Source organism: Ovis canadensis, chromosome 19 (assembly GCF_042477335.2).
Source record: "Ovis canadensis isolate MfBH-ARS-UI-01 breed Bighorn chromosome 19, ARS-UI_OviCan_v2, whole genome shotgun sequence".
NCBI lineage: Eukaryota > Metazoa > Chordata > Mammalia > Artiodactyla > Bovidae > Ovis > Ovis canadensis.
Genome location: NC_091263.1, coordinates 11,038,648 through 11,109,489, shown reverse-complemented (window position 1 = coordinate 11,109,489; position 70,842 = coordinate 11,038,648).

Sequence of the window (70,842 nt, the reverse complement as noted above, 5' to 3'; positions counted from 1 at the left end):
CTCCAGAAGTACCCCAAGATCCATGTCAGCACTGGAGAGGAATCCTGAGGTTCCGGCCCCGACTCCACACAAGGTCTTAGGCCCCGGCATCGACGGGAGAGGAATCCCGAGAGGCCCCCGAGGAACTCGCATGGGGACTGGCCTTTCCTGAGGCCACCAGAGCGGGTTCCTGAGGTCCCCGTCGTAAGTCGAGAGGACCTGCCGCAACTCGAGAAAATCCAGGAGGTTTTGCCCTCCAGGCGAGATGAGGCCCATTTCCGCTGAGGCTTCTCGAGGCTAATCACGTCTAACCACTGGAACTTCCAAAGGGTCTTTCACACCCTTGCTGCAACTCAAGAAGTTCCCCGACATTCCCGTCTCCACTCGAGAGGAAGCACGTGGGTCCCGCACACATCCAGGGGAGCCCCGTTTCCGCCTCCTAGCTCGAGATGACGGATCCTTTCCCTGTTTCGTAGGGAAAGAATTCCCGGCGTTCCCGTCGCATCTCAAGAGGAGGCGGTCTCCACAGGAAAGGCGAGAGGAACTCCAGGGTCGTGACACCATTCCAAGAGTCCCCCAGATGTGTCAGTCCATTCCAGAGGAACCTGTTTTCCCTGCACTGCCTTGACGTTCAAGCCGAGGATCGAGTCCCACCACGTGTGCACGTGGGACAGCCCTGTGGGAAAGCCTCGTGGGAAAGCCTCGTGGGAAAGACTCGAGGGAAAACCATAGATCCTTTGATCCACGCTGCGGACTGCGTGACACTGCTGCTACCGCTCTGGAGGAAAGCGCAAGTGCATGCCCGCATTCGAGACGAGGACTGACTCCCCTGGGGAGACTCCAGAAGTACCCCAAGATCCATGTCAGCACTGGAGAGGAATCCTCAGGTTCCGGCCCCGACTCCACACAAGGTCTTAGGCCCCGGCATCGACGGGAGAGGAATCCCGAGAGGCCCCCGAGGAACTCGCATGGGGACTGGCCTTTCCTGAGGCCACCAGAGCGGGTCCCTGAAGTCCCCGTCGTAAGTCGAGAGCACCTGCCGCAACTCGAGAAAATCCAGGAGGTTTTGCCCTCCAGGCGAAATGAGGCCCATTTCCGCTGAGGCTTCTCGAGGCCAATCACATCTAACCACTGGAACTTACAAAGGGTCCTTCACACCCTTGCTGCAACTCAAGAAGTTCCCCGACATACCCGTCTCCACTCGAGAGGAAGCACGTGGTGTCCCGCACACATCCAGGGGAGCCCCGTTTCCGCCTCCTAGCTCGAGATGAGGGATCCTTTCCCTGTTTCGTAGGGAAAGAATTCCCGGCGTTCCCGTCGCACCTCAAGAGGAGGCGCTCTCCACAGGAAAGGCGAGAGGAACTCCAGGGTCGTGCCACCATTCCAAGAGTCCCCCAGATGTGTCAGTCCATTCCAGAGGAACCTGATTTCCCTGCACTGCCTTGACGTTCAAGCCGAGGATCGACTCCCACCACGTGTGCACGTGGGACAGCCCTGTGGGAAAGCCTCGTGGGAAAGCCTCGTGGGAAAGACTCGAGGGAAAACCATAGATCCTTTGATCCACGCGGCGGACTGCGTGACACTGCTGCTACCGCTCTGGAGGAAAGCGCAAGTGCATGCCCGCATTCGAGACGAGGACTGACTCCCCTGGGGAGACTCCAGAAGTACCCCAAGATCCATTTCAGCACTGGAGAGGAATCCTCAGGTTCCGGCCCCGACTCCACACAAGGTCTTAGGCCCCGGCATCGACGGGAGAGGAATCCCGAGAGGCCCCCGAGGAACTCGCATGGGGACTGGCCTTTCCTGAGGCCACCAGAGCGGGTCCCTGAGGTCCCCGTCGTAAGTCGAGAGCACCTGCCGCAACTCGAGATAATTCAGGAGGTTTTGCCCTCCAGGCGAGATGAGGCCCATTTCCGCTGAGGCTTCTCGAGGCCAATCACATCTAACCACTGGAACTTCCAAAGGGTCCTTCACACCATTGCTGCAACTCAAGAAGTTCCCCGACATACCCGTCTCCACTCGAGAGGAAGCACGTGGGGTCCCGCACACATCCAGGGGAGCCCCGTTTCCGCCTCCTAGCTCGAGATGAGGGATCCTTTCCCTGTTTCGTAGGGAAAGAATTCCCGGCGTTCCCGTCGCATCTCAAGAGGAGGCGCTCTCCACAGGAAAGGCGAGAGGAACTCCAGGGTCGTGCCACCATTCCAAGAGTCCCCCAGATGTGTCAGTCCATTCCAGAGGAACCTGTTTTCCCTGCACTGCCTTGACGTTCAAGCCGAGGATCGACTCCCACCACGTGTGCACGTGGGACAGCCCTGTGGGAAAGCCTCGTGGGAAAGCCTCGTGGGAAAGACTCGAGGGAAAACCATAGATCCTTTGATCCACGCGGCGGACTGCGTGACACTGCTGCTACCGCTTTGGAGGAAAGCGCAAGTGCATGCCCGCATTCGAGACGAGGACGGACTCCCCTGGGGAGACTCCAGAAGTACCCCAAGATCCATGTCAGCACTGGAGAGGAATCCTGAGGTTCCGGCCCCGACTCCACACAAGGTCTTAGGCCCCGGCATCGACGGGAGAGGAATCCCGAGAGGCCCCCGAGGAACTCGCATGGGGACTGGGCTTTCCTGAGGCCACCAGAGCGAGTCCTTGACGTCCCCGTCGTAAGTCGAGAGCACCTGCCGCAACTCGAGAAAATCCAGGAGGTTTTGCCCTCCAGGCGAGATGAGGCCCATTTCCGCTGAGGCTTCTCGAGGCTAATCACGTCTAACCACTGGAACTTCCAAAGGGTCCTTCACACCCTTGCTGCAACTCAAGAAGTTCACAGACATACCCGTCTCCACTCGAGAGGAAGCACGTGGGTCCCGCACACATCCAGGGGAGCCCCGTTTCCGCCTCCTAGCTCGAGATGAGGGATCCTTTCCCTGTTTCGTAGGGAACGAATTCCCGGCGTTCCCGTCGCAACTCAAGAGGAGGCGCTCTCCACAGGAAAGGCGAGAGGAACTCCAGGGTCGTGCCACCATTCCAAGAGTCCCCCAGATGTGTCAGTCCATTCCAGAGGAACCTGTTTTCCCTGCACTGCCTTGACGTTCAAGCCGAGGATCGAGTCCCACCACGTGTGCACGTGGGACAGCCCTGTGGGAAAGCCTCGTGGGAAAGCCTCGTGGGAAAGACTCGAGGGAAAAACATAGATCCTTTGATCCACGCGGCGGACTGCGTGACACTGCTGCTACCGCTCTGGAGGAAAGCGCAAGTGCATGCCCGTATTCGAGACGAGGACTGACTCCACTGGTGAGACTCCAGAAGTACCCCAAGATCCATGTCAGCACTGGAGAGGAATCCTCAGGTTCCAGCCCCGACTCCACACAAGGTCTTAGGCCCCGGCATCGACGGGAGAGGAATCCCGAGAGGCCCCCGTGGAACTCGCATGGGGACTGGCCTTTCCTGAGGCCACCAGAGCGGTTCCCTGAGGTCCCCGTCGTAAGTCGAGAGCACCTGCCGCAACTCGAGAAAATCCAGGAGGTTTTCACCTCCAGGCGAAATGAGGCCCATTTCCGCTGAGGCTTCTCGAGGCCAATCACATCTAACCACTGGAACTTCCAAAGGGTCCTTCACACCCTTGCTGCAACTCAAGAAGTTCCCCGACCTACCCGTTTGCACTCGAGAGGAAGCACGTGGTGTCCCGCACATATCCAGGGGAGCCCCGTTTCCGCCTCCTAGCTCGAGATGAGGGATCCTTTCCCTGTTTCGTAGGGAAAGAATTCCCGGCGTTCCCGTCGCATCTCAAGAGGAGGCGCTCTCCACAGGAAAGGCGAGAGGAACTCCAGGGTCATGCCACCATTCCAAGAGTCCCCCAGATGTGTCAGTCCATTCCAGAGGAACCTGTTTTCCCTGCACTGCCTTGACGTTCAAGCCGAGGATCGACTCCCACCACGTGTGCACGTGGGACAGCCCTGTGGGAAAGCCTCGTGGGAAAGCCTCGTGGGAAAGACTCGAGGGAAAAACATAGATCCTTTGATCCACGCGGCGGACTGCGTGACACTGCTGCTACCGATCTGGAGGAAAGCGCAAGTGCTTGCCCGTATTCGAGACGAGGACTGACTCCACTGGTGAGACTCCAGAAGTACCCCAAGATCCATGTCAGCACTGGAGAGGAATCCTCAGGTTCCGGCCCCGACTCCACACAAGGTCTTAGGCCCCGGCATCGACGGGAGAGGAATCCCGAGAGGCCCCCGAGGAACTCGCATGGGGACTGGCCTTTCGTGAGGCCACCAGAGCGTGTCCCTGAGGTCCCCGTAGTAAGTCGAGAGCACCTGCCGCAACTCGAGAAAATCCAGGAGGTTTTGCCCTCCAGGCGAGATGAGGCCCATTTCCGCTGAGGCTTCTCGAGGCCAATCACATCTAACCACTGGAACTTCCAAAGGGTCCTTCACACCATTGCTGCAACTCAAGAAGTTCCCCGACATACCCGTCTCCACTCGAGAGGAAGCACGTGGGGTCCCGCACACATCCAGGGGAGCCCCGTTTCCGCCTCCTAGCTCGAGATGAGGGATCCTTTCCCTGTTTCGTAGGGAAAGAATTCCCGGCGTTCCCGTCGCATCTCAAGAGGAGGCGATCTCCACAGGAAAGGCGAGAGGAACTCCAGGGTCGTGACACCATTCCAAGAGTCCCCCAGATGTGTCAGTCCATTCCAGAGGAACCTGTTTTCCCTGCACTGCCTTGACGTTCAAGCCGAGGATCGACTCCCACCACGTGTGCACGTGGGACAGCCCTGTGAGAAAGCCTCGTGGGAAAGCCTCGTGGGAAAGACTCGAGGGAAAACCATAGATCCTTTGATCCACGCGGCGGACTGCGTGACACTTCTGCTACCGCTCTGGAGGAAAGCGCAAGTGCATGCCCGCATTCGAGACGAGGACTGACTCCCCTGGGGAGACTCCAGAAGTACCCCAAGATCCATGTCAGCACTGGAGAGGAATCCTGAGGTTCGGGCCCCGACTCCACACAAGGTCTTAGGCCCCGGCATCGACGGGAGAGGAATCCCGAGAGGCCCCCGAGGAACTCGCATGGGGACTGGCCTTGCCTGAGGCCACCAGAGCGGGTCCCTGAGGTCCCCGTCGTAAGTCGAGAGGACCTGCCGCAACTCGAGAAAATCCAGGAGGTTTTGCCCTCCAGGCGAGATGAGGCCCATTTCCGCAGAGGCTTCTCGAGGCTAATCACGTCTAACCACTGGAACTTCCAAAGGGTCCTTCACACCCTTGCTGCAACTCAAGAAGTTCCCCGACATTCCCGTCTCCACTCGAGAGGAAGCACGTGGGTCCCGCACACATCCAGGGGAGCCCCGTTTCCGCCTCCTAGCTCGAGATGACGGATCCTTTCCCTGTTTCGTAGGGAAAGAATTCCCGGCGTTCCCGTCGCATCTCAAGAGGAGGCGCTCTCCACAGGAAAGGCGAGAGGAACTCCAGGGTCGTGACACCATTCCAAGAGTCCCCCAGATGTGTCAGTCCATTCCAGAGGAACCTGTTTTCCCTGCACTGCCTTGACGTTCAAGCCGAGGATCGACTCCCACCACTTCTGCACGTGGGACAGCCCTGTGGGAAAGCCTCGTGGGAAAGCCTCGTGGGAAAGACTCGAGGGAAAACCATAGATCCTTTGATCCACGCGGCGGACTCCGTGACACTGCTGCTACCGCTCTGGAGGAAAGCGCAAGTGCATGCCCGCATTCGAGACGAGGACTGACTCCCCTGGGGAGACTCCAGAAGTACCCCAAGATCCATGTCAGCACTGGAGAGGAATCCTCAGGTTCCGGCCCCGACTCCACACAAGGTCTTAGGCCCCGGCATCGACGGGAGAGGAATCCCGAGAGGCCCCCGAGGAACTCGCATGGGGACTGGCCTTTCCTGAGGCCACCAGAGCGGGTCCCTGAAGTCCCCGTCGTAAGTCGAGAGCACCTGCCGCAACTCGAGAAAATCCAGGAGGTTTTGCCCTCCAGGCGAAATGAGGCCCATTTCCGCTGAGGCTTCTCGAGGCCAATCACATCTAACCACTGGAACTTCCAAAGGGTCCTTCACACCCTTGCTGCAACTCAAGAAGTTCCCCGACATACCCGTCTCCACTCGAGAGGAAGCACGTGGTGTCCCGCACACATCCAGGGGAGCCCCGTTTCCGCCTCCTAGCTCGAGATGAGGGATCCTTTCCCTGTTTCGTAGGGAAAGAATTCCCGGCGTTCCCGTCGCATCTCAAGAGGAGGCGCTCTCCACAGGAAAGGCGAGAGGAACTCCAGGGTCGTGCCACCATTCCAAGAGTCCCCCAGATGTGTCAGTCCATTCCAGAGGAACCTGATTTCCCTGCACTGCCTTGACGTTTAAGCCGAGGATCGACTCCCACCACGTGTGCACGTGGGACAGCCCTGTGGGATAGCCTCGTGGGAAAGCCTCGTGGGAAAGACTCGAGGGAAAACCATAGATCCTTTGATCCACGCGGCGGACTGCGTGACACTGCTGCTACCGCTCTGGAGGAAAGGGCAAGTGCATGCCCGCATTCGAGACGAGGACTGACTCCCCTGGGGAGACTCCAGAAGTACCCCAAGATCCATTTCAGCACTGGAGAGGAATCCTCAGGTTCCGGCCCCGAATCCACACAAGGTCTTAGGCCCCGGCATCGACGGGAGAGGAATCCCGAGAGGCCCCCGAGGAACTCGCATGGGGACTGGCCTTTCCTGAGGCCACCAGAGCGGGTCCCTGAGGTCCCCGTCGTAAGTCGAGAGCACCTGCCGCAACTCGAGATAATCCAGGAGGTTTTGCCCTCCAGGCGAGATGAGGCCCATTTCCGCTGAGGCTTCTCGAGGCCATTCACATCTAACCACTGGAACTTCCAAAGGGTCCTTCACACCATTGCTGCAACTCAAGAAGTTCCCCGACATACCCGTCTCCACTCGAGAGGAAGCACGTGGGGTCCCGCACACATCCAGGGGAGCCCCGTTTCCGCCTCCTAGCTCGAGATGAGGGATCCTTTCCCTGTTTCGTAGGGAAAGAATTCCCGGCGTTCCCGTCGCATCTCAAGAGGAGGCGCTCTCCACAGGAAAGGCGAGAGGAACTCCAGGGTCGTGCCACCATTCCAAGAGTCCCCCAGATGTGTCAGTCCATTCCAGAGGAACCTGTTTTCCCTGCACTGCTTTGACGTTCAAGCCGAGGATCGACTCACACCACGTGTGCACGTGGGACAGCCCTGTGGGAAAGCCTCGTGGGAAAGCCTCGTGGGAAAGACTCGAGGGAAAACCATAGATCCTTTGATCCACGCGGCGGACTGCGTGACACTGCTGCTACCGCTCTGGAGGAAAGCGCAAGTGCATGCCCGCATTCGAGACGAGGACTGACTCCCCTGGGGAGACTCCAGAAGTACCCCAAGATCCATGTCAGCACTGGAGAGGAATCCTCAGGTTCCGGCCCCGACTCCACACAAGGTCTTAGGCCCCGGCATCGACGGGAGAGGAATCCCGAGAGGCCCCCGAGGAACTCGCATGGGGACTGGCCTTTCCTGAGGCCACCAGAGCGGGTCCCTGAGGTCCCCGTCGTAAGTCGAGAGCACCTGCCGCAACTCGAGAAAATCCAGGAGGTTTTGCCCTCCAGGCGAGATGAGGCCCATTTCCGCTGAGGCTTCTCGAGGCTAATCACGTCTAACCACTGGAACTTCCAAAGGGTCCTTCACACCCTTGCTGCAACTCAAGAAGTTCACAGACATACCCGTCTCCACTCGAGAGGAAGCACGTGGGTCCCGCACACATCCAGGGGAACCCCGTTTCCGCCTCCTAGCTCGAGATGAGGGATCCTTTCCCTGTTTCGTAGGGAACGAATTCCCGGCGTTCCCGTCGCAACTCAAGAGGAGGCGCTCTCCACAGGAAAGGCGAGAGGAACTCCAGGGTCGTGCCACCATTCCAAGAGTCCCCCAGATGTGTCAGTCCATTCCAGAGGAACCTGTTTTCCCTGCACTGCCTTGACGTTCAAGCCGAGGATCGACTCCCACCACGTGTGCACGTGGGACAGCCCTGTGAGAAAGCCTCGTGTGAAAGCCTCGTGGGAAAGACTCGAGGGAAAACCATAGATCCTTTGATCCACGCGGCGGACTGCGTGACACTGCTGCTACCGCTCTGGAGGAAAGCGCAAGTGCATGCCCGTATTCGAGACGAGGACTGACTCCACTGGTGAGACTCCAGAAGTACCCCAAGATCCATGTCAGCACTGGAGAGGAATCCTCAAGTTCCGGCCCCGACTCCACACAAGGTCTTAGGCCCCGGCATCGACGGGAGAGGAATCCCGAGAGGCCCCCGAGGAACTCGCATGGGGACTGGCCTTTCCTGAGGCCACCAGAGCGGTTCCCTGAGGTCCCCGTCGTAAGTCGAGAGCACCTGCCGCAACTCGAGAAAATCCAGGAGGTTTTCACCTCCAGGCGAAATGAGGCCCATTTCCGCTGAGGCTTCTCGAGGCCAATCACATCTAACCACTGGAACTTCCAAAGGGTCCTTCACACCCTTGCTGCAACTCAAGAAGTTCCCCGACATACCCGTCTCCACTCGAGAGGAAGCACGCGGTGTCCCGCACATATCCAGGGGAGCCCCGTTTCCGCCTCCTAGCTCGAGATGAGGGATCCTTTCCCTGTTTCGTAGGGAAAGAATTCCCGGCGTTCCTGTCGCATCTCAAGAGGAGGCGCTCTCCACAGGAAAGGCGAGAGGAACTCCAGGGTCATGCCACCATTCCAAGAGTCCCCCAGATGTGTCAGTCCATTCCAGAGGAACCTGTTTTCCCTGCACTGCCTTGACGTTCAAGCCGAGGATCGACTCCCACCACGTGTGCACGTGGGACAGCCCTGTGGGAAAGCCTCGTGGGAAAGCCTCGTGGGAAAGACTCGAGGGAAAACCATAGATCCTTTGATCCACGCGGCGGACTGCGTGACACTGCTGCTACCGCTCTGGAGGAAAGCGCAAGTGCTTGCCCGCATTCGAGACGAGGACTGACTCCACTGATGAGACTCCAGAAGTACCCCAAGATCCATGTCAGCACTGGAGAGGAATCCTCAGGTTCCGGCCCCGACTCCACACAAGGTCTTAGGCCCCGGCATCGACGGGAGAGGAATCCCGAGAGGCCCCCGAGGAACTCGCATGGGGACTGGCCTTTCCTGAGGCCACCAGAGCGGGTCCCTGAGGTCCCCGTCGTAAGTCGAGAGCACCTGCCGCAACTCGAGATAATCCAGGAGGTTTTGCCCTCCAGGCGAGATGAGGCCCATTTCCGCTGAGGCTTCTCGAGGCCAATCACATCTAACCACTGGAACTTCCAAAGGGTCCTTCACACCATTGCTGCAACTCAAGAAGTTCCCCGACATACCCGTCTCCACTCGAGAGGAAGCACGTGGGGTCCCGCACACATCCAGGGGAGCCCCGTTTCCGCCTCCTAGCTCGAGATGAGGGATCCTTTCCCTGTTTCGTAGGGAAAGAATTCCCGGCGTTCCCGTCGCATCTCAAGAGGAGGCGATCTCCACAGGAAAGGCGAGAGGAACTCCAGGGTCGTGACACCATTCCAAGAGTCCCCCAGATGTGTCAGTCCATTCCAGAGGAACCTGTTTTCCCTGCACTGCCTTGACGTTCAAGCCGAGGATCGACTCCCACCACGTGTGCACGTGGGACAGCCCTGTGAGAAAGCCTCGTGGGAAAGCCTCGTGGGAAAGACTCGAGGGAAAACCATAGATCCTTTGATCCACGCGGCGGACTGCGTGACACTTCTGCTACCGCTCTGGAGGAAAGCGCAAGTGCATGCCCGCATTCGAGACGAGGACTGACTCCCCTGGGGAGACTCCAGAAGTACCCCAAGATCCATGTCAGCACTGGAGAGGAATCCTGAGGTTCGGGCCCCGACTCCACACAAGGACTTAGGCCCCGGCATCGACGGGAGAGGAATCCCGAGAGGCCCCCGAGGAACTCGCATGGGGACTGGCCTTGCCTGAGGCCACCAGAGCGGGTCCCTGAGGTCCCCGTCGTAAGTCGAGAGGACCTGCCGCCACTCGAGAAAATCCAGGAGGTTTTGCCCTCCAGGCGAGATGAGGCCCATTTCCGCAGAGGCTTCTCGAGGCTAATCACGTCTAACCACTGGAACTTCCAAAGGGTCCTTCACACCCTTGCTGCAACTCAAGAAGTTCCCCGACATTCCCGTCTCCACTCGAGAGGAAGCACGTGGGTCCCGCACACATCCAGGGGAGCCCCGTTTCCGCCTCCTAGCTCGAGATGACGGATCCTTTCCCTGTTTCGTAGGGAAAGAATTCCCGGCGTTCCCGTCGCATCTCAAGAGGAGGCGCTCTCCACAGGAAAGGCGAGAGGAACTCCAGGGTCGTGACACCATTCCAAGAGTCCCCCAGATGTGTCAGTCCATTCCAGAGGAACCTGTTTTCCCTGCACTGCCTTGACGTTCAAGCCGAGGATCGACTCCCACCACTTCTGCACGTGGGACAGCCCTGTGGGAAAGCCTCGTGGGAAAGCCTCGTGGGAAAGACTCGAGGGAAAACCATAGATCCTTTGATCCACGCGGCGGACTGCGTGACACTGCTGCTACCGCTCTGGAGGAAAGCGCAAGTGCATGCCCGCATTCGAGACGAGGACTGACTCCCCTGGGGAGACTCCAGAAGTACCCCAAGATCCATGTCAGCACTGGAGAGGAATCCTCAGGTTCCGGCCCCGACTCCACACAAGGTCTTAGGCCCCGGCATCGACGGGAGAGGAATCCCGAGAGGCCCCCGAGGAACTCGCATGGGGACTGGCCTTTCCTGAGGCCACCAGAGCGGGTCCCTGAAGTCCCCGTCGTAAGTCGAGAGCACCTGCCGCAACTCGAGAAAATCCAGGAGGTTTTGCCCTCCAGGCGAAATGAGGCCCATTTCCGCTGAGGCTTCTCGAGGCCAATCACATCTAACCACTGGAACTTCCAAAGGGTCCTTCACACCCTTGCTGCAACTCAAGAAGTTCCCCGACATACCCGTCTCCACTCGAGAGGAAGCACGTGGTGTCCCGCACACATCCAGGGGAGCCCCGTTTCCGCCTCCTAGCTCGAGATGAGGGATTCTTTCCCTGTTTCGTAGGGAACGAATTCCCGGCGTTCCCGTCGCAACTCAAGAGGAGGCGCTCTCCACAGGAAAGGCGAGAGGAACTCCAGGGTCGTGCCACCATTCCAAGAGTCCCCCAGATGTGTCAGTCCATTCCAGAGGAACCTGTTTTCCCTGCACTGCCTTGACGTTCAAGCCGAGGATCGAGTCCCACCACGTGTGCACGTGGGACAGCCCTGTGAGAAAGCCTCGTGGGAAAGCCTCGTGGGAAAGACTCGAGGGAAAACCATAGATCCTTTGATCCACGCGGCGGACTGCGTGACACTGCTGCTACCGCTCTGGAGGAAAGCGCAAGTGCATGCCCGTATTCGAGACGAGGACTGACTCCACTGGTGAGACTCCAGAAGTACCCCAAGATCCATGTCAGCACTGGAGAGGAATCCTCAAGTTCCGGCCCCGACTCCACACAAGGTCTTAGGCCCCGGCATCGACGGGAGAGGAATCCCGAGAGGCCCCCGAGGAACTCGCATGGGGACTGGCCTTTCCTGAGGCCACCAGAGCGGTTCCCTGAGGTCCCCGTCGTAAGTCGAGAGCACCTGCCGCAACTCGAGAAAATCCAGGAGGTTTTCACCTCCAGGCGAAATGAGGCCCATTTCCGCTGAGGCTTCTCGAGGCCAATCACATCTAACCACTGGAACTTCCAAAGGGTCCTTCACACCCTTGCTGCAACTCAAGAAGTTCCCCGACCTACCCGTTTGCACTCGAGAGGAAGCACGTGGTGTCCCGCACATATCCAGGGGAGCCCCGTTTCCGCCTCCTAGCTCGAGATGAGGGATCCTTTCCCTGTTTCGTAGGGAAAGAATTCCCGGCGTTCCTGTCGCATCTCAAGAGGAGGCGCTCTCCACAGGAAAGGCGAGAGGAACTCCAGGGTCATGCCACCATTCCAAGAGTCCCCCAGATGTGTCAGTCCATTCCAGAGGAACCTGTTTTCCCTGCACTGCCTTGACGTTCAAGCCGAGGATCGACTCCCACCACGTGTGCACGTGGGACAGCCCTGTGGGAAAGCCTCGTGGGAAAGCCTCGTGGGAAAGACTCGAGGGAAAACCATAGATCCTTTGATCCACGCGGCGGACTGCGTGACACTGCTGCTACCGCTCTGGAGGAAAGCGCAAGTGCTTGCCCGTATTCGAGACGAGGACTGACTCCACTGATGAGACTCCAGAAGTACCCCAAGATCCATGTCAGCACTGGAGAGGAATCCTCAGGTTCCGGCCCCGACTCCACACAAGGTCTTAGGCCCCGGCATCGACGGGAGAGGAATCCCGAGAGGCCCTCGAGGAACTCGCATGGGGACTGGCCTTTCCTGAGGCCACCAGAGCGGTTCCCTGAGGTCCCCGTCGTAAGTCGAGAGCACCTGCCGCAACTCGAGAAAATCCAGGAGGTTTTGCCCTCCAGGCGAGATGAGGCCCATTTCCGCTGAGGCTTCTCGAGGCCAATCACATCTAACCACTGGAACTTCCAAAGGGTCCTTCACACCATTGCTGCAACTCAAGAAGTTCCCCGACATACCCGTCTCCACTCGAGAGGAAGCACGTGGGGTCCCGCACACATCCAGGGGAGCCCCGTTTCCGCCTCCTCGCTCGAGATGAGGGATCCTTTCCCTGTTTCGTAAGGAAAGAATTCCCGGCGTTCCCGTCGCATCTCAAGAGGAGGCGCTCTCCGCAGGAAAGGCGAGAGGAACTCCAGGGTCGTGACACCATTCCAAGAGTCCCCCAGATGTGTCAGTCCATTCCAGAGGAACCTGATTTCCCTGCACTGCCTTGACGTTCAAGCCGAGGATCGACTCCCACCACGTGTGCACGTGGGACAGCCCTGTGGGAAAGCCTCGTGGGAAAGCCTCGTGGGAAAGACTCGAGGGAAAACCATAGATCCTTTGATCCACGCGGCGGACTGCGTGACACTTCTGCTACCGCTCTGGAGGAAAGCGCAAGTGCATGCCCGCATTCGAGACGAGGACTGACTCCCCTGGGGAGACTCCAGAAGTACCCCAAGATCCATGTCAGCACTGGAGAGGAATCCTGAGGTTCGGGCCCCGACTCCACACAAGGTCTTAGGCCCCGGCATCGACGGGAGAGGAATCCCGAGAGGCCCCCGAGGAACTCGCATGGGGACTGGCCTTTCCTGAGGCCACCAGAGCGGGTCCCTGAGGTCCCCGTCGTAAGTCGAGAGGACCTGCCGCAACTCGAGAAAATCCAGGAGGTTTTGCCCTCCAGGCGAGATGAGGCCCATTTCCGCTGAGGCTTCTCGAGGCTAATCACGTCTAACCACTGGAACTTCCAAAGGGTCCTTCACACCCTTGCTGCAACTCAAGAAGTTCCCTGACATTCCCGTCTCCACTCGAGAGGAAGCACGTGGGTCCCGCACACATCCAGGGGAGCCCCGTTTCCGCCTCCTAGCTCGAGATGACGGATCCTTTCCCTGTTTCGTAGGGAAAGAATTCCCGGCGTTCCCGTCGCATCTCAAGAGGAGGCGCTCTCCACAGGAAAGGCGAGAGGAACTCCAGGGTCGTGACACCATTCCAAGAGTCCCCCAGATGTGTCAGTCCATTCCAGAGGAACCTGTTTTCCCTGCACTGCCTTGACGTTCAAGCCGAGGATCGACTCCCACCACGTCTGCACGTGGGACAGCCCTGTGGGAAAGCCTCGTGGGAAAGCCTCGTGGGAAAGACTCGAGGGAAAACCATAGATCCTTTGATCCACGCGGCGGACTGCGTGACACTGCTGCTACCGCTCTGGAGGAAAGCGCAAGTGCATGCCCGCATTCGAGACGAGGACTGACTCCCCTGGGGAGACTCCAGAAGTACCCCAAGATCCATGTCAGCACTGGAGAGGAATCCTGAGGTTCCGGCCCCGACTCCACACAAGGTCTTAGGCCCCGGCATCGACGGGAGAGGAATCCCGAGAGGCCCCCGAGGAACTCGCATGGGGACTGGCCTTTCCTGAGGCCACCAGAGCGGGTCCCTGAAGTCCCCGTCGTAAGTCGAGAGCACCTGCCGCAACTCGAGAAAATCCAGGAGGTTTTGCCCTCCAGGCGAAATGAGGCCCATTTCCGCTGAGGCTTCTCGAAGCCAATCACATCTAACCACGGGAACTTCCAAAGGGTCCTTCACACCCTTGCTGCAACTCAAGAAGTTCCCCGACATACCCGTCTCCACTCGAGAGGAAGCACGTGGTGTCCCGCACACATCCAGGGGAGCCCCGTTTCCGCCTCCTAGCTCGAGATGAGGGATCCTTTCCCTGTTTCGTAGGGAAAGAATTCCCGGCGTTCCCGTCGCATCTCAAGAGGAGGCGCTCTCCACAGGAAAGGCGAGAGGAACTCCAGGGTCGTGCCACCATTCCAAGAGTCCCCCAGATGTGTCAGTCCATTCCAGAGGAACCTGATTTCCCTGCACTGCCTTGACGTTCAAGCCGAGGATCGACTCCCACCACGTGTGCACGTGGGACAGCCCTGTGGGAAAGCCTCGTGGGAAAGCCTCGTGGGAAAGACTCGAGGGAAAACCATAGATCCTTTGATCCACGCGGCGGACTGCGTTACACTGCTGCTACCGCTCTGGAGGAAAGCGCAAGTGCATGCCCGCATTCGAGACGAGGACTGACTCCCCTGGGGAGACTCCAGAAGTACCCCAAGATCCATTTCAGCACTGGAGAGGAATCCTCAGGTTCCGGCCCCGACTCCACACAAGGTCTTAGGCCCCTCCATCGACGGGAGAGGAATCCCGAGAGGCCCCCGAGGAACTCGCATGGGGACTGGCCTTTCCTGAGGCCACCAGAGCGGGTCCCTGAGGTCCCCGTCGTAAGTCGAGAGCACCTGCCGCAACTCGAGATAATCCAGGAGGTTTTGCCCTCCAGGCGAGATGAGGCCCATTTCCGCTGAGGCTTCTCGAGGCCAATCACATCTAACCACTGGAACTTCCAAAGGGTCCTTCACACCATTGCTGCAACTCAAGAAGTTCCCCGACATACCCGTCTCCACTCGAGAGGAAGCACGTGGGGTCCCGCACACATCCAGGGGAGCCCCGTTTCCGCCTCCTAGCTCGAGATGAGGGATCCTTTCCCTGTTTCGTAGGGAAAGAATTCCCGGCGTTCCCGTCGCATCTCAAGAGGAGGCGCTCTCCACAGGAAAGGCGAGAGGAACTCCAGGGTCGTGCCACCATTCCAAGAGTCCCCCAGATGTGTCAGTCCATTCCAGAGGAACCTGTTTTCCCTGCACTGCCTTGACGTTCAAGCCGAGGATCGACTCACACCACGTGTGCACGTGGGACAGCCCTGTGGGAAAGCATCGTGGGAAAGCCTCGTGGGAAAGACTCGAAGGAAAACCATAGATCCTTTGATCCACGCGGCGGACTGCGTGACACTGCTGCTACCGCTCTGGAGGAAAGCGCAAGTGCATGCCCGCATTCGAGACGAGGACTGACTCCCCTGGGGAGACTCCAGAAGTACCCCAAGATCCATGTCAGCACTGGAGAGGAATCCTCAGGTTCCGGCCCCGACTCCACACAAGGTCTTAGGCCCCGGCATCGACGGGAGAGGAATCCCGAGAGGCCCCCGAGGAACTCGCATGGGGACTGGCCTTTCCTGAGGCCACCAGAGCGGGTCCCTGAGGTCCCCGTCGTAAGTCGAGAGCACCTGCCGCAACTCGAGAAAATCCAGGAGGTTTTGCCCTCCAGGCGAGATGAGGCCCATTTCCGCTGAGGCTTCTCGAGGCTAATCACGTCTAACCACTGGAACTTCCAAAGGGTCCTTCACACCCTTGCTGCAACTCCAGAAGTTCACAGACATACCCGTCTCCACTCGAGAGGAAGCACGTGGGTCCCGCACACATCCAGGGGAACCCCGTTTCCGCCTCCTAGCTCGAGATGAGGGATCCTTTCCCTGTTTCGTAGGGAACGAATTCCCGGCGTTCCCGTCGCAACTCAAGAGGAGGCGCTCTCCACAGGAAAGGCGAGAGGAACTCCAGGGTCGTGCCACCATTCCAAGAGTCCCCCAGATGTGTCAGTCCATTCCAGAGGAACCTGTTTTCCCTGCACTGCCTTGACGTTCAAGCCGAGGATCGACTCCCACCACGTGTGCACGTGGGACAGCCCTGTGAGAAAGCCTCATGGGAAAGCCTCGTGGGAAAGACTCGAGGGAAAACCATAGATCCTTTGATCCACGCGGCGGACTGCGTGACACTGCTGCTACCGCTCTGGAGGAAAGCGCAAGTGCATGCCCGTATTCGAGACGAGGACTGACTCCACTGGTGAGACTCCAGAAGTACCCCAAGATCCATGTCAGCACTGGAGAGGAATCCTCAAGTTCCGGCCCCGACTCCACACAAGGTCTTAGGCCCCGGCATCGACGGGAGAGGAATCCCGAGAGGCCCCCGAGGAACTCGCATGGGGACTGGCCTTTCCTGAGGCCACCAGAGCGGTTCCCTGAGGTCCCCGTCGTAAGTCGAGAGCACCTGCCGCAACTCGAGAAAATCCAGGAGGTTTTGCCCTCCAGGCGAGATGAGGCCCATTTCCGCTGAGGCTTCTCGAGGCCAATCACATCTAACCACTGGAACTTCCAAAGGGTCCTTCACACCATTGCTGCAACTCAAGAAGTTCCCCGACATACCCGTCTCCACTCGAGAGGAAGCACGTGGGGTCCCGCACACATCCAGGGGAGCCCCGTTTCCGCCTCCTCGCTCGAGATGAGGGATCCTTTCCCTGTTTCGTAAGGAAAGAATTCCCGGCGTTCCCGTCGCATCTCAAGAGGAGGCGCTCTCCGCAGGAAAGGCGAGAGGAACTCCAGGGTCGTGACACCATTCCAAGAGTCCCCCAGATGTGTCAGTCCATTCCAGAGGAACCTGATTTCCCTGCACTGCCTTGACGTTCAAGCCGAGGATCGACTCCCACCACGTGTGCACGTGGGACAGCCCTGTGGGAAAGCCTCGTGGGAAAGCCTCGTGGGAAAGACTCGAGGGAAAACCATAGATCCTTTGATCCACGCGGCGGACTGCGTGACACTGCTGCTACCGCTTTGGAGGAAAGCGCAAGTGCATGCCCGCATTCGAGACGAGGACTGACTCCCCTGGGGAGACTCCAGAAGTACCCCAAGATCCATGTCAGCACTGGAGAGGAATCCTCAGGTTCCGGCCCCGACTCCACACAAGGTCTTAGGCCCCGGCATCGACGGGAGAGGAATCCCGAGAGGCCCCCGAGGAACTCGCATGGGGACTGGCCTTTCCTGAGGCCACCAGAGCGGGTCCCTGAGGTCCCCGTCGTAAGTCGAGAGGACCTGCTGCAACTCGAGAAAATCCAGGAGGTTTTGCCCTCCAGGCGAGATGAGGCCCATTTCCGCTGAGGCTTCTCGAGGCTAATCACGTCTAACCACTGGAACTTCCAAAGGGTCCTTCACACCCTTGCTGCAACTCAAGAAGTTCACAGACATACCCGTCTCCACTCGAGAGGAAGCACGTGGGTCCCGCACACATCCAGGGGAGCCCCGTTTCCGCCTCCTAGCTCGAGATGAGGGATCCTTTCCCTGTTTCGTAGGGAAAGAATTCCCGGCGTTCCCGTCGCATCTCAAGAGGAGGCGCTCTCCACAGGAAAGGCGAGAGGAACTCCAGGGTCGTGCCACCATTCCAAGAGTCCCCCAGATGTGTCAGTCCATTCCAGAGGAACCTGATTTCCCTGCACTGCCTTGACGTTCAAGCCGAGGATCGACTCCCACCATGTGTGCACGTGGGACAGCCCTGTGGGAAAGCCTCGTGGGAAAGCCTCGTGGGAAAGACTCGAGGGAAAACCATAGATCCTTTGATCCACGCGGCGGACTGCGTGACACTGCTGCTACCGCTCTGGAGGAAAGCGCAAGTGCATGCCCGCATTCGAGACGAGGACTGACTCCCCTGGGGAGACTCCAGAAGTACCCCAAGATCCATGTCAGCACTGGAGAGGAATCCTCAGGTTCCGGCCCCGACTCCACACAAGGTCCTAGGCCCCGGCATCGACGGGAGAGGAATCCCGAGAGGCCCCCGAGGAACTCGCATGGGGACTGGCCTTTCCTGAGGCCACCAGAGCGGGTCCCTGAGGTCCCCGTCGTAAGTCGAGAGCACCTGCCGCAACTCGAGAAAATCCAGGAGGTTTTGCCCTCCAGGCGAGATGAGGCCCATTTCCGCTGAGGCTTCTCGAGGCTAATCACGTCTAACCACTGGAACTTCCAAAGGGTCCTTCACACCCTTGCTGCAACTCAAGAAGTTCACAGACATACCCGTCTCCACTCGAGAGGAAGCACGTGGGTCCCGCACACATCCAGGGGAACCCCGTTTCCGCCTCCTAGCTCGAGATGAGGGATCCTTTCCCTGTTTCGTAGGGAACGAATTCCCGGCGTTCCCGTCGCAACTCAAGAGGAGGCGCTCTCCACAGGAAAGGCGAGAGGAACTCCAGGGTCGTGCCACCATTCCAAGAGTCCCCCAGATGTGTCAGTCCATTCCAGAGGAACCTGTTTTCCCTGCACTGCCTTGACGTTCAAGCCGAGGATCGAGTCCCACCACGTGTGCACGTGGGACAGCCCTGTGGGAAAGCCTCGTGGGAAAGCCTCGTGGGAAAGACTCGAGGGAAAACCATAGATCCTTTGATCCACGCGGCGGACTGCGTGACACTGCTGCTACCGCTCTGGAGGAAAGCGCAAGTGCATGCCCGTATTGGAGACGAGGACTGACTCCACTGGTGAGACTCCAGAAGTACCCCAAGTTCCATGTCAGCACTGGAGAGGAATCCTCAAGTTCCGGCCCCGACTCCACACAAGGTCTTAGGCCCCGGCATCGACGGGAGAGGAATCCCGAGAGGCCCCCGAGGAACTCGCATGGGGACTGGCCTCTCCTGAGGCCACCAGAGCGGTTCCCTGAGGTCCCCGTCGTAAGTCGAGAGCTCCTGCCGCAACTCGAGAAAATCCAGGAGGTTTTCACCTCCAGGCGAAATGAGGCCCATTTCCGCTGAGGCTTCTCGAGGCCAATCACATCTAACCACTGGAACTTCCAAAGGGTCCTTCACACCCTTGCTGCAACTCAAGAAGTTCCCCGACCTACCCGTTTGCACTCGAGAGGAAGCACGTGGTGTCCCGCACATATCCAGGGGAGCACCGTTTCCGCCTCCTAGCTCGAGATGAGGGATCCTTTCCCTGTTTCGTAGGGAAAGAATTCCCGGCGTTCCCGTCGCATCTCAAGAGGAGGCGCTCTTCACAGGAAAGGCGAGAGGAACTCCAGGGTCATGCCACCATTCCAAGAGTCCCCCAGATGTGTCAGTCCATTCCAGAGGAACCTGTTTTCCCTGCACTGCCTTGACGTTCAAGCCGAGGATCGACTCCCACCACGTGTGCACGTGGGACAGCCCTGTGGGAAAGCCTCGTGGGAAAGCCTCGTGGGAAAGACTCGAGGGAAAACCATAGATCCTTTGATCCACGCGGCGGACTGCGTGACACTGCTGCTACCGCTCTGGAGGAAAGCGCAAGTGCTTGCCCGTATTCGAGACGAGGACTGACTCCACTGGTGAGACTCCAGAAGTACCCCAAGATCCATGTCAGCACTGGAGAGGAATCCTCAGGTTCCGGCCCCGACTCCACACAAGGTCTTAGGCCCCGGCATCGACGGGAGAGGAATCCCGAGAGGCCCCTGAGGAACTCGCATGGGGACTGGCCTTTCCTGAGGCCACCAGAGCGGTTCCCTGAGGTCCCCGTCGTAAGTCGAGAGCACCTGCCGCAACTCGAGAAAATCCAGGAGGTTTTGCCCTCCAGGCGAGATGAGGCCCATTTCCGCTGAGGCTTCTCGAGGCCAATCACATCTAACCACTGGAACTTCCAAAGGGTCCTTCACACCAATGCTGCAACTCAAGAAGTTCACAGACATACCCGTCTCCACTCGAGAGGAAGCACTTGGGTCCCGCACACATCCAGGGGAGCCCCGTTTCCGCCTCCTAGCTCGAGATGAGGGATCCTTTCCCTGTTTCGTAGGGAACGAATTCCCGGCGTTCCCGTCGCAACTCAAGAGGAGGCGCTCTCCACAGGAAAGGCGAGAGGAACTCCAGGGTCGTGCCACCATTCCAAGAGTCCCCCAGATGTGTCAGTCCATTCCAGAGGAACCTGTTTTCCCTGCACTGCCTTGACGTTCAAGCCGAGGATCGAGTCCCACCACGTGTGCACGTGGGACAGCCCTGTGGGAAAGCCTCGTGGGAAAGCCTCGTGGGAAAGACTCGAGGGAAAACCGTAGATCCTTTGATCCACGCGGCGGACTGCGTGACACTGCTGCTACCTCTCTGGAGGAAAGCGCAAGTGCATGCCCGTATTCGAGACGAGGACTGACTCCACTGGTGAGACTCCAGAAGTACCCCAAGATCCATGTCAGCACTGGAGAGGAATCCTCAAGTTCCGGCCCCGACTCCACACAAGGTCTTAGGCCCCGGCATCGACGGGAGAGGAATCCCGAGAGGCCCCCGAGGAACTCGCATGGGGACTGGCCTTTCCTGAGGCCACCAGAGCGGTTCCCTGAGGTCCCCGTCGTAAGTCGAGAGCACCTGCCGCAACTCGAGAAAATCCAGGAGGTTTTGCCCTCCAGGCGAAATGAGGCCCATTTCCGCTGAGGCTTCTCGAGGCCAATCACATCTAACCACTGGAACTTCCAAAGGGTCCTTCACACCCTTGCTGCAACTCAAGAAGTTCCCCGACCTACCCGTCTCCACTCGAGAGGAAGCACGTGGTGTCCCGCACATATCCAGGGGAGCCCCGTTTCCGCCTCCTAGCTCGAGATGAGGGATCCTTTCCCTGTTTCGTAGGGAAAGAATTCCCGGCGTTCCCGTCGCATCTCAAGAGGAGGCGCTCTCCACAGGAAAGGCGAGAGGAACTCCAGGGTCATGCCACCATTCCAAAAGTCCCCCAGATGTGTCAGTCCATTCCAGAGGAACCTGTTTTCCCTGCACTGCCTTGACGTTCAAGCCGAGGATCGACTCCCACCACGTGTGCACGTGGGACAGCCCTGTGGGAAAGCCTCGTGGGAAAGCCTCGTGGGAAAGACTCGAGGGAAAACCATAGATCCTTTGATCCACGCGGCGGACTGCGTGACACTGCTGCTACCGCTCTGGAGGAAAGCGCAAGTGCATGCCCGCATTCGAGACGAGGACTGACTCCCCTGGGGAGACTCCAGAAGTACCCCAAGGTCCATGTCAGCACTGGAGAGGAATCCTCAGGTTCCGGCCCCGACTCCACACAAGGTCTTAGGCCCCGGCATCGACGGGAGAGGAATCCCGAGAGGCCCCCGAGGAACTCGCATGGGATCTGGCCTTTCCTGAGGCCACCAGAGCGGGTCCCTGAGGTCCCCGTCGTAAGTCGAGAGCACCTGCCGCAACTCGAGAAAATCCAGGAGGTTTTGCCCTCCAGGCGAGATGAGGCCCATTTCCGCTGAGGCTTCTCGAGGCCAATCACATCTAACCACTGGAACTTCCAAAGGGTCCTTCACACCCTTGCTGCAACTCAAGAAGTTCCCCGACATACCCGTCTCCACTCGAGAGGAAGCACGTGGGGTCCCGCAAAAATCCAGGGGAGCCCCATTTCCGCCTCCTAGCTCGAGATGAGGGATCCTTTCCCTGTTTCGTAGGGAAAAAATTCCCGGCGTTCCTGTCGCATCTCAAGAGGTGGCGCTCTCAACAGGAAAGGCGAGAGGACTCCAGCGTCGTGCCACCATCCAAAGTGTCCCTCAGATATGTCACTCCATTCCAGAGGAACCTGTTTTCCCTGCACTGCCTTGACGTTCAAGCCAAGGATCGACTCCCACCACGTGTGCACGTGGGACAGCCCTGTGGGAAGGCCTCGTGGGAAAGCCTCGTGGGAAAGACTCGAGGGAAAACCATAGATCCTTTGATGCACGCGGCGGACTGCTTGACACTGCTGCTACCGCTCTGGAGGATAGCGCAAGTGCATGCCCGCATTCCAGACGAGGACTGACTCCCCTGGGGAGACTCCAGAAGTACCCCAAGATCCATGTCAGCACTGGAGAGGAATCCTCAGGTTCCGGCCCCGACTCCACACAAGGTCTTCGGCCCCGGCATCGACGGGAGAGGAATCCCGAGAGGCCCCCGAGGAAGTCGCATGGGGACTGGCCTTTCCTGAGGCCACCAGAGCGGGTCCCTGAGGTCCCCGTCGTAAGTCGAGAGCACCTGCCGCTACTCGAGAAAATCCAGGAGGTTTTGCCCTCCAGGCGAGATGAGGCCCATTTCCGCTGAGGCTTCTCGAGGCCAATCACATCTAACCACTGGAACTTCCAAAGGGTCCTTCACACCCTTGCTGCAACTCAAGAAGTTCCCCGACATACCCGTCTCCACTCGAGAGGAAGCACGTGGGGTCCCGCACACATCCAGGGGAGCCCCGTTTCCGCCTCCTAGCTCGAGATGAGGGATCCTTTCCCTGTTTCGTAGGGAAAGAATTCCAGGCGTTCCGTCGCATCTCAAGAGGAGGCGCTCTCCACAGGAAAGGCGAGAGGAACTCCAGGGTCGTGCCACCAATCCAAGAGTCCCCCAGATGTGTCAGTCCATTCCAGAGGAACATATTTTCCCTGCACTGCCTTGACGTTCAAGCCGAGGATCGAGTCCCACCACGTGTGCACGTGGGACAGCCCTGTGGGAAAGCCTCGGGGGAAAGCCTCGTGGGAAAGACAGGAGGGAAAACAATAGATCCTTTAATCCACGCGGCGCACTGCGTGACACTGCTGCTACCGCTCTGGAGGAAAGCGCAAGTGCATGCCCGCATTCGAGACGAGGACTGACTCCCCTAGGGAGACTCCAGAAGTACCCCAAGATCCATGTCAGCACTGGAGAGGAATCCTCAGGTTCCGGCCCCGACTCCACACAAGGTCTTCGGCCCCGGCATCGACGGGAGAGGAATCCGAGAGGCCCCCGAGGAACTCGCATGGGGACTGGCCTTTCCTGAGGCCACCAGAGTGGGTCCCTGAGGTCCCGGTCGTAAGTCGAGAGCACCTGCCGCAACTCGAGAAAATCCAGGAGGTTTTGCCCTCCAGGCGAGATGAGGCCCATTTCCGCTGAGGCTTCTCGAGGCTAATCACGTCTAACCACTGGAAATTCCAACGGGTCCTTCACACCCTTGCTGCAACTCAAGAAGTTCCCCGACATACCCGTCTCCACTCGAGATGAAGCACGAGGTTCCCGCACACATCCGGGGGAGCCCCGTTTCCGCCTCCTAGCTCGAGATGACGGATCCTTTCCCTGTTTCGTAGGGAAAGAATTCCCGGCGTTCCCGTCGCCTCTCAAGAGGAGGCGCTCTCCACAGGAAAGGCGAGAGGACTCCATCGTCGTGCCACCATCAAAGTGTCCCCCAGATATGTCAGTCCATTCCAGAGGAACCTGTTTTCCCTGCACTGCCTTGACGTTCAAGCCGAGGATCGACTCCCACCACGTGTGCACGTGGGACAGCCCTGTGGGAAGGCCTCGTGGGAAAGCCTCGTGGGAAAGACTCGAGGGAAAAACATAGATCCTTTGATCCACGAGGCGGACTGCGTGACACTGCTGCTACCGCTCTGGAGGATAGCGCAAGTGCATGCCCGCATTCGAGACGAGGACTGACTCCCCTGGGGAGACTCCAGAAGTACCCCAAGATCCATGTCAGCACTGGAGAGGAATCCTCAGGTTCCGGCCCCGACTCCACACAATGTCTTCGGCCCCGGCATCGACGGGAGAGGAATCCCGAGAGGCCCCCGAGGAAGTCGCATGGGGACTGGCCTTTCCTGAGGCCACCAGAGCGGGTCCCTGAGGTCCCCGTCGTAAGTCGAGAGCACCTGCCTCAACTCGAGAAAATCCAGGAGGTTTTGCCCTCCAGGCGAGATGAGGCCCATTTCCGCTGAGGCTTCACGAGGCCAATCACATCTAACCACTGGAACTTCCAAAGGGTCCTTCACACCCTTGCTGCAACTCAAGAAGTTCCCCGACATACCCGTCTCCACTCGAGAGGAAGCACGTGGGGTCCCGCACACATCCAGGGGAGCCCCATTTCCGCTTCCTAGCTCGAGATGAGGGATCCATTCCCTGTTTCGTAGGGAAAGAATTCCCGGCGTTCCCGTCGCATCTCAAGAGGAGGCGCTCTCCACAGGAAAGGCGAGAGGAACTCCAGGGTCGTGCCACCATTCCAAGAGTCCCCCAGATGTGTCAGTCCATTCCAGAGGAACCTGTTTTCCCTGCACTGCCTTGACGTTCAAGCCGAGGATCGACTCCCACCACGTGTGCACGTGGGACAGCCCTGTGGGAAAGCCTCGTGGGAAAGACTCGAGGGAAAACCATAGATCCTTTGATCCATGCGGCGGACTGCGTGACACTGCTGCTACCGCTCTGGAGGAAAGCGCAAGTGCATGCCCGCATTCGAGACGAGGACTGACTCCCCTGGGGAGGCTCCAGAAGTACCCCAAGATCCATGTCAGCACTGGAGAGGAATCCTCAGGTTCCGGCCCCGACTCCACACAAGGTCTTCGGCCCCGGCATCGACGGGAGAGGAATCCCGAGAGGCCCCCGAGGAACTCGCATGGGGACTGGCCTTTCCTGAGGCCACCAGAGCGGGTCCCTGAGGTCCCCGTCGTAAGTCGAGAGCACCTGCCGCAACTCGAGAAAATCCAGGAGGTTTTGCCCTCCAGGCGAGATGAGGCCCATTTCCGCTGAGGCTTCTCGAGGCCAATCACATCTAACCACTGGAACTTCCAAAGGGTCCTTCACACCCTTGCTGCAACTCAAGAAGTTCCCCGACATACCCGTCTCCACTCGAGAGGAAGCACGTGGGGTCCCGCACACATCCAGGGGAGCCCCGTTTCCGCCTCCTAGCTCGAGATGAGGGATCCTTTCCCTGTTTCGTAGGGAAAGAATTCCAGGCGTTCCGTCGCATCTCAAGAGGAGGCGCTCTCCACAGGAAAGGCGAGAGGAACTCCAGGGTCGTGCCACCAATCCAAGAGTCCCCCAGATGTGTCAGTCCATTCCAGAGGAACATATTTTCCCTGCACTGCCTTGACGTTCAAGCCGAGGATCGAGTCCCACCACGTGTGCACGTGGGACAGCCCTGTGGGAAAGCCTCGGGGGAAAGCCTCGTGGGAAAGACAGGAGGGAAAACAATAGATCCTTTAATCCACGCGGCGCACTGCGTGACACTGCTGCTACCGCTCTGGAGGAAAGCGCAAGTGCATGCCCGCATTCGAGACGAGGACTGACTCCCCTAGGGAGACTCCAGAAGTACCCCAAGATCCATGTCAGCACTGGAGAGGAATCCTCAGGTTCCGGCCCCGACTCCACACAAGGTCTTCGGCCCCGGCATCGACGGGAGAGGAATCCGAGAGGCCCCCGAGGAACTCGCATGGGGACTGGCCTTTCCTGAGGCCACCAGAGCGGGTCCCTGAGGTCCCGGTCGTAAGTCGAGAGCACCTGCCGCAACTCGAGAAAATCCAGGAGGTTTTGCCCTCCAGGCGAGATGAGGCCCATTTCCGCTGAGGCTTCTCGAGGCTAATCACGTCTAACCACTGGAAATTCCAACGGGTCCTTCACACCCTTGCTGCAACTCAAGAAGTTCCCCGACATACCCGTCTCCACTCGAGATGAAGCACGAGGTTCCCGCACACATCCGGGGGAGCCCCGTTTCCGCCTCCTAGCTCGAGATGACGGATCCTTTCCCTGTTTCGTAGGGAAAGAATTCCCGGCGTTCCCGTCGCCTCTCAAGAGGAGGCGCTCTCCACAGGAAAGGCGAGAGGACTCCATCGTCGTGCCACCATCCAAAGTGTCCCCCAGATATGTCAGTCCATTCCAGAGGAACCTGTTTTCCCTGCACTGCCTTGACGTTCAAGCCGAGGATCGACTCCCACCACGTGTGCACGTGGGACAGCCCTGTGGGAAGGCCTCGTGGGAAAGCCTCGTGGGAAAGACTCGAGGGAAAAACATAGATCCTTTGATCCACGAGGCGGACTGCGTGACACTGCTGCTACCGCTCTGGAGGATAGCGCAAGTGCATGCCCGCATTCGAGACGAGGACTGACTCCCCTGGGGAGACTCCAGAAGTACCCCAAGATCCATGTCAGCACTGGAGAGGAATCCTCAGGTTCCGGCCCCGACTCCACACAATGTCTTCGGCCCCGGCATCGACGGGAGAGGAATCCCGAGAGGCCCCCGAGGAAGTCGCATGGGGACTGGCCTTTCCTGAGGCCACCAGAGCGGGTCCCTGAGGTCCCCGTCGTAAGTCGAGAGCACATGCCGCAACTCGAGAAAATCCAGGAGGTTTTGCCCTCCAGGCGAGATGAGTCCCATTTCCGCTGAGGCTTCACGAGGCCAATCACATCTAACCACTGGAACTTCCAAAGGGTCCTTCACACCCTTGCTGCAACTCAAGAAGTTCCCCGACATACCCGTCTCCACTCGAGAGGAAGCACGTGGGGTCCCGCACACATCCAGGGGAGCCCCATTTCTGCTTCCTAGCTCGAGATGAGGGATCCTTTCCCTGTTTCGTAGGGAAAGAATTCCCGGCGTTCCCGTCGCATCTCAAGAGGAGGCGCTCTCCACAGGAAAGGCGAGAGGAACTCCAGGGTCGTGCCACCATTCCAAGAGTCCCCCAGATGGGTCAGTCCATTCCAGAGGAACCTGTTTTCCCTGCACTGCCTTGACGTTCAAGCCGAGGATCGACTCCCACCACGTGTGCACGTGGGACAGCCCTGTGGGAAAGCCTCGTGGGAAAGACTCGAGGGAAAACCATAGATCCTTTGATCCATGCGGCGGACTGCGTGACACTGCTGCTACCGCTCTGGAGGAAAGCGCAAGTGCATGCCCGCATTCGAGACGAGGACTGACTACCCTGGGGAGGCTCCAGAAGTACCCCAAGATCCATGTCAGCACTGGAGAGGAATCCTCAGGTTCCGGCCCCGACTCCACACAAGGTCTTAGGCCCTGGCATTGTCCTGAGAGGAATCCCGAGAGGCCCCCGAGGAACTCGCATGGGGACTGGCCTTTCCTGAGGCCACCAGAGCGGGTCCCTGAGGTCCCCGTCGTAAGTCGAGAGCACCTGCCGCAACTCGAGAAAATCCAGGAGGTTTTGCCCTCCAGGCGAGATGAGGCCCATTTCCACTGAGGCTTCTCGAGGCCAATCACATCTAACCACTGGAACTTCCAAAGGGTCCTTCACACCCTTGCTGCAACTCAAGAAGTTCCCCGACATACCCGTCTCCACTCGATAGCAAGCACGTGGTGTCCCGCACACATCCAGGGGAGCCCCGTTTCCGCCTCCTAGCTCGAGATGAGGGATCCTTTCCCTGTTTCGTAGGGAAAGAATTCCCGGCGTTCCCGTCGCATCTCAAGAGGAGGCGCTCTCCACAGGAAAGGCGAGAGGAACTCCAGGGTCGTGCCACCATTCCAAGAGTCCCCGAGATGTGTCAGTCCATTCCAGAGGAACCTGTTTTCCCTGCACTGCCTTGAGGTTCAAGCCGAGGATCCACTCCCACCACGTGTGCACGTGGGACAGCCCTGTGGGAAAGCCTCGTGGGAAAGCCTCGTGGGAAAGACTCGAGGGAAAACCATAGATCCTTTGATCCACGCGGCGGACTGCGTGACACTGCTGCTACCGCTCTGGAGGAAAGCGCAAGTGCATGCCCGCATTCGAGACGAGGACTGACTCCCCTGGGGAGACTCAAGAAGTACCCCAAGATCCATGTCAGCACTGGAGAGGAATCCTCAGGTTCCGGCCCCGACTCCACACAAGGTCTTAGGCCCCGGCATCGACGGGAGAGGAATCCCGAAAGGCCCCCGAGGAACTCGCATGGGGACTGGCCTTTCCTGAGGCCACCAGAGCGGGTCCCTGAGGTCCCCATCGTAAGTCGAGAGCACCTGCCGCAACTCGAGGAAATCCAGGAGGTTTTGCCCTCCAGGCGAGATGAGGCCCATTTCCGCTGAGGCTTCTCGAGGCCAATCACATCTAACCACTGGAACTTCCAAAGGGTCCTTCACACCCTTGCTGCAACTCAAGAAGTTCCCCGACATACCCGTCTCCACTCGAGAGGAAGCACGTGGGGTCCCGCACACATCCAGGGGAGCCCCATTTCCGCTTCCTAGCTCGAGATGAGGGATCCTTTCCCTGTTTCGTAGGGAAAGAATTCCCGGCGTTCCCGTCGCATCTCAAGAGGAGGCGCTCTCCACAGGAAAGGCGAGAGGAACTCCAGGGTCGTGCCACCATTCCAAGAGTCCCCCAGATGTGTCAGTCCATTCAAGAGGAACCTGTTTTCCCTGCACTGCCTTGACGTTCAAGCCGAGGATCCACTCCCACCACGTGTGCACGTGGGACAGCCCTGTGGGAATGCCTCGTGGGAAAGCCTCATGGGAAAGACTCGAGGGAAAACCATAGATCCTTTGATCCACGCGGCGGACTGCGTTACACTGCTGCTACCGCTCTGGAGGAAAGCGCAAGTGCATGCCCGCATTCGAGACGAGGACTGACTCCCCTGGGGAGACTCAAGAAGTACCCCAAGATCCATGTCAGCACTGGAGAGGAATCCTCAGGTTCCGGCCCCGACTCCACACAAGGTCTTAGGCCCCGGCATCGACGGGGAGGAATCCCGAGAGGCCCCCGAGGAACTCGCATGGGGACTGGCCTTTCCTGAGGCCACCAGAGCGGGTCCCTGAGGTCCCCGTCGTAAGTCGAGAGCACCTGCCGCAACTCGAGGAAATCCAGGAGGTTTTGCCCTCCAGGCGAGATGAGGCCCATTTCCGCTGAGGCTTCTCGAGGCTAATCACGTCTAAACACTGGAACTTCCAAAGGGTCCTTCACACCCTTGCTGCAACTCAAGAAGTTCCCCGACATACCCGTCTTCACTCGAGAGGAAGCACGTGGTGTCCCGCACACATCCAGGGGAGCCCCGTTTCCGCCTCCTAGCTCGAGATGAGGGATCCTTTCCCTGTTTCGTAGGGAAAGAATTCCCGGCGTTCCCGTCGCATCTCAAGAGGAGGCGCTCTCCACAGGAAATGCGAGAGGAACTCCAGGGTCGTGCCACCATTCCAAGAGTCCCCCAGATGTGTCAGTCCATTCCAGAGGAAACTGTTTTCCCTGCACTGCCTTGACGTTCAAGCCGAGGATCGACTCCCACCACGTGTGCACATGGGACAGACCTGTGGGAAAGCCTCGTGGGAAAGCCTCGTGGGAAAGACTCGAGGGAAAACCATAGATCCTTTGATCCACGCGGCGGACTGCGTGACACTGCTGCTACCGCTCTGGAGGAAAGCGCAAGTGCATGCCCGCATTCGAGACGAGGACTGACTCCCCTGGGGAGACTCCAGAAATACCCCAAGATCCATGTCAGCACTGGAGAGGAATCCTCAGGTTCCCTCCCCGACCCAACACAAGGTCTTAGGCCCCGGCATCGACGGGAGAGGAATCCCCAGAGGAACTCCCATGGGGACTGGCCTTTCCTGAGGCCACAAGAGCGGGTCCCTGAGGTCCTCGTCGTAAGTCGAGAGAACCTGCCGCAACTCGAGAAAATCCAGGAGGTTTTGCCCTCCAGGCGAGATGAGGCCCATTTCCGCTGAGGCTTCTCGAGGCCAATCACATCTAACCACTGGAACTTCCAAAGGGTCCTTCACACCCTTGCTGCAACTCAAGAAGGTCCCCGACATACCCGTCTCCACTCGAGAGGAAGCACGTGGTGTCCCGCACACATCCAGGGGAGCCCCGTTTCCGCCTCCTAGCTCGAGATGAGGGATCCTTTCCCTGTTTCATAGGGAAAGAATTCCCGGCGTTCCCGTCGCATCTCAAGAGGAGTCGCTCTCCACAGGAAAGGTGAGAGGAACTCCAGGGTCGTGCCACCATTCCAAAGGTCCCCCAGATGTGTCAGTCCATTCCAGAGGAACCTGTTTTCCCTGCACTGCCTTGACGTTCAAGCCGAGGATCGACTCGCACAACGTTTGCACGTTAGACAGCCCTGTGGGAAAGCCTCGTGGGAAAGCCTCGTGGGAAAGACTCGAGGGAAAACCATAGATCCTTTGATGCACGCGGCAGACTGCGTGACACTGCTGCTACCGCTCTGGAGGAAAGCGCAAGTGCATGCCCGCATTCGAGACGAGGACTGACTCCCCTGGGGAGACTCCAGAAGTACCCCAAGATCCATGTCAGCACTGGAGAGGAGTCCTCACGTTCGGGCCCCGACTCCACACAAGGTCTTAGGCCCCGGCATCGACGGGAGAGGAATCCCCAGAAGAACTCCCATGGGGACTGGCCTTTCCTGAGGCCACCAGAGCGGTTCCCTGAGGTCCCCGTCGTAAGTCGAGAGCACCTGCCGCAACTCGAGAAAATCCAGGAGTTTTTGCCCTCCAGGCGAGATGAGGCCCATTTCCGCTGAGGCTTCTCGAGGCTAATCACATCTAACCACTGGAACTTCCAAAGGGTCCTTCACACCCTTGCTGCAACTCAAGAAGTTACCCGACATACCCGTCTCCACTCGAGAGGAAGCACGAGGGTCCCGAACACATCCAGGGAAGCCCCGTTTCCGCCTCCAAGCTCGAGATGAGGGATCCTTTCCCTGTTTCGTAGGGAAAGAATTCCAGGCGTTCCGTCGCATCTCAAGAGGAGGCGCTCTCCACAGGAAAGGCGAGAGGAACTCCAGGGTCGTGCCACCATTCCAAGAGTCCCCCAGATGTGTCAGTCCATTCCAGAGGAACCTGTTTTCCCTGCACTGGCTTGACGTTCAAGCCGAGGATCGACTCCCACCACGTGTGCACGTGGGACAGCCCTGTGGGAAAGCCTCGTGAGAAAGCCTCGTGGGAAAGACTCGAGGGAAAACCATAGATCCTTTGATCCACGCGGCGGACTGCGTGACACTGCTGCTACCGCTCTGGAGGAAAGCGCAAGTGAATGCCCGCATTCGAGACGAGGACTGACTCCCCTGGGGAGACTCCAGAAGTACCCCAAGATCCATGTCAGCACTGGAGAGGAATCCTCAGGTTCCAGCCCCGACTCCACACAAGGTCTTCGGCCCCGGCATCGACGGGAGAGGAATCCCGAGAGGCCCCCGAGGAACTCGCATGGGGACTGGCCTTTCCTGAGGCCACCAGAGCGGGTCCCTGAGGTCCCCGTCGTAAGTCGAGAGCACCTGCCGCAACTCGAGAAAATCCAGGAGGTTTTGCCCTCCAGGCGAGATGAGGCCCATTTCCGCTGAGGCTTCTCGAGGCCAATCACATCTAACCACTGGAACTTCCAAAGGGTCCTTCACACCCTTGCTGCAACTCAAGAAGTTCCCCGACATACCCGTCTCCACTCGAGAGGAAGCACGTGGTGTCCCGCTCACATCCAGGGGAGCCCCGTTTCCTCCTCCTAGCTCGAGATGAGGGATCCTTTCCCTGTTTCGTAGGGAAAGAATTCCCGGCGTTCCCGTCGCATCTAAGAGGAGGCGCTCTCCACAGGAAAGGCGAGAGGAACTCCAGGGTCATGCCACCATTCCAAGAGTCCCCCAGATGTGTCAGTCCATTCCAGAGGAACCTGTTTTCCCTGCACTGCCTTGACGTTCAAGCCGAGGATCGACTCCCACCACGTGTGCACGTGGGACAGCCCTGTGGGAAAGCCTCGTGGGAAAGCCTTGTGGGAAAGACTCGAGGGAAAATCATAGATCCTTTGATGCACGCGGCGGACTGCGTGACACTGCTGCTACCGCTCTGGAGGAAGCGCAAGTGCATGCCCGCATTCGAGACGAGGACTGACTCCCCTGGGGAGACTCCAGAAGTACCCCAAGATCCATGTCAGCACTGGAGAGGAATCCTCAGGTTCCGGCCCCGACTCCACACAAGGTCTTAGGCCCCGGCATCGACGGGAGAGGAATCCCGAGACGCCCCCGAGGAACTCGCATGGGGACTGGCCTTTCCTGAGGCCACCAGAGCGGGTCCCTGAGGTCCCCGTCATAAGTCGAGAGCACCTGCAGCAATTCGAGAAAATCCAGGAGGTTTTGCCCTCCAGGCGAGATGAGGCCCATTTCCGCTGTGGCTTCTCGAGGCCAATCACATCTAACCACTGGAACTTCCAAAGGGTCCTTCACACCCTTGCTGCAACTCAAGAAGTTCCCCGACATACCCGTCTGCACTCGAGAGGAAGCACGTGGTGTCCCGCACACATCCAGGGGAGCCCCATTTCCGCCTCCAAGCTCGAGATGAGGGATCCTTTCCCTGTTTCGTAGGGAAAGAATTCCCGGCGTTCCCGTCGCATCTCAAGAGGAGGCGCTCTCCACAGGAAAGGCGAGAGGAACTCCAGGGTCATGCCACCATTCCAAGAGTCCCCCAGATGTGTCAGTCCATTCCAGAGGAACCTGTTTTCCCTGCACTGCCTTGACGTTCAAGCCGAGGATCGACTCCCACCACGTGTGCACATGGGACAGCCCTGTGGGAAAGCCTCGTGGGAAAGCCTCGTGGGAAAGACTCGAGGGAAAACCATAGATCCTTTGATCTCCGCAGCGGACTGCGTGACACTGCTGCTACCGCTCTGGAGGAAAGCGCAAGTGCATGCCCGCATTTGAGACGAGGACTGACTCCCCTGGGGAGACTCCAGAAGAACCCCAAGATCCATGTCAGCACTGGAGAGGAATCCTCAGGTTCCGGCCCCGACTCCACACAAGGTCTTAGGCCCCGGCATCGACGGGAGAGGAATCCCCCGAGGAACTCGCATGGGGACTGGCCTTTCCTGAGGCCACCAGAGCGGGTCCCTGAGGTCCCGGTCGTAAGTCGAGAGCACCTGCCGCAACTCGAGAAAATACAGGAGGTTTTGCCCTCCAGGCGAGATGAGGCCCATTTCCGCTGAGGCTTCTCGAGGCCAATCACATCTAACCACTGGAACTTCCAAAGGGTCCTTCACACCCTTGCTGCAACTCAAGAAGTTCCCCGACATACCCGTCTCCACTCGAGAGGAAGCACGAGGTTCCCGCACACATCCAGGGGAGCCCCGTTTCCGCCTCCTAGCTCGAGATGAGGGATCCTTTCCCTGTTTCGTAGGGAAAGAATTCCCGGCGTTCCCGTCGCCTCTCAAGAGGAGGCGCTCTCCACAGGAAAGGCGAGAGGACTCCAGCGTCGTGCCACCATTCAAAGAGTCCCCCAGATATGTCAGTCCATTCCAGAGGAACCTGTTTTCCCTGCACTGCCTTGACGTTCAAGCCGAGGATCGACTCCCACCACGTGTGCACGTGGGACAGCCCTGTGGGAAGGCCTCGTGGGAAAGCCTCGTGGGAAAGACTCGAGGGAAAACCATAGATCCTTTGATGCACGCGGCGGACTGCTTGACACTGCTGCTACCGCTCTGGAGGATAGCGCCAGTGCATGCCCGCATTCCAGACGAGGACTGACTCCCCTGGGGAGACTCCAGAAGTACCCCAAGATCCATGTCAGCACTGGAGAGGAATCCTCAGGTTCCGGCCCCGACTCCACACAATGTCTTCGGCCCCGGCATCGACGGGAGAGGAATCCCGAGAGGCCCCCGAGGAACTCGCATGGGGACTGGCCTTTCCTGAGGCCACCAGAGCGGGTCCCTGAGGTCCCCGTCGTAAGTCGAGAGCACCTGCCGCAACTCGAGAAAATCCAGGAGGTTTTGCCCTCCAGGCGAGATGAGGCCCATTTCCGCTGAGGCTTCTCGAGGCCAATCACATCTAACCACTGGAACTTCCAAAGGGTCCTTCACACCCTTGCTGCAACTCAAGAAGTTCCCCGACATACCCGTCTCCACTCGAGAGGAAGCACGTGGGGTCCCGCACACATCCAGGGGAGCCCCATTTCCGCTTCCTAGCTCGAGATGAGGGATCCTTTCCCTGTTTCGTAGGGAAAGAATTCCCGGCGTTCCCGTCGCATCTCAAGAGGAGGCGCTCTCCACAGGAAAGGCGAGAGGAACTCCAGGGTCGTGCCACCATTCCAAGAGTCCCCCAGATGTGTCAGTCCATTCAAGAGGAACCTGTTTTCCCTGCACTGCCTTGACGTTCAAGCCGAGGATCCACTCCCACCACGTGTGCACGTGGGACAGCCCTGTGGGAATGCCTCGTGGGAAAGCCTCGTGGGAAAGACTCGAGGGAAAACCATAGATCCTTTGATCCACGCGGCGGACTGCGTTACACTGCTGCTACCGCTCTGGAGGAAAGCGCAAGTGCATGCCCGCATTCGAGACGAGGACTGACTCCCCTGGGGAGACTCAAGAAGTACCCCAAGATCCATGTCAGCACTGGAGAGGAATCCTCAGGTTCCGGCCCCGACTCCACACAAGGTCTTAGGCCCCGGCATCGACGGGAGAGGAATCCCGAGAGGCCCCCGAGGAACTCGCATGGGGACTGGCCTTTCCTGAGGCCACCAGAGCGGGTCCCTGAGGTCCCCATCGTAAGTCGAGAGCACCTGCCGCAACTCGAGGAAATCCAGGAGGTTTTGCCCTCCAGGCGAGATGAGGCCCATTTCCGCTGAGGCTTCTCGAGGCTAATCACGTCTAAACACTGGAACTTCCAAAGGGTCCTTCACACCCTTGCTGCAACTCAAGAAGTTCCCCGACATAACCGTCTCCACTCGAGAGGAAGCCCGTGGGTCCCGCACACATCCAGGGGAGCCCCGTTTCCGCCTCCTAGCTCGAGATGAGGGATCCTTTCCCTGTTTCGTAGGGAAAGAATTCCCGGCGTTCCCGTCGCATCTCAAGAGGAGGCGCTCTCCACAGGAAAGGGGAGAGGAACTCCTGGGTCGTGCCACCATTCCAAGAGTCCCCCAGATGTGTCAGTCCATTCCAGAGGAACCTGTTTTCCCTACACTGCCTTGACGTTCAAGCCGAGGATCGACTCCCACCACGTGTGCACGTGGGACAGCCCTGTGGGAAAGCCTCGTGGGAAAGCCTCGTGGGAAAGACTCGAGGGAAAACCATAGATCCTTTGATCCACGCGGCGGACTGCGTGACACTGCTGCTACCGCTCTGGAGGAAAGCGCAATTGCATGCCCGCATTCGAGACGAGGACTGACTCCCCTGGGGAGACGCCAGAAGTACCCCAAGATCCATGTCAGCACTGGAGAGGAATCCTCAGGTTCCGGCCCCGACTCCACACAAGGTCTTAGGCCCCGGCGTCGACGGGAGAGGAATCCCGAGAGGCCCCCGAGGAACTCGCATGGGGACTGGCCTTTCCTGAGGCCACCAGAGCGGTTCCCTGAGGTCCCCGTCGTAAGTCGAGAGCACCTGCCGCAACTCGAGAAAATCCAGGAGGTTTTGCCCTCCAGGCGAGATGAGGCCCATTTCCGCTGAGGCTTCTTGAGGCCAATCACATCTAACCACTGGAACTTCCAAAGCGTCCTTCACACCATTACTGCAACTCAAGAAGTTCCTCGACATACCCGTCTGCACTCGAGAGGAAGCACCTGGGTCCCGCACACATCCAGGGGAGCCCCGTTTCCGCCTCCTAGCTCGAGATGAGGGATCCTTTCCCTGTTCCGTAGGGAAAGAATTCCCGGCGTTCCCGTCCCATCTCAAGAGGAGGCGCTCTCCACAGGAAAGGCGAGAGGAACTCCAGGTTCGTGACACCATTCCAAGAGTCCCCCAGATGTGTCAGTCCATTCCAGAGGAACCTGATTTCCCTTCACTGCCTTGACGTTCAAGCCGAGGATCGACTCCCACCACGTGTGCACGTGGGACAGCCCTGTGGGAAAGCCTCGTGGGAAAGCCTCGTGGGAAAGACTCGAGGGAAAACCACAGATCCTTTGATCCACGCGGCGGACTGCGTGACACTGCTGCTACCGCTCTGGAGGAAAGCGCAAGTGCATGCCCGCATTCGAGACGAGGACTGACTCCCCTGGGGAGACTCCAGAAGTACCCCAAGATCCATGTCAGCACTGGAGAGGAATCCTCAGGTTCCGGCCCCGACTCCACACAAGGTCTTAGGCCCCGGCATCGACGGGAGAGGAATCCCGAGAGGCCCCCGAGGAACTCGCATGGGGACTGGCCTTTCCTGAGGCCACCAGAGCGGTTCCCTGAGGTCCCCGTCGTAAGTCGAGAGCACCTGCCGCAACTCGAGAAAATCCAGGAGGTTTTCACCTCCAGGCGAGATGAGGCCCATTTCCGCTGAGGCTTCTCAAGGCCAATCACATCTAACCACTGGAACTTCCAAAGGGTCCTTCACACCATTGCTGCAACTCAAGAAGTTCCCCGACATACCCGTCTCCACTCGAGAGGAAGCACGTGGTGTCCCGCACACATCCAGGGGAGCTCCGTTTCCGCCCCCTTGCTCGAGATGAGGGATCCTTTCCCTGTTTCGTAGGGAAAGAATTCCCGGCATTCCCGTCGCAACTCAAGAGGAGGCGCTCTCCACAGGAAAGGCGAGAGGAACTCCAGGGTCGTGCCACCATTCCAAAGGTCCCCCTGATGTGTCAGTCCATTCCAGAGGAACCTGTTTTCCCTGCACTGCCTTGACGTTCAAGCCGAGGATCGACTCGCACAACGTTTGCACGTTAGACAGCCCTGTGGGAAAGCCTCGTGGGAAAGCCTCGTGGGAAAGACTCGAGGGAAAACCATAGATCCTTTGATCCACGCGGCGGACTGCGTGACATTGCTGCTACCGCTCTGGAGGAAAGCGCAAGTGCATGCCCGCATTCGAGACGAGGACTGACTCCCCTGGGGAGACTCCAGAAGTACCCCAAGATCCATGTCAGCACTGGAGAGGAGTCCTCAGGTTCCGGCCCCGACTCCACACAAGGTCTTAGGCCCCGGCATCGACGGGAGAGGAATCCCCAGAGGAACTCCCATGGGGACTGGCCTTTCCTGAGGCCACCAGAGCGGGTCCCTGAGGTCCCCGTCGTAAGTCGAGAGCACCTGCCGCAACTCGTGAAAATCCAGGAGTTTTTGCCCTCCAGGCGAGATGAGGCCCATTTCCGCTGAGGCTTCTCGAGGCTAATCACATCTAACCACTGGAACTTCCAAAGGGTCCTTCAGACCATTGCTGCAACTCAAGAAGTTCCCCGACATACCCGTCTCCACTCGAGAGGAAGCACGAGGGTCCCGAACACATCCAGGGGAGCCCCGTTTCCGCCTCCTAGCTCGAGATGAGGGATCCTTTCCCTGTTTCGTAGGGAAAGAATTCCCGGCGTTCCGTCGCATCTCAAGAGGAGGCGCTCTCCACAGGAAAGGCGAGAGGAACTCCAGGGTCGTGCCACCATTCCAAGAGTCCCCCAGATGTGTCAGTCCATTCCAGAGGAACCTGTTTTCCCTGCACTGGCTTGACGTTCAAGCCGAGGATCGACTCCCACCACGTGTGCACGTGGGACAGCCCTGTGGGAAAGCCTCGTGGGAAAGCCTCGTGGGAAAGACTCGAGGGAAAACCATAGATCCTTTGATCCACGAGGCGGACTGAGTGACACTGCTGCTACCGCTCTGGAGGAAAGCGCAAGTGCATGCCCGCATTCGAGACGAGGACTGACTCCCCTGGGGAGACTCCAGAAGTACCCCAAGATCCATGTCAGCACTGGAGAGGAATCCTCAGGTTCCGGCCCCGACTCCACACAAGGTCTTAGGCCCCGGCATCGACGGGAGAGGAATCCCGAGAGGCCCCCGAGGAACTCGCATGGGGACTGGCCTTTCCTGAGGCCACCAGAGCGGGTCCCTGAGGTCCCCATCGTAAGTCGAGAGCACCTGCCGCAACTCGAGGAAATCCAGGAGGTTTTGCCCTCCAGGCGAGATGAGGCCCATTTCCGCTGAGGCTTCTCGAGGCTAATCACGTCTAAACACTGGAACTTCCAAAGGGTCCTTCACACCCTTGCTGCAACTCAAGAAGTTCCCCGACATAACCGTCTCCACTCGAGAGGAAGCCCGTGGGTCCCGCACACATCCAGGGGAGCCCCGTTTCCGCCTCCTAGCTCGAGATGAGGGATCCTTTCCCTGTTTCGTAGGGAAAGAATTCCCGGCGTTCCCGTCGCATCTCAAGAGGAGGCGCTCTCCACAGGAAAGGGGAGAGGAACTCCTGGGTCGTGCCACCATTCCAAGAGTCCCCCAGATGTGTCAGTCCATTCCAGAGGAACCTGTTTTCCCTACACTGCCTTGACGTTCAAGCCGAGGATCGACTCCCACCACGTGTGCACGTGGGACAGCCCTGTGGGAAAGCCTCGTGGGAAAGCCTCGTGGGAAAGACTCGAGGGAAAACCATAGATCCTTTGATCCACGCGGCGGACTGCGTGACACTGCTGCTACCGCTCTGGAGGAAAGCGCAATTGCATGCCCGCATTCGAGACGAGGACTGACTCCCCTGGGGAGACGCCAGAAGTACCCCAAGATCCATGTCAGCACTGGAGAGGAATCCTCAGGTTCCGGCCCCGACTCCACACAAGGTCTTAGGCCCCGGCGTCGACGGGAGAGGAATCCCGAGAGGCCCCCGAGGAACTCGCATGGGGACTGGCCTTTCCTGAGGCCACCAGAGCGGTTCCCTGAGGTCCCCGTCGTAAGTCGAGAGCACCTGCCGCAACTCGAGAAAATCCAGGAGGTTTTGCCCTCCAGGCGAGATGAGGCCCATTTCCGCTGAGGCTTCTTGAGGCCAATCACATCTAACCACTGGAACTTCCAAAGCGTCCTTCACACCATTACTGCAACTCAAGAAGTTCCTCGACATACCCGTCTGCACTCGAGAGGAAGCACCTGGGTCCCGCACACATCCAGGGGAGCCCCGTTTCCGCCTCCTAGCTCGAGATGAGGGATCCTTTCCCTGTTCCGTAGGGAAAGAATTCCCGGCGTTCCCGTCCCATCTCAAGAGGAGGCGCTCTCCACAGGAAAGGCGAGAGGAACTCCAGGTTCGTGACACCATTCCAAGAGTCCCCCAGATGTGTCAGTCCATTCCAGAGGAACCTGATTTCCCTTCACTGCCTTGACGTTCAAGCCGAGGATCGACTCCCACCACGTGTGCACGTGGGACAGCCCTGTGGGAAAGCCTCGTGGGAAAGCCTCGTGGGAAAGACTCGAGGGAAAACCACAGATCCTTTGATCCACGCGGCGGACTGCGTGACACTGCTGCTACCGCTCTGGAGGAAAGCGCAAGTGCATGCCCGCATTCGAGACGAGGACTGACTCCCCTGGGGAGACTCCAGAAGTACCCCAAGATCCATGTCAGCACTGGAGAGGAATCCTGAGGTTCCGGCCCCGACTCCACACAAGGTCTTAGGCCCCGGCATCGACGGGAGAGGAATCCCGAGAGGCCCCCGAGGAACTCGCATGGGGACTGGCCTTTCCTGAGGCCACCAGAGCGGTTCCCTGAGGTCCCCGTCGTAAGTCGAGAGCACCTGCCGCAACTCGAGAAAATCCAGGAGGTTTTCACCTCCAGGCGAGATGAGGCCCATTTCCGCTGAGGCTTCTCAAGGCCAATCACATCTAACCACTGGAACTTCCAAAGGGTCCTTCACACCATTGCTGCAACTCAAGAAGTTCCCCGACATACCCGTCTCCACTCGAGAGGAAGCACGTGGTGTCCCGCACACATCCAGGGGAGCTCCGTTTCCGCCCCCTTGCTCGAGATGAGGGATCCTTTCCCTGTTTCGTAGGGAAAGAATTCCCGGCATTCCCGTCGCAACTCAAGAGGAGGCGCTCTCCACAGGAAAGGCGAGAGGAACTCCAGGGTCGTGCCACCATTCCAAAGGTCCCCCTGATGTGTCAGTCCATTCCAGAGGAACCTGTTTTCCCTGCACTGCCTTGACGTTCAAGCCGAGGATCGACTCGCACAACGTTTGCACGTTAGACAGCCCTGTGGGAAAGCCTCGTGGGAAAGCCTCGTGGGAAAGACTCGAGGGAAAACCATAGATCCTTTGATCCACGCGGCGGACTGCGTGACATTGCTGCTACCGCTCTGGAGGAAAGCGCAAGTGCATGCCCGCATTCGAGACGAGGACTGACTCCCCTGGGGAGACTCCAGAAGTACCCCAAGATCCATGTCAGCACTGGAGAGGAGTCCTCAGGTTCCGGCCCCGACTCCACACAAGGTCTTAGGCCCCGGCATCGACGGGAGAGTAATCCCCAGAGGAACTCCCATGGGGACTGGCCTTTCCTGAGGCCACCAGAGCGGGTCCCTGAGGTCCCCGTCGTAAGTCGAGAGCACCTGCCGCAACTCGTGAAAATCCAGGAGTTTTTGCCCTCCAGGCGAGATGAGGCCCATTTCCGCTGAGGCTTCTCGAGGCTAATCACATCTAACCACTGGAACTTCCAAAGGGTCCTTCAGACCATTGCTGCAACTCAAGAAGTTCCCCGACATACCCGTCTCCACTCGAGAGGAAGCACGAGGGTCCCGAACACATCCAGGGGAGCCCCGTTTCCGCCTCCTAGCTCGAGATGAGGGATCCTTTCCCTGTTTCGTAGGGAAAGAATTCCCGGCGTTCCGTCGCATCTCAAGAGGAGGCGCTCTCCACAGGAAAGGCGAGAGGAACTCCAGGGTCGTGCCACCATTCCAAGAGTCCCCCAGATGTGTCAGTCCATTCCAGAGGAACCTGTTTTCCCTGCACTGGCTTGACGTTCAAGCCGAGGATCGACTCCCACCACGTGTGCACGTGGGACAGCCCTGTGGGAAAGCCTCGTGGGAAAGCCTCGTGGGAAAGACTCGAGGGAAAACCATAGATCCTTTGATCCACGAGGCGGACTGAGTGACACTGCTGCTACCGCTCTGGAGGAAAGCGCAAGTGCATGCCCGCATTCGAGACGAGGACTGACTCCCCTGGGGAGACTCCAGAAGTACCCCAAGATCCATGTCAGCACTGGAGAGGAATCCTCAGGTTCCGGCCCCGACTCCACACAAGGTCTTAGGCCCAGGCATCGACGGGAGAGGAATCCCAAGATGCCCCCGAGGAACTCGCATGCGGACTGGCCTCTCTTGAGGCCACCAGAGCGGGTACCCGAGGTCCCCGTCGTAAGTCGAGAGCACCAGCCGCAACTCGAGAAAATCCAGGAGGTTTTGCCCTCCAGGCGAGATGAGGCCCATTTCCGCTGAGGCTTTTCGAGGCTAATCACATCTAACCACTGGAACTTCCAAAGGGTCCTTCACACCCTTGCTGCAACTCTAGAAGTTCCCCGACATACCCGTCTCCACTCGAGAGGAAGCACGTGGTGTCCCGCCCACATCCAGGGGAGCCCCGTTTCCGCCTCCTAGCTCGAGATGAGGGATCCTTTCCCTGTTTCGTAGGGAAAGAATTCCCGGCGTTCCCGTCGCATCTCAAGAGGAGGCGCTCTCCACAGGAAAGGCGAGAGGAACTCCAGGGTCGTGCCACCATTCCAAGAGTCCCCCAGATGTGTCAGTCCATTCCAGAGGAACCTATTTTCCCTGCACTGCCTTGACGTTCAAGCCGAGGATCGACTCCCACCACGTGTGCACGTGGGACAGCCCTGTGGGAAAGCCTCGTGGGAAAGCCTCGTGGGAAAGACTCGAGGGAAAACCATAGATCCTTTGATCCATGCGGCGGACTGCGTGACACTGCTGCTACCGCTCTGGAGGAAAGCGCAAGTGCATGCCCGCATTCGAGACGAGGACTGACTCCCCTGGGGAGACTCCAGAAGTACCCCAAGATCCATGTCAGCACTGGAGAGGAATCCTCAGGTTCCGGCCCCGACTCCACACAAGGTCTTAGGCCCCGGCATCGACGGGAGAGGAATCCCCAGAGGAACTCGCATGGGGACTGGCCTTTCCTGAGGCCACCAGAGCGGGTCCCTGAGGTCCCCGTCGTAAGTCGAGAGCACCTGCCGCAACTCGAGAAAATCCAGGAGGTTTTGCCCTCCAGGCGAGATGAGGCCCATTTCCGCTGAGGCTTCTCGAGGCCAATCACATCTAACCACTGGAACTTCCAAAGGGTCCTTCACACCCTTGCTGCAACACAAGAAGATCCCCGACATACCCGTCTCCACTCTAGAGGAAGCACGTGGGGTCCCGCACACATCCAGGGGAGCCCCGTTTGCGCCTCCTAGCTCGAGATGAGGGATCCTTTCCCTGTTTCGTAGCGAAAGAATTCCCGGCGTTCCCGTCGAATCTAAAGAGGAGACGCTCTCCACAGGAAAGGCGAGAGGAACTCCAGGGTCGAGACACCATTCCAAGAGTCCTCCAGATGTGTCAGTCCATTCCAGAGGAACATGTTTTCCCTTCACTGCCTTGACGTTCAAGCCGAGGATCGACTCCCACCACGTGTGCACGTGGGACAGCCCTGTGGGAAAGCCTCGTGGGAAAGCCTCCTGGGAAAGACTCGTGGGAAAACCATAGATCCTTTGATCCATGCGGCGGACTGCGTGACACTGCCGCTGCCGATCTGGAGGAAAGCCCAAGTGCATGCCCGCATTCGAGACGAGGACTGACTCCCCTGGGGAGACTCCAGAAGTACCCCAAGATCCATGTCAGCACTGGAGAGGAATCCTCAGGTTCCGGCCCCGACTCCACACAAGGTCTTAGGCCCCGGCATCGACGGGAGAGGAATCCCCAGAGGAACTCGCATGGGGACTGGCCTTTCCTGAGGCCACCAGAGCGGGTCCCTGAGGTCCTCGTCGTAAGTCGAGAGCACCTGCCGCAACTCGAGAAAATCCAGGAGGTTTTGCCCTCCAGGCGAGATGAGGCCCATTTCCGCTGAGGCTTCTCGAGGCCAATCACGTCTAACCACTGGAACTTCCAAAGGGTCCTTCACACCCTTGCTGCAACTCAAGAAGGTCCCCGACATACCCGTCTCCACTCGATAGCAAGCACGTGGGGTCCCGCACACATCCAGGGGAGCCCCGTTTCCGCCTCCTAGCTCGAGATGAGGGATCCTTTCCCTGTTTCATAGGGAAAGAATTCCCGGCGTTCCCGTCCCATCTCAAGAGGAGGCGCTCTCAACAGGAAAGGCGAGAGGAACTCCAGGGTCGTGCCACCATTCCAAGAGTCCCCCATATGTGTCAGTCCATTCCAGAGGAACCTGTTTTCCCTGCACTGGCTTGACGTTCAAGCCGAGGATCGACTCCCACCACGTGTGGACGTGGGACAGCCCTGTGGGAAAGCCACGTGGGAAAGCCTCATGGGAAAGACTCGAGGGAAAACCATAGATCCTTTGTTCCACGCGGTGGACTGCGTGACACTGCTGCTACCGCTCTGGAGGAAAGCGCAAGTGCATGCCCGCATTCGAGACGAGGACTGACTCCCCTGGGGAGACTCCAGAAATACCCCAAGATCCATGTCAGCACTGAAGAGGAATCCTCAGGTTCCGGTCCCGACTCCACACAAGGTCTAAGGCCCGGCATCGACGGGAGAGGAATCCCGAGAGGCCCCCGAGGAACTCGCATGGGGACTGGCCGTTCCTGAGGCCACCAGAGCGGGTCCCTGAGGTCCCCGTCGTAAGTCGAGAGCACCTGCCCCAACTCGAGAAAATCCAGGAGGTTTTGCCCTCCAGGCGAGATGAGGCCCATTTCCGCTGAGGCTTCTCGAGGCCAATCACATCTAACCACTGGAACTTCCAAAGGGTCCTTCGCACCCTTGCTGCAACTCAAGAAGTTCCCCGACATACCCGTCTGCACACGAGAGGAAGCACGTGGGTCCCGCACACATCCAGGGGAGCTCCGCTTCCGCCCCCTAGCTAGAGATGAGGGATCCTTTCCCTGTTTCGTAGGGAAAGAATTCCCGGCGTCCCCGTCGCATCTCAAGAGGAGGCGCTCTCCACAGGAAAGGCGAGAAGAACTCCAGGGTCATGCCACCATTCCAAGAGTCCCCCAGATGTGTCAGTCCATTCCAGAGGAACCTGTTTTCCCTGCACTGCCTTGACGTTCAAGCCGAGGATCGACTCCCACCACGTGTGCACGTGCGACAGCCCTGTGGGAAAGCCTCGTGGGAAAGCCTCGTGGGAAAGACTCGAGGGAAAACCATAGATCCTTTGATCCACGCGGCGGACTGCGTGACACTGCTGCTACCGCTCTGGAGGAAAGCGCAAGTGCATGCCGGCATTCGAGACGAGGACTGACTCCCCTGCGGAGACTCCAGAAGTAACCCAAATTCCATGTCAGCACTGGAGAGGAATCCTCAGGTTCCGGCCCCGACTCCACACAAGGTCTTAGGCCCCGGCATCGACGGGAGAGGAATACCGAGAGGCCCACGAGGAACTCGCATGGGGACTGGCCTTTCCTGAGGCCAGCAGAGCGGGTCCCTGAGGTCCCCGTCGTAAGTCGAGAGCACCTGCCGCAACTCGAGAAAATCCAGGAGGTTTTGCCCTCCAGGCGAGATGAGGCCCATTTCCGCTGAGGCTTCTCGAGGCCAATCACATCTAACCACTGGACCTTCCAAAGGGTCCTTCACACCCTTGCTGCAACTCAAGAAGTTCCCCGACATACCCGTCTCCACTCGAGAGGAAGCACGTGGGTCCCGCACACATCCAGGGGAGCCCCGTTTCCGCCTCCTAGCTCGAGATGAGGGATCCTTTCCCTGTTTCGTAGGGAAAGAATTCCCGGCGTTCCCGTCGCATCTCAAGAGGAGGCGCTCTCCACAGGAAAGGCGAGAGGAACTCCAGGGTCGTGCCACCATTCCAAGAGTCCCCCAGATGTGTCAGTCCATTCCAGAGGAACCTGTTTTCCCTGCACTGCCTTGACGTTCAAGCCGAGGATCGACTCCCACCACGTGTGCACGTGGGACAGCCCTGTGGGAAAGCCTCGTGGGAAAGCCTCGTGGGAAAGACTCGAGGGAAAACCATAGATCCTTTGATCCACGCGGCGGAATGCGTGACACTGCTGCTACCGCTCTGGAGGAAAGCGCAAGTGCATGCCCGCATTCGAGACGAGGACTGACTCCCCTGGGGAGACTCCAGAAGTACCCCAAGATCCATGTCAGCACTGGAGAGGAATCCTCAGGTTCCAGCCCCGACTCCACACAAGGTCTTAGGCCCCGGCATCAACGGGAGTGGAATCCCGAGAGGCCCCCGAGGAACTCGCATGGGGACTGGCCTTTCCTGAGGCCACCAGAGCGGGTCCCTGACGTCCCCGTCGTAAGTCGAGAGCACCTGCCGCAACTCGAGAAAATCCAGGAGGTTTTGCCCTCCAGGCGAGATGAGGCCCATTTCCGCTGAGGCTTCTCGAGGCCAATCACATCTAACCACTGGAACTTCCAAAGGGTCCTTCACACCCTTGCTGCAACTCAAGAAGTTCCCCGACATACCCGTCTGCACTCGAGAGGAAGCACGTGGTGTCCCGCACACATCCAGGGGAGCCCCGTTTCCGCCTCCTAGCTCGAGATGAGGGATCCTTTCCCTGTTTCGTAGGGAAAGAATTCCCGGCGTTCCCGTCGCATCTCAAGAGGAGGCGCTCTCCACAGGAAAGGCGAGAGGAACTCCAGCGTCGTGCCACCATTCCAAGAGTCCCCCAGATGTGTCAGTCCATTCCAGAGGAACCTGTTTTCCCTGCACTGCCTTGACGTTCAAGCCGAGGATCGACTCCCACCACGTGTGCACGTGGGACAGCCCTGTGGGAAAGCCTCGTGGGAAAGCCTCGTGGGAAAGACTCGAGGGAAAACCATAGATCCTTTGATCCACGCGGCGGACTGCGTGACACTGCTGCTACCGCTCTGGAGGAAAGCGCAAGTGCATGCCCGCATTCGAGACGAGGACTGACTCCCCTGGGGAGACTCCAGAAGTACCCCAAGATCCATGTCAGCACTGGAGAGGAATCCTCAGGTTCCGGCCCCGACTCCACACAAGGTCTTAGGCCCCGGCATCGACGGGAGAGGAATCCCGAGAGGCCCCCGAGGAACTCGCATGGGGACTGGCCTTTCCTGAGGCCACCAGAGCGGGTCCCTGAGGTCCCCGTCGTAAGTCGAGAGCACCTGCCGCAACTCGAGAAAATCCAGGAGGTTTTGCCCTCCAGGCGAGATGAGGCCCATTTCCGCTGAGGCTTCTCGAGGCCAATCACATCTAACCACTGGAACTTCCAAAGGGTCCTTCACACCCTTGCTGCAACTCAAGAAGTTAATCGACATACCCGTCTCCACTCGAGAGGAAGCACGTGGGGTCCCGCACACATCCAGGGGAGCCCCGTTTCCGCCTACTAGCTCGAGATGAGGGATCCTTTCCCTGTTTCGCAGGGAAAGAATTTCCGGCGTTCCCGTCGCATCTCAAGAGGAGGCGCTCTCCACAGGAAAGGCGAGAGGAACTCCAGGGTCGTGTCACCATTCCAAGAGTCCCCCAGATGTGTCAGTCCATTCCAGAGGAACCTGTTTTCCCTGCACTGCCTTGACGTTCAAGCCGAGGATCGACTCCCACCACGTGTGCACGTGGGACAGCCCTGTGGGAAAGCCTCGTGGGAAAGCCTCGTGGGAAAGACTCGAGGGAAAACCATAGATCCTTTGATCCACGTGGCGGACTGCGTGACACTGCTGCTACCGCTCTGGAGGAAAGCGCAAGTGCATGCCCGCATTCGAGACGAGGACTGACTCCCCTGGGGAGACTCCAGAAGTACCCCAAGATCCATGTCAGCACTGGAGAGGAATCCTCAGGTTCCGGCCCCGACTCCACACAAGGTCTTAAGCCGCGGCATCGACGGGAGAGGAATCCCGAGAGGCCCCCGAGGAACTCGCATGGGGACTGGCCTTTCCTGAGGCCACCAGAGCGGGTCCCTGAGGTCCCCGTCGTAAGTCGAGAGCACCTGCCGCAACTCGAGAAAATCCAGGAGGTTTTGCCCTCCAGGCGAGACGAGGCCCATTTCCGCTGAGGCTTCTCGAGGCCAATACGTCTAACCACTGGAACTTCCAAAGGGTCCTTCACACCCTTGCTGCAACTCAAGAAGTTCCGTGACATACCCGTCTCCACTCGAGAGGAAGCACGTGGGGTCCTGCACACATCCAGGGGAGCCCCGTTTCCGCCTCCTAGCTCGAGATGAGGGATCCTTTCCCGGTTTCGTAGGGAAAGAATTCCCGGCGTTCCCGTCGCATCTCAAGAGGAGGCGCTCTCCACAGGAAAGGCGAGAGGAACTCCAGGGTCGTGCCACCATTCCAAGAGTCCCCCAGATGTGTCAGTCAATTCCAGAGGAACCTGTTTTCCCTGCACTGCCTTGACGTTCAAGCCGAGGATCGACGCCCACCACGTGTGCACGTGGGACAGCCCTGTGGGAAAGCCTCGTGGGAAAGCCTCGTGGGAAAGACTCGAGGGAAAACCATAGATCCTTTGATCCACGCGGCGGACTGCGTGACACTGCTGCTACCGCTCTGGAGGAAAGCGCAAGTGCATGCCCGCATTCGAGACGAGGACTGACTCCCCTGGGGAGACTCCAGAAGTACCCCAAGATCCATGTCAGCACTGGAGAGGAATCCTCAGGTTCCGGCCCCGACTCCACACAAGGTCTTAGGCCCCGGCATCGACGGGAGAGGAATCCCGAGAGGCCCCCGAGGAACTCGCATGGGGACTGGCCTTTCCTGAGGCCACCAGAGCGGGTCCCTGAGGTCCCCGTCGTAAGTCGAGAGCACCTGCCGCAACTCGAGAAAATCCAGGAGGTTTTGCCCTCCAGGCGAGATGAGGCCCATTTCCGCTGAGGCTTCTCGAGGCCAATCACATCTAACCACTGGAACTTCCAAAGGGTCCTTCACACCCTTGCTGCAACTCAAGAAGTTCCCCGACATACCCGTCTCCACTCGAGAGGAAGCACGTGGTGTCCCGCACACATCCAGGGGAGCCCCGTTTCCACCTCCTAGCTCGAGATGAGGGATCCTTTCCCTGTTTCGTTGGGAAAGAATTCCCGGCGTTGCCGTCGCATCTCAAGAGGAGGCGCTCTCCACAGGAAAGGCGAGAGGAACTCCAGGGTCGTGCCACCATTCCAAGAGTCCCCCAGATGTGTCAGTCCATTCGAGAGGAACCTGTTTTCCCTGCACTGCCTTGACGTTCAAGCCGAGGATCGACTCCCACCACGTGTGCACGTGGGACAGCCCTGTGGGAAAGCCTCGTGGGAAAGCCTCGTGGGAAAGACTCGAGGGAAAACCATAGATCCTTTGATCCACGCGGCGGACTGCGTGACACTGCTGCTACCGCTCTGGAGGAAAGCGCAAGTGCATGCCCGCATTCGAGACGAGGACTGACTCCCTTGGGGAGACTCCAGAAGTACCCCAAGATCCATGTCAGCACTGGAGAGGAAAACTCAGGTTCCGGCCCCGACTCCACACAAGGTCTTAGGCCCCGGCATCGACGGGAGAGGAATCCCGAGAGGCCCCCGAGGAACTCGCATGGGGACTGGCCTTTCCTGAGGCCACCAGAGCGGGTCCCTGAGGTCCCCGTCGTAAGTCGAGAGCACCTGCCGCAACTCGAGAAAATCCAGGAGGTTTTGCCCTCCAGGCGAGATGAGGCCCATTTCCGCTGAGGCTTCTCGAGGCCAATCACATCTAACCACTGGAACTTCCAAAGGGTCCTTCACACCCTTGCTGCAACTCAAGAAGTTCCCCGACATACCCGTCTCCACTCAAGAGGAAGCACGTGGGTCCCGCACACATCCAGGGGAGCCCCGTTTCCGCCTCCTAGCTCGAGATGAGGGATCCTTTCCCTGTTTCGTAGGGAAAGAATTCCCGGCGTTCCCATCGCATCTCAAGAGGAGGCGCTCTCCACAGGAAAGGCGAGAGGAACTCCAGGGTCGTGCCACCATTCCAAGAGTTCCCCAGATGTGTCAGTCCATTCCAGAGGAAACTGTTTTCCCTGCACTGCCTTGACGTTCAAGCCGAGGATCGATTCCCACCACGTGTGCACGTGGGACAGCCCTGTGGGAAAGCCTCGTGGAAAGCCTCGTGGGAAAGACTCGAGGGAAAACCATACATCCTTTGATCCACGCGGCAGACTGCGTGACACTGCTGCTACCGCTCTGGAGGAAAGCGCAAGTGCATTCCCGCATTCGAGACGAGGACTGACTCCCCTGGGGAGACTCCAGAAGTACCCCAAGATCCATGTCAGCACTGGAGAGGAATCCTCAGGTTCCGTCCCCGACTCCACACAAGGTCTTAGGCCCCGGCATCGACGGGAGAGGAATCCAGAGAGGCCCCCGAGGAACTCGCATGGGGACTGGCCTTTCCTGAGGCCACCAGAGCGGGTCCCTGAGGTCCCCGTCGTAAGTCGAGAGCACCTGCCGCAACTCGAGAAAATCCACGAGGTTTTGCCCTCCAGGCGAGATGAGGCCCATTTCCGCTGAGGCTTCTCGAGGCCAATCACATCTAACCACTGGAACATCCAAAGGGTCCTTCACACCCTTGCTGCAACTCAAGAAGTTCCCCGACATACCCGTCTCCACTCGAGAGGAAGCACGTGGTGTCCCGCACACATCCAGGGGAGCCCCGTTTCCGCCTCCTAGCTCGAGATGAGGGATCCTTTCCCTGTTTCGTAGGTAAAGAATTCCCGGCGTTCCCATCGCATCTCAAGAGGAGGTGCTCTCCACAGGAAAGGCGAGATGAATTCCAGGGTCGTGCCACCATTCCAAGAGTCCCCCAGATGTGTCAGTCCATTCCAGAGGAACCTGTTTTCCCTGCACTGCCTTGACGTTCAAGCCGAGGATCGACTCCCACCACGTGTGCACGTGGCACAGCCCTGTGGGAAAGCCTCGTGGGAAAGCCTCGTGGGAAAGACTCGAGGGAAAACCATAGATCCTTTGATCCACGCGGCGGACTGCGTGACACTGCTGCTACCGCTCTGGAGGTAAGCGCAAGTGCATGCACGCATTCGAGACGAGGACTGACTTCCCTGGGGAGACTCCAGAAGTACGCCAAGATCCATGTCAGCACTGGAGAGGAATCCTCAGGTTCCGGCCCCGACTCCACACAAGGTCTTAGGCCCCGGCATCGACGGGAGAGGAATCCCGAGAGGCCCCCGAGGAACTCGCATAGGGACTGGCCTTTCCTGAGGCCACCAGAGCGGGTCCCTGAGGTCCCCGTCGTAAGTCGAGAGCACCTGCCGCAACTCGAGAAAATCCAGGAGGTTTTGCCCTCCAGGCGAGATGAGGCCCATTTCCGCTGAGGCTTCTCGAGGCCAATCACATCTAATCACTGGAATTTCCAAAGGGTCCTTCACACCATTGCTTCAACTCAAGAAGTTCCCCGACATACCCGTCTCCACTCGAGAGGAAGCACGTGGGGTCCCGCACACATCCAGGGGAGCCCCGTTTCCGCCTCCTAGCTCGAGATGAGGGATCCTTTCCCTGTTTCGTAGGGAAAGAATTCCCGGCGTTCCCGTCGCATCTCAAGAGGAGGCGCTCTCCACAGGAAAGGCGAGAGGAACTCCAGGGTCGTGCCACCATTCCAAGAGTCCCCCAGATGTGTCAGTCCATTCCAGAGGAACCTGTTTTCCCTGCACTGCCTTGACGTTCAAGCCGAGGATCGACTCCCACCACGTGTGCACGTGGGACAGCCCTGTGGGAAAGCCTCGTGGGAAAGCCTCGTGGGAAAGACTCGAGGGAAAACCATAGATCCTTTGATCCACGCGGCGGACTGCGTGACACTGCTGCTACCGCTCTGGAGGAAAGCGCAAGTGCATGCCCGCATTCGAGACGAGGACTGACTCCCCTGGGGAGACTCCAGAAGTACCCCAAGATCCATGTCAGCACTGGAGAGGAATCCTCAGGTTCCGGCCCCGACTCCACACAAGGTCTTAGGCCCCGGGATCGACGGGAGAGGAATCCCGAGAGGCCCCCGAGGAACTCGCATGGGGACTGGCCTTTCCTGAGGCCACCAGAGCGGGTCCCTGAGGTCCCCGTCGTAAGTCGAGAGCACCTGCCGCAACTCGAGAAAATCCAGGAGGTTTTGCCCTCCAGGCGAGATGAGGCCCATTTCCGCTGAGTCTTCTCGAGGCCAATCACGTCTAACCACTGGAACTTCCAAAGGGTCCTTCACACCCTTGCTGCAACTCAAGAAGTTCCCCGACATACCCGTCTCCACTCGAGAGGAAGCACGTGGGGTCCGCACACATCTAGGGGAGCCCCGTTTCCGCCTCCTAGCTCGAGATGAGGGATCCTTTCCCTGTTTCGTAGGGAAAGAATTCCCGGCGTTCCCGTCGCATCTCAAGAGGAGGCGCTCTCCACAGGAAAGGCGAGAGGAACTCCAGGGTCGTGCCACCATTCCAAGAGTCCCCCAGATGTGTCAGTCCATTCGAGAGGAACCTGTTTTCCCTGCACTGCCTTGACGTTCAAGCCGAGGATCGACTCCCACCACGTGTGCACGTGGGACAGCCCTGTGGGAAAGCCTCGTGGGAAAGCCTCGTGGGAAAGACTCGAGGGAAAACCATAGATCCTTTGATCCACGCGGCGGACTGCGTGACACTGCTGGTACCGCTCTGGAGGAAAGCGCAAGTGCATGCCCGCATTCGAGACGAGGACTGACTCCCCTGGGGAGACTCCAGAAGTACCCCAAGATCCATGTCAGCACTGGAGAGGAATCCTCAGGTTCCGGCCCCGACTCCACACAAGGTCTTAGGCCCCGGCATCGACGGGAGAGGAATCCCGAGAGGCCCCCGAGGAACTCGCATGGGGACTGGCCTTTCCTGAGGCCACCAGAGCGGGTCCCTGAGGTCCCCGTCGTAAGTCGAGAGCACCTGCCGCAACTCGAGAAAATCCAGGAGGTTTTGCCCTCCAGGCGAGATGAGGCCCATTGCCGCTGAGGCTTCTCGAGGCCAATCACATCTAACCACTGGAACTTCCAAAGGGTCCTTCACACCCTTGCTGCAACTCAAGAAGTTCCCCGACATGCCCGTCTCCACTCGAGAGGAAGCACGTGGTGTCCCGCACACATCCAGGGGAGCCCCGTATCCGCCTCCTAGCTCGAGATGAGTGATCCTTTCCCTGTTTCGTAGGGAAAGAATTCCCGGCGTTCCCGTCGCATCTCAAGAGGAGGCGCTCTCCACAGGAAAGGCGAGAGGAACTCCAGGGTCGTGCCACCATTCCAAGAGTCCCCCAGATGTGTCAGTCCATTCCAGAGGAACCTGTTTTCCCTGCACTGCCTTGACGTTCAAGCCGAGGATCGACTCCCACCACGTGTGCACGTGGGACAGCCCTGTGGGAAAGCCTCGTGGGAAAGCCTCGTGGGAAAGACTCGAGGGAAAACCAAAGATCCTTTGATCCACGCGACGGACTCCGTGACACTGCTGCTTCCGCTCTGGAGGAAAGCGCAAGTGCATGCCCGCATTCGAGACGAGGACTGACTCCCATGGGGAGACTCCAGAAGTACCCCAAGATCCATGTCAGCACTGGAGAGGAATCCTCAGGTTCCGGCCCCGACTCCACACAAGGTCTTAGGCCCCGGCATCGAAGGGAGAGGAATCCCGAGAGGCCCCCGAGGAACTCGCATGGGGACTGGCCTTTCCTGAGGCCACCAGAGCGGGTCCCTGAGGTCCCCGTCGTAAGTCGAGAGCACCTGCCGCAACTCGAGAAAATCCAGGAGGTTATGCCCTCCAGGCGAGACGAGGCCCATTTCCGCTGAGGCTTCTCGAGGCCAATACGTCTTACCACTGGAACTTCCAAAGGGTCCTTCACACCCTTGCTGCAACTCAAGAAGTTCCCTGACATACCCGTCTCCACTCGAGAGGAAGCACGTGGGGTCCTGCACACATCCAGGGGAGCCCCGTTTCCGCCTCCTAGCTCGAGATGAGGGATCCTTGCCCTGTTTCGCAGGGAAAGAATTTCCGGCGTTCCCGTCGCATCTCAAGAGGAGGCGCTCTCCACAGGAAAGGCGAGAGGAACTCCAGGGTCGTGTCACCATTCCAAGAGTCCCCCAGATGTGTCAGTCCATTCCAGAGGAACCTGTTTTCCCTGCACTGCCTTGACGTTCAAGCCGAGGATCGACTCCCACCACGTGTGCACGTGGGACAGCCCTGTGGGAAAGCCTCGTGGGAAAGCCTCGTGGGAAAGACTCGAGGGAAAACCATAGATCCTTTGATCCACGCGGCGGACTGCGTGACACTGCTGCTACCGCTCTGGAGGAAAGCGCAAGTGCATGCCCTCATTCGAGACGAGGACTGACTCCCCTGGGGAGACTCCAGAAGTACCCCAAGATCCATGTCAGCACTGGAGAGGAATCCTCAGGTTCCGGCCCCGACTCCACACAAGGTCTTAGGCCCGGGCATCGACGGGAGAGGAATCCCGAGAGGCCCCCGAGGAACTCGCATGGGGACTGGCCTTTCCTGAGGCCACCAGAGCGGGTCCCTGAGGTCCCCGTCGTAAGTCGAGAGCACCTGCCGCAACTCGAGAAAATCCAGGAGGTTTTGCCCTCCAGGCGAGATGAGGCCCATTTCCGCTGAGGCTTCTCGAGGCCAATCACATCTAACCACTGGAACTTCCAAAGGGTCCTTCACACCCTTGCTGCAACTCAAGAAGTTCCCCGACATGCCCGTCTCCACTCGAGAGGAAGCACGTGGTGTCCCGCACACATCCAGGGGAGCCCCGTTTCCGCCTCCTACATCGAGATGAGGGATCCTTTCCCTGTTTCGTAGGGAAAGAATTCCCGGCGTTCCCGTCGCATCTCAAGAGGAGGCGCTCTCCACAGGAAAGGCGAGAGGAACTCCAGGGTCGTGCCACCATTCCAAGAGTCCCCCAGATGTGTCAGTCCATTCCAGAGGAACCTGTTTTCCCTGCACTGCCTTGACGTTCAAGCCGAGGATCGACTCCCACCACGAGTGCACGTGGGACAGCCCTGTGGGAAAGCCTCGTGGGAAAGCCACGTGGGAAAGACTCGAGGGAAAACCATAGATCCTTTGATCCACGTGGCGGACTGCGTGACACTGCTGCTACCGCTCTGGAGGAAAGCGCAAGTGCATGCCCGCATTCGAGACGAGGACTGACTCCCATGGGGAGACTCCAGAAGTACCCCAAGATCCATGTCAGCACTGGAGAGGAATCCTCAGATTCCGGCCCCGACTCCACACAAGGTCTTAGGCCCCGGCATCGACGGGAGAGGAATCCCGAGAGGCCCCCGAGGAACTCGCATGGGGACTGGCCTTTCCTGAGGCCACCAGAGCGGGTCCCTGAGGTCCCCGTCGTAAGTCGAGAGCACCTGCCGCAACTCGAGAAAATCCAGGAGGTTTTGCCCTCCAGGCGAGATGAGGCCCATTTCCGCTGAGGCTTCTCGAGGCCAATCACATCTAACCACTGGAAATTCCAAAGGGTCCTTCACACCCTTGCTGCAACTCAAGAAGTTCATCGACATACCCGTCTCCACTCGAGAGGAAGCACGTGGGGTCCCGCACACATCCAGGGGAGCCCCGTTTCCGCCTACTAGCTCGAGATGAGGGATCCTTTCCCTGTTTCGCAGGGAAAGAATTTCCGGCGTTCCCGTCGCATCTCAAGAGGAGGCGCTCTCCACAGGAAAGGCGAGAGGAACTCCAGGGTCGTGTCACCATTCCAAGAGTCCCCCAGATGTGTCAGTCCATTCCAGAGGAACCTGTTTTCCCTGCACTGCCTTGACGTTCAAGCCGAGGATCGACTCCCACCACGTGTGCACGTGGGACAGCCCTGTGGGAAAGCCTCGTGGGAAAGCCTCGTGGGAAAGACTCGAGGGAAAACCATAGATCCTTTGATCCACGTGGCGGACTGCGTGACACTGCTGCTACCGCTCTGGAGGAAAGCGCAAGTGCATGCCCGCATTCGAGACGAGGACTGACTCCCCTGGGGAGACTCCAGAAGTACCCCAAGATCCATGTCAGCACTGGAGAGGAATCCTCAGGTTCCGGCCCCGACTCCACACAAGGTCTTAAGCCGCGGCATCGACGGGAGAGGAATCCCGAGAGGCCCCCGAGGAACTCGCATGGGGACTGGCCTTTCCTGAGGCCACCAGAGCGGGTCCCTGAGGTCCCCGTCGTAAGTCGAGAGCACCTGCCGCAACTCGAGAAAATCCAGGAGGTTTTGCCCTCCAGGCGAGACGAGGCCCATTTCCGCTGAGGCTTCTCGAGCTCAATACGTCTAACCACTGGAACTTCCAAAGGGTCCTTCACACCCTTGCTGCAACTCAAGAAGTTCCCCGACATACCCGTCTCCACTCGAGAGGAAGCACGTGGGGTCCCGCACACATCCAGGGGAGCCCCGTTTCCGCCTCCTAGCTCGAGATGTGGGATCCTTTCCCTGTTTCGTAGGGAAAGAATTCCCGGCGTTCCCGTCGCATCTCAAGAGGAGGCGCTCTCCACAGGAAAGGCGAGAGGAACTCCAGGGTCGTGCCACCATTCCAAGAGTCCCCCAGATGTGTCAGTCCATTCCAGAGGAACCTGTTTTCCCTGCACTGCCTTGACGTTCAAGCCGAGGATCGACTCCCACCACGTGTGCACGTGGGACAGCCCTGTGGGAAAGCCTCGTGGGAAAGCCTCGTGGGAAAGATTCGAGGGAAAACCATAGATCCTTTGATCCACGCGGCGGACTGCGTGACACTGCTGCTACCGCTCTGGAGGAAAGCGCAAGTGCATGCCCGCATTCGAGACGAGGACTGACTCCCCTGGGGAGACTCCAGAAGTACCCCAAGATCCATGTCAGCACTGGAGAGGAATCCTCAGATTCCGGCCCCGACTCCACACAAGGTCTTAGGCCCCGGCATCGACGGGAGAGGAATCCCGAGAGGCCCCCGAGGAACTCGCATGGGGACTGGCCTTTCCTGAGGCCACCAGAGCGGGTCCCTGAGGTCCCCGTCGTAAGTCGAGAGCACCTGCCGCAACTCGAGAAAATCCAGGAGGTTTTGCCCTCCAGGCGAGATGAGGCCCATTTCCGCTGAGTCTTCTCGAGGCCAATCACGTCTAACCACTGGAACTTCCAAAGGGTCCTTCACACCCTTGCTGCAACTCAAGAAGTTCCCCGACATACCCGTCTCCACTCGAGAGGAAGCACGTGGGGTCCGCACACATCTAGGGGAGCCCCGTTTCCGCCTACTAGCTCGAGATGAGGGATCCTTTCCCTGTTTCGTAGGGAAAGAATTCCCGGCGTTCCCGTCGCATCTCAAGAGGAGGCGCTCTCCACAGGAAAGGCGAGAGGAACTCCAGGGTCGTGCCACCATTCCAAGAGTCCCCCAGATGTGTCAGTCCATTCGAGAGGAACCTGTTTTCCCTGCACTGCCTTGACGTTCAAGCCGAGGATCGACTCCCACCACGTGTGCACGTGGGACAGCCCTGTGGGAAAGCCTCGTGGGAAAGCCTCGTGGGAAAGACTCGAGGGAAAACCATAGATCCTTTGATCCACGCGGCGGACTCCGTGACACTGCTGGTACCGCTCTGGAGGAAAGCGCAAGTGCATGCCCGCATTCGAGACGAGGACTGACTCCCCTGGGGAGACTCCAGAAGTACCCCAAGATCCATGTCAGCACTGGAGAGGAATCCTCAGGTTCCGGCCCCGACTCCACACAAGGTCTAAGGCCCCGGCATCGACGGGAGAGGAATCCCGAGAGGCCCCCGAGGAACTCGCATGAGGACTGGCCTTTCCTGAGGCCACCAGAGCGGGTCCCTGAGGTCCCCGTCGTAAGTCGAGAGCACCTGCCGCAACTCGAGAAAATCCAGGAGGTTTTGCCCTCCAGGCGAGATGAGGCCCATTTCCGCTGAGGCTTCTCGAGGCCAATCACATCTAACCACTGGAACTTCCAAAGGGTCCTTCACACCCTTGCTGCAACTCAAGAAGTTCCCCGACATGCCCGTCTCAACTCGAGAGGAAGCACGTGGTGTCCCGCACACATCCAGGGGAGCCCCGTTTCCGCCTCCTAGCTCGAGATGAGGGATCCTTTCCCTGTTTCGTAGGGAAAGAATTCCCGGCGTTCCCGTCGCATCTCAAGAGGAGGCGCTCTCCACAGGAAAGGCGAGAGGAACTCCAGGGTCGTGCCACCATTCCAAGAGTCCCCCAGATGTGTCAGTCCATTCCAGAGGAACCTGTTTTCCCTGCACTGCCTTGACGTTCAAGCCGAGGATCGACTCCCACCACGTGTGCACGTGGGACAGCCCTGTGGGAAAGCCTCGTGGGAAAGCCTCGTGGGAAAGACTCGAGGGAAAACCAAAGATCCTTTGATCCACGCGACGGACTCCGTGACACTGCTGCTACCGCTCTGGAGGAAAGCGCAAGTGCATGCCCGCATTCGAGACGAGGACTGACTCCCATGGGGAGACTCCAGAAGTACCCCAAGATCCATGTCAGCACTGGAGAGGAATCCTCAGGTTCCGGCCCCGACTCCACACAAGGTCTCAGGCCCCGGCATCGACGGGAGAGGAATCCCGAGAGGCCCCCGAGGAACTCGCATGGGGACTGGCCTTTCCTGAGGCCACCAGAGCGGGTCCCTGAGGTCCCCGTCGTAAGTCGAGAGCACCTGCCGCAACTCGAGAAAATCCAGGAGGTTATGCCCTCCAGGCGAGACGAGGCCCATTTCCGCTGAGGCTTCTCGAGGCCAATACGTCTAACCACTGGAACTTCCAAAGGGTCCTTCACACCCTTGCTGCAACTCAAGAAGTTCCCTGACATACCCGTCTCCACTCGAGAGGAAGCACGTGGGGTCCTGCACACATCCAGGGGAGCCCCGTTTCCGCCTCCTAGCTCGAGATGAGGGATCCTTTCCCGGTTTCGTAGGGAAAGAATTCCCGGCGTTCCCGTCGCATCTCAAGAGGAGGCGCTCTCCACAGGAAAGGCGAGAGGAACTCCAGGGTCGTGCCACCATTCCAAGAGTCCCCCAGATGTGTCAGTCCATTCCAGAGGAACCTTTTTTCCCTGCACTGCCTTGACGTTCAAGCCGAGGATCGACTCCCACCACGTGTGCACGTGGGACAGCCCTGTGGGAAAGCCTCGTGGGAAAGCCTCCTGGGAAAGACTCTAGGGAAAACCATAGATCCTTTGATCCACGCGGCGGACTGCGTGACACTGCTGCTACCGCTCTGGAGGAAAGCGCAAGTGCATGCCCGCATTCGAGACGAGGACTGACTCCCCTGGGGAGACTCCAGAAGTACCCCAAGATCCATGTCAGCACTGGAGAGGAAAACTCAGGTTCCGGCCCCGACTCCACACAAGGTCTTAGGCCCCGGCATCGACGGGAGAGGAATCCCGAGAGGCCCCCGAGGAACTCGCATGGGGACTGGCCTTTCCTGAGGCCACCAGAGCGGGTCCCTGAGGTCCCCGTCGTAAGTCGAGAGCACCTGCCGCAACTCGAGAAAATCCAGGAGGTTTTGCCCTCCAGGCGAGATGAGGCCCATTTCCGCTGAGGCTTCTCGAGGCCAATCACATCTAACCACTGGAACTTCCAAAGGGTCCTTCACACCCTTGCTGCAACTCAAGAAGTTCCCCGACATACCCGTCTCCACTCAAGAGGAAGCACGTGGGTCCCGCACACATCCAGGGGAGCCCCGTTTCCGCCTCCTAGCTCGAGATGAGGGATCCTTTCCCTGTTTCGTAGGGAAAGAATTCCCGGCGTTCCCATCGCATCTCAAGAGGAGGCGCTCTCCACAGGAAAGGCGAGAGGAACTCCAGGGTCGTGCCACCATTCCAAGAGTTCCCCAGATGTGTCAGTCCATTCCAGAGGAACCTGTATTCCCTGCACTGCCTTGACGTTCAAGCCGAGGATCGATTCCCACCACGTGTGCACGTGGGACAGCCCTGTGGGAAAGCCTCGTGGGAAAGCCTCGTGGGAAAGACTCGAGGGAAAACCATACATCCTTTGATCCACGCGGCAGACTGCGTGACACTGCTGCTACCGCTCTGGAGGAAAGCGCAAGTGCATTCCCGCATTCGAGACGAGGACTGACTCCCCTGGGGAGACTCCAGAAGTACCCCAAGATCCATGTCACCACTGGAGAGGAATCCTCAGGTTCCGGCCCCGACTCCACACAAGGTCTTCGGCCCCGGCATCGACGGGAGAGGAATCCCGAGAGGCCCCCGAGGAACTCGCATGGGGACTGGCCTTTCCTGAGGCCACCAGAGCGGGTCCCTGAGGTCCCCGTCGTAAGTCGAGAGCACCTGCCGCAACTCGAGAAAATCCACGAGGTTTTGCCCTCCAGGCGAGATGAGGCCCATTTCCGCTGAGGCTTCTCGAGGCCAATCACGTCTAACCACTGGAACTTCCAAAGGGTCCTTCACACCCTTGCTGCAACTCAAGAAGTTCCCCGACATACCCGTCTCCACTCGAGAGGAAGCACGTGGGGTCCGCACACATCTAGGGGAGCCCCGTTTCCGCCTCCTAGCTCGAGATGAGGGATCCTTTCCCTGTTTCGTAGGGAAAGAATTCCCGGCGTTCCCGTCGCATCTCAAGAGGAGGCGCTCTCCACAGGAAAGGCGAGAGGAACTCCAGGGTCGTGCCACCATTCCAAGAGTCCCCCAGATGTGTCAGTCCATTCCAGAGGAACCTGTTTTCCCTGCACTGCCTTGACGTTCAAGCCGAGGATCGACTCCCACCACGTGTGCACGTGGGACAGCCCTGTGGGAAAGCCTCGTGGGAAAGCCTCGTGGGAAAGACTCGAGGGAAAACCATAGATCCTTTGATCCACGCGGCGGACTGCGTGACACTGCTGGTACCGCTCTGGAGGAAAGCGCAAGTGCATGCCCGCATTCGAGACGAGGACTGACTCCCCTGGGGAGACTCCAGAAGTACCCCAAGATCCATGTCAGCACTGGAGAGGAATCCTCAGGTTCCGGCCCCGACTCCACACAAGGTCTTAGGCCCCGGCATCGACGGGAGAGGAATCCCGAGAGGCCCCCGAGGAACTCGCATGGGGACTGGCCTTTCCTGAGGCCACCAGAGCGGGTCCCTGAGGTCCCCGTCGTAAGTCGAGAGCACCTGCCGCAACTCGAGAAAATCCAGGAGGTTTTGCCCTCCAGGCGAGATGAGGCCCATTTCCGCTGAGGCTTCTCGAGGCCAATCACATCTAACCACTGGAACTTCCAAAGGGTCCTTCACACCCTTGCTGCAACTCAAGAAGTTCCCCGACATGCCCGTCTCCACTCGAGAGGAAGCACGTGGTGTCCCGCACACATCCAGGGGAGCCCCGTTTCCGCCTCCTAGCTCGAGATGAGGGATCCTTTCCCTGTTTCGTAGGGAAAGAATTCCCGGCGTTCCCGTCGCATCTCAAGAGGAGGCGCTCTCCACAGGAAAGGCGAGAGGAACTCCAGGGTCGTGCCACCATTCCAAGAGTCCCCCAGATGTGTCAGTCCATTCGAGAGGAACCTGTTTTCCCTGCACTGCCTTGACGTTCAAGCCGAGGATCGACTCCCACCACGTGTGCACGTGGGACAGCCCTGTGGGAAAGCCTCGTGGGAAAGCCTCGTGGGAAAGACTCGAGGGAAAACCAAAGATCCTTTGATCCACGCGACGGACTGCGTGACACTGCTGCTACCGCTCTGGAGGAAAGCGCAAGTGCATGCCCGCATTCGAGACGAGGACTGACTCCCATGGGGAGACTCCAGAAGTACCCCAAGATCCATGTCAGCACTGGAGAGGAATCCTCAGGTTCCGGCCCCGACTCCACACAAGGTCTTAGGCCCCGGCATCGACGGGAGAGGAATCCCGAGAGGCCCCCGAGGAACTCGCATGGGGACTGGCCTTTCCTGAGGCCACCAGAGCGGGTCCCTGAGGTCCCCGTCGTAAGTCGAGAGCACCTGCCGCAACTCGAGAAAATCCAGGAGGTTATGCCCTCCAGGCGAGACGAGGCCCATTTCCGCTGAGGCTTCTCGAGGCCAATACGTCTAACCACTGGAACTTCAAAGGGTCCTTCACACCCTTGCTGCAACTCAAGAAGTTCCCTGACATACCCGTCTCCACTCGAGAGGAAGCACGTGGGGTCCTGCACACATCCAGGGGAGCCCCGTTTCCGCCTCCTAGCTCGAGATGAGGGATCCTTTCCCGGTTTCGTAGGGAAAGAATTCCCGGCGTTCCCGTCGCATCTCAAGAGGAGGCGCTCTCCACAGGAAAGGCGAGAGGAACTCCAGGGTCGTGCCACCATTCCAAGAGTCCCCCAGATGTGTCAGTCCATTCCAGAGAAACCTGTTTTCCCTGCACTGCCTTGACGTTCAAGCCGAGGATCGACTCCCACCACGTGTGCACGTGGGACAGCCCTGTGGGAAAGCCTCGTGGGAAAGCCTCCTGGGAAAGACTCGAGGGAAAACCATAGATCCTTTGATCCACGCGGCGGACTGCGTGACACTGCTGCTACCGCTCTGGAGGAAAGCGCAAGTGCATGCCCGCATTCGAGACGAGGACTGACTCCCCTGGGGAGACTCCAGAAGTACCCCAAGATCCATGTCAGCACTGGAGAGGAAAACTCAGGTTCCGGCCCCGACTCCACACAAGGTCTTAGGCCCCGGCATCGACGGGAGAGGAATCCCGAGAGGCCCCCGAGGAACTCGCATGGGGACTGGCCTTTCCTGAGGCCACCAGAGCGGGTCCCTGAGGTCCCCGTCGTAAGTCGAGAGCACCTGCCGCAACTCGAGAAAATCCAGGAGGTTTTGCCCTCCAGGCGAGATGAGGCCCATTTCCGCTGAGGCTTCTCGAGGCCAATCACATCTAACCACTGGAACTTCCAAAGGGTCCTTCACACCCTTGCTGCAACTCAAGAAGTTCCCCGACATACCCGTCTCCACTCAAGAGGAAGCACGTGGGTCCCGCACACATCCAGGGGAGCCCCGTTTCCGCCTCCTAGCTCGAGATGAGGGATCCTTTCCCTGTTTCGTAGGGAAAGAATTCCCGGCGTTCCCATCGCATCTCAAGAGGAGGCGCTCTCCACAGGAAAGGCGAGAGGAACTCCAGGGTCGTGCCACCATTCCAAGAGTTCCCCAGATGTGTCAGTCCATTCCAGAGGAACCTGTATTCCCTGCACTGCCTTGACGTTCAAGCCGAGGATCGATTCCCACCACGTGTGCACGTGGGACAGCCCTGTGGGAAAGCCTCGTGGGAAAGCCTCGTGGGAAAGACTCGAGGGAAAACCATACATCCTTTGATCCACGCGGCAGACTGCGTGAAACTGCTGCTACCGCTCTGGAGGAAAGCGCAAGTGCATTCCCGCATTCGAGACGAGGACTGACTCCCCTGGGGAGACTCCAGAAGTACCCCAAGATCCATGTCACCACTGGAGAGGAATCCTCAGGTTCCGGCCCCGACTCCACACAAGGTCTTAGGCCCCGGCATCAACGGGAGAGGAATCCCGAGAGGCCCCCGAGGAACTCGCATGGGGACTGGCCTTTCCTGAGGCCACCAGAGCGGGTCCCTGAGGTCCCCGTCGTAAGTCGAGAGCACCTGCCGCAACTCGAGAAAATCCACGAGGTTTTGCCCTCCAGGCGAGATGAGGCCCATTTCCGCTGAGGCTTCTCGAGGCCAATCACATCTAACCACTGGAACTTCCAAAGGGTCCTTCACACCCTTGCTGCAGCTCAAGAAGTTCCCCGACCTACCCGTCTCCACTCGAGAGGAAGCACGTGGTGTCCCGCACACATCCAGGGGAGCCCCGTTTCCGCCTCCTAGCTCGAGATGAGGGATCCTTTCCCTGTTTCGTTGGGAAAGAATTCCCGGCGTTCCCGTCGCATCTCAAGAGGAGGCACTCTCCACAGGAAAGGCGAGAGGAACTCCAGGGTCGTGCCACCATTCCAAGAGTCCCCCAGATGTGTCAGTCCATTCCAGAGGAACCTGTTTTCCCTGCACTGCCTTGACGTTCAAGCCGAGGATCGACTCCCACCACGTGTGCACGTGGGACAGCCCTGTGGGAAAGCCTCGTGGGAAAGCCTCGTGGGAAAGAATCGAGGGAAAACCATAGATCCTTTGATCCACGCGGCGGACTGCGTGACACTGCTGCTACTACACTGGAGGAAAGCGCAAGTGCATGCCTGCATTCGAGACGAGGACTGACTCCCCTGGGGAGACTCCAGAAGTACCCCAAGATCCATGTCAGCACTGGAGAGGAATCCTCAGGATCCGGCCCCGACTCCACACAAGGTCTTAGGCCCCGGCATCGACGGGAGAGGAATCCCGAGAGGCCCCCGAGGAACTTTCATGGGGACTGGCCTTTCCTGAGGCCACCAGAGCGGGTCCCTGATGTCCCCATCGTAAGTCGAGAGCACCTGTCGCAACTCGAGAAAATCCAGGAGGTTTTGCCCTCCAGGCGAGATGAGGCCCATTTCCGCTGAGGCTTCTCGAGGCCAATCACATCTAACCACTGGAACTTCCAAAGGGTCCTTCACACCCTTGCTGCAACTCAAGAAGTTCCCCGACATACCCGTCTCCACTCGAGAGGAAGCACGTGGGGTCCCGCACACATCCAGGGGAGCCCCGTTTCCGCCTCCTAGCTCGAGATGAGGGATCCTTTCCCTGTTTCGTAGGGAAAGAATACCCGGCGTTCCCGTCGCATCTCAAGAGGAGGCGCTCTCCACAGGAAAGGTGAGAGGAACTCCAGGGTCGTGACACCATTCCAAGAGTCCCCCAGATGTGTCGGTCCATTCCAGAGGAACCTGTTTTCCCTGCACTGCCTTGACGTTCAAGCCGAGGATCGACTCCCACCACGTGTGCACGTGGGACAGCCCTGTGGGAAAGCCTCGTGGGAAAGCCTCGTGGGAAAGACTCGAGGGAAAACCATAGATCCTTTGATCCACGCGGCGGACTGCGTGACACTGCTGCTACCGCTCTGGAGGAAAGCGCAAGTGCATGCCCGCATTCGAGACGAGGACTGACTCCCCTGGGGAGACTCCAGAAGTACCCCAAGATCCATGTCAGCACTGGAGAGGAATCCTCAGGTTCCGGCCCCGACTCCACACAAGGTCTTAGGCCCCGGCATCGACGGGAGAGGAATCCGGAGAGGCCCCCGAGGAACTCGTATGGGGACTGGCCTTTCCTGAGGCCACCAGAGCGTGTCCCTGAGGTCCCCGTCGTAAGTCGAGAGCACCTGCCGCAACTCGAGAAAATCCAGGAGGTTTTGCCCTCCAGGCGAGACGAGGCCCATTTCCGCTGAGGCTTCTCGAGGCCAATACGTCTAACCACTGGAACTTCCAAAGGGTCCTTCACACCCTTGCTGCAACTCAAGAAGTTCCCCGACATACCCGTCTGCACTCGAGAGGAAGCACGTGGGGTCCCGCACACATCCAGGGGAGCCCCGTTTCCGCCTCCTAGCTCGAGATGAGGGATCCTTTCCCTGTTTCGTAGGGAAAGAATTCCCGGCGTTCCCGTCGCATCTCAAGAGGAGGCGCTCTCCACAGGAAAGGCGAGAGGAACTCCAGGGTCGTGCCACCATTCCAAGAGTCACCCAGATGTGTCAGTCCATTCCAGAGGAACCTGTTTTCCCTGCACTGCCTTGACGTTCAAGCCGAGGATCGACTCCCACCACGTGTGCACGTGGGACAGCCCTGTGGGAAAGCCTCGTGGGAAAGACTCGTGGGAAAGACTCGAGGGAAAACCATAGATCCTTTGATCCACGCGGCGGACTGCGTGACACTGCTGCTACCGCTATGGAGGAAAGCGCAAGTGCATGCCCGCATTCGAGACGAGGACTGACTCCCCTGGGGAGACTCCAGAAGTACCCCAAGATCCATGTCAGCACTGGAGAGGAATCCTCAGGTTCCGGCCCCGACTCCACACAAGGTCTTAGGCCCCGACATCGACGGGAGAGGAATCCCGAGAGGCCCCCGAGGAACTCGCATGGGGACTGGCCTTTCCTGAGGCCACCAGAGCGGGTCCCTGAGGTCCCCGTCGTAAGTCGAGGGCACCTGCCACAACTCGAGAAAATCCAGGAGGTTTTGCCCTCCAGGCGAGATGAGGCCCATTTCCAATGAGGTTTCTCGAGGCCAATCACGTCTAACCACTGGAACTTCCAAAGGGTCCTTCACACCCTTGCTGCAACTCAAGAAGTTCCCGACATTCCTGTCTCCACTCGAGAGGAAGCACGTGGTGTCCCGCACACATCCAGGGGAGCCCCGTTTCCGCCTCCTAGCTCGATATGAGGGATCCTTTCCCTGTTTCGTAGGGAAAGAATTCCCGGCGTTCCCGTCGCATCTCAAGAGGAGGCGCTCTCCACAGGAAAGGCGAGAGGAACTCCAGGGTCGTGACACCATTCCAAGAGTCCCCCAGATGTGTCAGTCCATTCCAGAGGAACCTGTTTTCCCTGCACTGCCTTGACGTTCAAGCCGAGGATCGACTCCCACCACGTGTGCACGTGGGACAGCCCTGTGGGAAAGCCTCGTGGGAAAGCCTCGTGGGAAAGACTCGATGGAAAACCATAGATCCTTTGATCCACGCGGCGGACTGCGTGACACTGCTGCTACCGCTCTGGAGGAAAGCGCAAGTGCATGCCCGCATTCGAGATGAGGACTGACTCCCCTGGGGAGACTCCAGAAGTACCCCAAGATCCATGTCAGCACTGGAGAGGAATCCTCAGGTTCCGGCCCCGACTCCACACAAGGTCTTAGGCCCCGGCATCGACGGGAGAGGAATCCCGAGAGGCCCCCGAGGAACTCGCATGGGGACTGGCCTTTCCTGAGGCCACCAGAGCGGGTACCTGAGGTCCCCGTCGTAAGTCGAGAGCACCTGCCGCAACTCGAGAAAATCCAGGAGGTTTTGCCCTCCAGGCGAGATGAGGCCCCTTTCCGCTGAGGCTTCTCGAGGCCAATCACATCTAACCACTGGAACTTCCAAAGGGTCCTTCACACCATTGCTGCAACTCAAGAAGATCCCCGACATACCAGTCTCCACTCGAGAGGAAGGACGTGGTGTCCCGCACACATCCAGGGGAGCCCCGTTTCCGCCTCCTAGCTCGAGATGAGGGATCCTTTCCCTGTTTCGTAGGGAAAGAATTCCCGGCGTTCCCGTCGCATCTCAAGAGGAGGCGCTCTCCACAGGAAAGGCGAGAGGAACTCCAGGGTCGTGCCACCATTCCAAGAGTCCCCCAGATGTGTCAGTCCATTCCAGAGGAACCTGTTTTCCCTGCACTGCCTTGACGTTCAAGCCGAGGATCGACTCCCACCACGTGTGCACTTGGGACACCCCTGTGGGAAAGCCTCGTGGGAAAGCCTCGTGGGAAAGACTCGAGGGAAAACCAAACATCCTTTGATCCACGCGGCGGACTGAGTGACACTGCTGCTACCGCTCTGGAGGAAAGCGCAAGTGCATGCCCGCATTCGAGACGAGGACTGACCACCCTAGGGAGACTCCAGAGGTACCCCAAGATCCATGTCAGCACTGGAGAGGAATCCTCAGGTTCCGGCCCCGACTCCACACAAGGTCTTAGGCTCCGGCATCGACGGGAGAGGAATCCCGAGATGCCCCCGAGGAACTCGCATGGGGACTGGCCTTTCCTGAGGCCACCAGAGCGGGTCCCTAGGTTCCCGTCGTAAGTCGAGAGCACCTGCCGCAACTCGAGAAAATCCAGGAGGTTTTGCCCTCCAGGCGAGATGAGGCCCATTTCCGCTGAGGCTTCTCGAGGCCAATCACATCTAACCACTGGAACTTCCAAAGGGTCCTTCACACCATTGCTGCAACTCAAGATGTTCCCCGACATACCCGTCTGCACTCGAGAGGAAGCACGTGGTGTCCCGCACACATCCAGGGGAGCCCCGTTTCCGCCTCCTAGCTCGAGATGAGGGATCCTTTCCCTGTTTCGTAGGGAAAGAATTCCCGGCGTTCCCGTCGCATCTCAAGAGGAGGCGCTCTCCACAGGAAAGGCGAGAGGAACTCCAGGGTCGTGCCACCATTCCAAGAGTCCGCCAGATGTGTCAGTCCATTCCAGAGGAACCTGTTTTTCCTGCACTGCCTTGACGTTCAAGCCGAGGATCGACTCCCACCACGTGTGCACGTGGGACAGCCCTGTGGGAAAGCCTCGTGGGAAAGCCTCGTGGGAAAGACTCGAGGGAAAACCATACATCCTTTGATCCACGCGGCGGACTGTGTGACACTGCTGCTACCGCTATGGAGGAAAGCGCAAGTGCATGCCCGCATTCGAGACGAGGACTGACTCCCCTGGGGAGACTCCAGAAGTACCCCAAGATCCATGTCAGCACTGGAGAGGAATCCTCAGGTTCCGGCCCCGACTCCACACAAGGTCTTAGGCCCCGGCATCGACGGGAGAGGAATCCCGAGACGCCCCCGAGGAACTCGCATGGGGACTGGCCTTTCCTGAGGCCACCAGAGCGGGTCCCTGAGGTCCCCGTCGTAAGTCGAGAGCACCTGCCGCAACTCGAGAAAATCCAGGAGGTTTTGCCCTCCAGGCGAGATGAGGCCCATTTCCGCTGAGTCTTCTCGAGGCCAATCACGTCTAACCACTGGAACTTCCAAAGGGTCCTTCACACCCTTGCTGCAACTCAAGAAGTTCCCCGACATACCCGTCTCCACTCGAGAGGAAGCACGTGGGGTCCGCACACATCTAGGGGAGCCCCGTTTCCGCCTACTAGCTCGAGATGAGGGATCCTTTCCCTGTTTCGTAGGGAAAGAATTCCCGGCGTTCCCGTCGCATCTCAAGAGGAGGCGCTCTCCACAGGAAAGGCGAGAGGAACTCCAGGGTCGTGCCACCATTCCAAGAGTCCCCCAGATGTGTCAGTCCATTCGAGAGGAACCTGTTTTCCCTGCACTGCCTTGACGTTCAAGCCGAGGATCGACTCCCACCACGTGTGCACGTGGGACAGCCCTGTGGGAAAGCCTCGTGGGAAAGCCTCGTGGGAAAGACTCGAGGGAAAACCATAGATCCTTTGATCCACGCGGCGGACTCCGTGACACTGCTGGTACCGCTCTGGAGGAAAGCGCAAGTGCATGCCCGCATTCGAGACGAGGACTGACTCCCCTGGGGAGACTCCAGAAGTACCCCAAGATCCATGTCAGCACTGGAGAGGAATCCTCAGGTTCCGGCCCCGACTCCACACAAGGTCTAAGGCCCCGGCATCGACGGGAGAGGAATCCCGAGAGGCCCCCGAGGAACTCGCATGAGGACTGGCCTTTCCTGAGGCCACCAGAGCGGGTCCCTGAGGTCCCCGTCGTAAGTCGAGAGCACCTGCCGCAACTCGAGAAAATCCAGGAGGTTTTGCCCTCCAGGCGAGATGAGGCCCATTTCCGCTGAGGCTTCTCGAGGCCAATCACATCTAACCACTGGAACTTCCAAAGGGTCCTTCACACCCTTGCTGCAACTCAAGAAGTTCCCCGACATGCCCGTCTCAACTCGAGAGGAAGCACGTGGTGTCCCGCACACATCCAGGGGAGCCCCGTTTCCGCCTCCTAGCTCGAGATGAGGGATCCTTTCCCTGTTTCGTAGGGAAAGAATTCCCGGCGTTCCCGTCGCATCTCAAGAGGAGGCGCTCTCCACAGGAAAGGCGAGAGGAACTCCAGGGTCGTGCCACCATTCCAAGAGTCCCCCAGATGTGTCAGTCCATTCCAGAGGAACCTGTTTTCCCTGCACTGCCTTGACGTTCAAGCCGAGGATCGACTCCCACCACGTGTGCACGTCGGACAGCCCTGTGGGAAAGCCTCGTGGGAAAGCCTCGTGGGAAAGACTCGAGGGAAAACCAAAGATCCTTTGATCCACGCGACGGACTCCGTGACACTGCTGCTACCGCTCTGGAGGAAAGCGCAAGTGCATGCCCGCATTCGAGACGAGGACTGACTCCCATGGGGAGACTCCAGAAGTACCCCAAGATCCATGTCAGCACTGGAGAGGAATCCTCAGGTTCCGGCCCCGACTCCACACAAGGTCTCAGGCCCCGGCATCGACGGGAGAGGAATCCCGAGAGGCCCCCGAGGAACTCGCATGGGGACTGGCCTTTCCTGAGGCCACCAGAGCGGGTCCCTGAGGTCCCCGTCGTAAGTCGAGAGCACCTGCCGCAACTCGAGAAAATCCAGGAGGTTATGCCCTCCAGGCGAGACGAGGCCCATTTCCGCTGAGGCTTCTCGAGGCCAATACGTCTAACCACTGGAACTTCCAAAGGGTCCTTCACACCCTTGCTGCAACTCAAGAAGTTCCCTGACATACCCGTCTCCACTCGAGAGGAAGCACGTGGGGTCCTGCACACATCCAGGGGAGCCCCGTTTCCGCCTCCTAGCTCGAGATGAGGGATCCTTTCCCGGTTTCGTAGGGAAAGAATTCCCGGCGTTCCCGTCGCATCTCAAGAGGAGGCGCTCTCCACAGGAAAGGCGAGAGGAACTCCAGGGTCGTGCCACCATTCCAAGAGTCCCCCAGATGTGTCAGTCCATTCCAGAGGAACCTTTTTTCCCTGCACTGCCTTGACGTTCAAGCCGAGGATCGACTCCCACCACGTGTGCACGTGGGACAGCCCTGTGGGAAAGCCTCGTGGGAAAGCCTCCTGGGAAAGACTCTAGGGAAAACCATAGATCCTTTGATCCACGCGGCGGACTGCGTGACACTGCTGCTACCGCTCTGGAGGAAAGCGCAAGTGCATGCCCGCATTCGAGACGAGGACTGACTCCCCTGGGGAGACTCCAGAAGTACCCCAAGATCCATGTCAGCACTGGAGAGGAAAACTCAGGTTCCGGCCCCGACTCCACACAAGGTCTTAGGCCCCGGCATCGACGGGAGAGGAATCCCGAGAGGCCCCCGAGGAACTCGCATGGGGACTGGCCTTTCCTGAGGCCACCAGAGCGGGTCCCTGAGGTCCCCGTCGTAAGTCGAGAGCACCTGCCGCAACTCGAGAAAATCCAGGAGGTTTTGCCCTCCAGGCGAGATGAGGCCCATTTCCGCTGAGGCTTCTCGAGGCCAATCACATCTAACCACTGGAACTTCCAAAGGGTCCTTCACACCCTTGCTGCAACTCAAGAAGTTCCCCGACATACCCGTCTCCACTCAAGAGGAAGCACGTGGGTCCCGCACACATCCAGGGGAGCCCCGTTTCCGCCTCCTAGCTCGAGATGAGGGATCCTTTCCCTGTTTCGTAGGGAAAGAATTCCCGGCGTTCCCATCGCATCTCAAGAGGAGGCGCTCTCCACAGGAAAGGCGAGAGGAACTCCAGGGTCGTGCCACCATTCCAAGAGTTCCCCAGATGTGTCAGTCCATTCCAGAGGAACCTGTATTCCCTGCACTGCCTTGACGTTCAAGCCGAGGATCGATTCCCACCACGTGTGCACGTGGGACAGCCCTGTGGGAAAGCCTCGTGGGAAAGCCTCGTGGGAAAGACTCGAGGGAAAACCATACATCCTTTGATCCACGCGGCAGACTGCGTGACACTGCTGCTACCGCTCTGGAGGAAAGCGCAAGTGCATTCCCGCATTCGAGACGAGGACTGACTCCCCTGGGGAGACTCCAGAAGTACCCCAAGATCCATGTCACCACTGGAGAGGAATCCTCAGGTTCCGGCCCCGACTCCACACAAGGTCTTCGGCCCCGGCATCGACGGGAGAGGAATCCCGAGAGGCCCCCGAGGAACTCGCATGGGGACTGGCCTTTCCTGAGGCCACCAGAGCGGGTCCCTGAGGTCCCCGTCGTAAGTCGAGAGCACCTGCCGCAACTCGAGAAAATCCACGAGGTTTTGCCCTCCAGGCGAGATGAGGCCCATTTCCGCTGAGGCTTCTCGAGGCCAATCACGTCTAACCACTGGAACTTCCAAAGGGTCCTTCACACCCTTGCTGCAACTCAAGAAGTTCCCCGACATACCCGTCTCCACTCGAGAGGAAGCACGTGGGGTCCGCACACATCTAGGGGAGCCCCGTTTCCGCCTCCTAGCTCGAGATGAGGGATCCTTTCCCTGTTTCGTAGGGAAAGAATTCCCGGCGTTCCCGTCGCATCTCAAGAGGAGGCGCTCTCCACAGGAAAGGCGAGAGGAACTCCAGGGTCGTGCCACCATTCCAAGAGTCCCCCAGATGTGTCAGTCCATTCCAGAGGAACCTGTTTTCCCTGCACTGCCTTGACGTTCAAGCCGAGGATCGACTCCCACCACGTGT